The sequence below is a fragment of the Somniosus microcephalus genome, chromosome 7, assembly GCF_052327205.1.
Source record: "Somniosus microcephalus isolate GS21.2 chromosome 7, FLI_Smic_1.0, whole genome shotgun sequence".
In the NCBI taxonomy this organism is placed as follows: domain Eukaryota; kingdom Metazoa; phylum Chordata; class Chondrichthyes; order Squaliformes; family Somniosidae; genus Somniosus; species Somniosus microcephalus.
The window spans coordinates 9,361,769-9,426,025 of record NC_140993.1 but is presented as its reverse complement, the minus strand read 5'-3'; the positions used below and the strand labels follow the sequence as shown (position 1 = coordinate 9,426,025).

The 64,257-nt window shown below is 56.1% G+C and overlaps 1 protein-coding gene across 1 annotated transcript; it reads right to left on the bottom strand.

Moving 5' to 3' along the window:
• Positions 1–22,863: 22,863 nt before the first annotated feature.
• LOC147114499 (anion exchange protein 2-like) lies at positions 22,864–62,802 on the bottom strand. The gene is made up of 14 exons (XM_085993929.1): positions 62,567–62,802; positions 61,796–61,901; positions 53,594–53,644; positions 52,217–52,401; positions 48,299–48,515; positions 47,314–47,520; positions 41,685–41,833; positions 39,640–39,834; positions 37,439–37,672; positions 32,250–32,339; positions 29,792–29,958; positions 27,432–27,685; positions 24,131–24,300; positions 22,864–23,292 (listed from the first exon to the last, which is right to left on the bottom strand). The coding sequence occupies exons 1-14, from the start codon at positions 62,681–62,683 to the stop codon at positions 22,864–22,866; spliced, it is 2,571 nt and encodes an 856-aa protein (XP_085850055.1). The 5' UTR covers positions 62,684–62,802.
• Positions 62,803–64,257: the final 1,455 nt, after the last annotated feature.

The following is a 64,257-nucleotide window of genomic DNA, read 5'->3' as shown; positions in this document are numbered from 1 at the left end:
TAACTCACACCCAGTCCCGTTCACCCATCACCCCCTGTGCTCACTGCCCCGTGTCCTAACTCACACCCAGTCCTGTTCACCCATCACCCCCTGTGCTCACTGCCCCGTGTCCGAACTCACACCCAGTCCCGTTCACCCATCACCCCCTGTGCTCACTGCCCCGTGTCCTAACTCACACCCAGTCCCGTTCACCCATCACCCCGTGCTCACTGCCCTGTGTCCTAACTCACACCCAGTCCCGTTCACCCATCACCCCCTGTGCTCACTGCCCCGTGTCCTAACTCACACCCAGTCCCGTTCACCCATCACCCCATGTGCTCATTGCCCCTTGTCCTAACTCTCACCGAGTCCCGTTCACCCATCTCCCACTGTGCTCACTGCCCCGTGTCCTAACTCGCACCCAGTCCCGTTCACCCATCACCCCCTGTGCTCACTGCCCCGTGTCCTAACTCACACCCAGTCCCGTTCACCCCTCACCCCCCGTGCTCACTGCCCCGTGTCCTAACTCACACCCAGTCTCGTTCACCCATCACCCCTGTGCTCACTGCCCCGTGTCCTAACTCACACCCAGTCCCGTTCACCCATCACCCCCTGTGCTCACTGCCCCGTGTCCTAACTCACACCCAGTCCCGTTCACCCATCACCCCCTGTGCTCACTGCCCCGTGTCCTAACTCACACCCAGTCCCGTTCACCCATCACCCCCTGTGCTCACAGCCCCGTGTCCTAACTCACACCCAGTCCTGTTCACCCATCACCCTCTGTGCTCACTGCCCCGTGTCCTAACTCACACCCAGTCCCGTTCACCCATCACCCCCTGTGCTCACTGCCCCGTGTCCTAACTCACACCCAGTCCCGTTCACCCATCACCCCCTCTGCTCACTGCCCCATGTCCTAACTCACACCCAGTCCCGTTCACCCATCACCCCCTGTGCTCACTGCCCCGTGTCCTAACTCACACCCAGTCCCGTTCACCCATCACCCCGTGCTCACTGCCCTGTGTCCAAACTCACACCCAGTCCCGTTCACCCATCACCCCCTGTGCTCACTGCCCCGTGTCCTAACTCACACCCAGTCCCGTTCACCCATCACCCCGTGCTCACTGCCCCGTGTCCTAACTCCTACCCAGTCCCGTATCTCCCATCACCCCCTGTGCTCACTGCCCCGTGTCCTAACTCGCACCCAGTCCCGTTCACCCATCACCCCCTGTGCTCACTGCCCCGTGTCCTAACTCACACCGAGTCCCGTTCACCCATCACCCACTGTGCTCACTGCCCCGTGTCCTAACTCGCACCCAGTCCCGTTCACCCATCACCCCCTGTGCTCACTGCCGGGTGTCCTAACTCACACCCAGTCCCGTTCACCCCTCACCCCCTGTGCTCACTGCCCCGTGTCCTAACTCACACGCAGTCCCGTTCACCCATCACCCCCTGTGCTCACTGCCCCGTGTCCTAACTCGCACCCAGTCCCGCTCACCCATCACCCCCTGTGCTCACTGTCCCGTGTCCTAACTCACACACAGTCCCGCTCACCCATCACCCCGTGCTCACTGCCCCGTGTCCTAACTCACACCCAGTCCCGTTCACCCCCTGTGCTCACTGCCCCGTGTCCTAACTCACACCCAGTCCCGTTCACCCATCACCCCCTGTGTTCACTGCCCCGTGTCCTAACTCGCACCAAGTCCCGTTCACCCCTCACCCCCGTGCTCACTGCCCCGTGTCCTAACTCACACCCAGTCCCGTTCACCCATCACGCCCTGTGCTCACTGCCCCGTGTCCTAACTCACACCCAGTCCCGTTCACCCATCACCCCCTGTGCTCACTGCCCCGTGTCCTAACTCACACCCAGTCCCGTTCACCCATCACCCCCTGTGCTCACTGCCCCGTGTCCTAACTCGCACCGAGTCCCGTTCACCCATCACCCCCTGTGCTCACTGCCCCGTGTCCTAACTCTCACCCAGTCCCGTTCACCCCTCACCCCCTGTGCTCACTGCCCCGTGTCCTAACTCACACCAAGTCCCGTTCACCCATCACCCCCAGTGCTCACTGCCCCGTGTCCTAACTCACACCCAGTCCCGTTCACCCATCACCCCCTGTGCTCACTGCCCCGTGTCCTAACTCACACCCAGTCCCGTTCACCCATCACCCCCTGTGCTCACTGCCCCGTGTCCTAACTCACACGCAGTCCCGTTCACCCATCACCCCCTGTGCTCACTGCCCCGTGTCCTAACTCACACCCAGCCCTGTTCACCCATCACCCCCTGTGCTCACTGCCCCGTGTCCTAACTCACACCCAGTCCCGTTCACCCATCACCCCCTGTGCTCGCTGCCCCGTGTCCTAACTCACACCCAGTCGCGTTCACCCATCACCCCCTGTGCTCACTGCCCCGTGTCCTAACTCACACCCAGTCCTGTTCACCCATCACCCCCTGTGCTCACTGCCCCGTGACCTAACTCACACCCAGTCCCGTTCACCCATCACCCCTTGTGCTCGCTGCCCCGTGTCCTAACTCACACCCAGTCCCGTTCACCCATCACCCCCTGTGCTCACTGCCCCGTGTCCGAACTCACACCCAGTCCCGTTCACCCATCACCCCCTGTGCTCACTGCCACGTGTCCCAACTCACACCCAGTCCCGTTCACCCATCACCCCGTGCTCACTGCCCCGTGTCCTAACTCGCACCCAGTCCCGTTCACCCATCACCCCCTGTGCTCACTGCCCCGTGTCCTAACTCACACCCAGTCGCGTACACCCATCACCCCCTGTGCTCACTGCCCCGTGTCCTAACTCACTCCCAGTCCCGTTCACCCATCACCCCGTGCTCACTGCCCCGTGTCCTAACTCACACCAAGTCCCGTTCACCCATCACCCCCTGTGCTCACTGCCCCGTGTCCTAACTCACACCCAGTCGCGTACACCCATCACCCCCTGTGCTCACTGCCCCGTGTCCTAACTCACTCCCAGTCCCGTTCACCCATCACCCCTTGTGCTCACTGCCCCGTGTCCTAACTCGCACCCAGTCCCGTTCACCCATCACCCCTGTGCTCACTGCCCCGTGTCCTAACTCGCACCAAGTCCCTTTCACCCCTCACCCCCTGTGCTCACTGCCCCGTGTCCTAACTCACACCCAGTCCCGTTCACCCATCACCCCGTGCTCACTGCCCCGTGTCCTAACTCGCACCGAGTCCCGTTCACCCATCACCCCCTGTGCTCACTGCCCCGTGTCCTAACTCTCACCCAGTCCCGTTCACCCCTCACCCCCTGTGCTCACTGCCCCGTGTCCTAACTCACACCAAGTCCCGTTCACCCATCACCCCCAGTGCTCACTGCCCCGTGTCCTAACTCACACCCAGTCCCGTTCACCCATCACCCCCTGTGCTCACTGCCCCGTGTCCTAACTCACACCCAGTCCCGTTCACCCATCACCCCCTGTGCTCACTGCCCCGTGTCCTAACTCACACGCAGTCCCGTTCACCCATCACCCCCTGTGCTCACTGCCACGTGTCCTAACTCACACCCAGCCCTGTTCACCGATCACCCCCTGTGCTCACTGCCCCGTGTCCTAACTCACACCCAGTCCCGTTCACCCATCACCCCCTGTGCTCGCTGCCCCGTGTCCTAACTCACACCCAGTCGCGTTCACCCATCACCCCCTGTGCTCACTGCCCCGTGTCCTAACTCACACCCAGTCCTGTTCACCCATCACCCCCTGTGCTCACTGCCCCGTGACCTAACTCACACCCAGTCCCGTTCACCCATCACCCCTTGTGCTCACTGCCCCGTGTCCGAACTCACACCCAGTCCCGTTCACCCATCACCCCCTGTGCTCACTGCCACGTGTCCCAACTCACACCCAGTCCCGTTCACCCATCACCCCGTGCTCACTGCCCCGTGTCCTAACTCGCACCCAGTCCCGTTCACCCATCACCCCCTGTGCTCACTGCCCCGTGTCCTAACTCACACCCAGTCGCGTACACCCATCACCCCCTGTGCTCACTGCCCCGTGTCCTAACTCACTCCCAGTCCCGTTCACCCATCACCCCGTGCTCACTGCCCCGTGTCCTAACTCACACCAAGTCCCGTTCACCCATCACCCCCTGTGCTCACTGCCCCGTGTCCTAACTCACACCCAGTCGCGTACACCCATCACCCCCTGTGCTCACTGCCCCGTGTCCTAACTCACTCCCAGTCCCGTTCACCCATCACCCCTTGTGCTCACTGCCCCGTGTCCTAACTCGCACCCAGTCCCGTTCACCCATCACCCCTTTGCTCACTGCCCCGTGTCCTAACTCGCACCAAGTCCCTTTCACCCCTCACCCCCTGTGCTCACTGCCCCGTGTCCTAACTCACACCCAGTCCCGTTCACCCATCACCCCGTGCTCACTGCCCCGTGTCCTAACTCACACCCAGTCTCGTTCACCCATCACGCCCTGTGCTCACTGCCCCGTGTCCTAACTCACACCCAGTCCCGTTCACCCATCACCCCGTGCTCAGTGCCCCGTGTCCTAACTCACACCCAGTTCCGTTCACCCATCGCCCCCTGTGCTCACTGCCCCGTGCCCTAACTCACACCCAGTCCCACTCACCCATCAACCCCCGTGCTCACTGCCCCGTGTCCGAACTCACACCCAGTCTCGTTCACCCATCACCCCTGTGCTCACTGCCCCGTGTCCTAACTCACACCCAGTCCCGTTCTCCAATCACGCCCTGTGCTCACTGCCCCGTGTCCTAACTCACACCCAGTCCCGTTCACCCATCACCCCCTGTGCTCACTGCCCCGTGTCCTAACTCACACCCAGTCCCGTTCACCCCTCACCCCGTGCTCACTGCCCCGTGTCCTAACTCACACCCAGTCCCGTTCACCCATCACCCCCTGTGCTCACTGCCCCGTGTCCTAACTCACACCCAGTCCCGTTCACCCATCACCCCCTGTGCTCACTGCCCCGTGTCCTAACTCACACCCAGTCCCGTTCACCCATCACCCCGTGCTCACTGCCCCGTGTCCTAACTCACACCCAGTCCCGTTCACCCATCACCCCCTGTGCTCACTGCCCCGTGTCCTAACTCACACCCAGTCCCGTTCACCCATCACCCCCCGTGCTCACTGCCCCGTGTCCTAACTCACACCCAGTCTCGTTCACCCATCACCCCTGTGCTCACTGCCCCGTGTCCTAACTCACACCCAGTCCTGTTCACCCATCACCCCCTGTGCTCACTGCCCCGTGTCCGAACTCACACCCAGTCCCGTTCACCCATCACCCCCTGTGCTCACTGCCCCGTGTCCTAACTCACACCCAGTCCCGTTCACCCATCACCCCGTGCTCACTGCCCTGTGTCCTAACTCACACCCAGTCCCGTTCACCCATCACCCCCTGTGCTCACTGCCCCGTGTCCTAACTCACACCCAGTCCCGTTCACCCATCACCCCCTGTGCTCACTGCCCCGTGTCCTAACTCATACCCAGTCCCGTATCTCCCATCACCCCCTGTGCTCACTGCCCCGTGTCCAAACTCGCACCCAGTCCCGTTCACCCATCACCCCCTGTGCTCACTGCCCCGTGTCCTAACTCACACCGAGTCCCGTTCACCCATCACCCACTGTGCTCACTGCCCCGTGTCCTAACTCGCACCCAGTCCCGTTCACCCATCACCCCGTGCTCACTGCCCCGTGTCCTAACTCACACCCAGTCCCGTTCACCCCTCACCCCCTGTGCTCACTGCCCCGTGTCCTAACTCACACCCAGTCCCGTTCACCCATCACCCCCTGTGCTCACTGCCCCGTGTCCTAACTCACACCCAGTCCCGCTCACCCATCACCCCCTGTGCTCACTGTCCCGTGTCCTAACTCACACCCAGTCCCGTTCACCCATCACCCCCTGTGCTCACTGCCCCGTGTCCTAACTCACACCCAGTCCCGTTCACCCATCACCCCCTGTGCTCACTGCCCCGTGTCCTAACTCACACCCAGTCCCGTTCACCCATCACCCCCTGTGCTCACTGCCCCGTGTCCTAACTCGCACCAAGTCCCGTTCACCCATCACCCCCTGTGCTCACTGCCCCGTGTCCTAACTCACACCAAGTCCCGTTCACCCATCACCCCCTGTGCTCACTGCCCCGTGTCCTAACTCACACCCAGTCCCGTTCACCCATCACCCCCTGTGCTCACTGCCCCGTGTCCTAACTCACACCCAGTCCCGTTCACCCATCACCCCCAGTGATCACTGCCCCGTGTCCTAACTCACACCCAGTCCCGTTCACCCCCTGTGCTCACTGCCCCGTGTCCTAACTCACACCCAGTCCCGTTCACCCATCACCCCCTGTGTTCACTGCCCCGTGTCCTAACTCGCACCAAGTCCCGTTCACCCCTCACCCCCTGTGCTCACTGCCCCGTGTCCTAACTCACACCCAGTCCCGTTCACCCATCACCCCCTGTGCTCACTGCCCCGTGTCCTAACTCACACCCAGTCTCGTTCACCCACCACCCCCTGTGCTCACTGCCCCGTGTCCTAACTCACACCCAGTCCCGTTCACCCCTCACCCCCTGTGCTCACTGCCCCGTGTCCTAACTCACACCCAGTCCCGTTCACCCATCACCCCCTGTGCTCACTGCCCCGTGTCCTAACTCACACGCAGTCCCGTTCACCCATCACCCCCTGTGCTCACTGCCCCGTGTCCTAACTCACACCCAGTCCCGTTCACCCATCACCCCCTGTGCTCGCTGCCCCGTGTCCTAACTCACACCCAGTCCCGTTCACCCATCACCCCGTGCTCACTGCCCCGTGTCCTAATTCACACCCAGTCCCGTTCACCCATCACCCCCTGTGCTCACTGCCCCGTGTCCTAACTCACACCCAGTCCCGTTCACCCATCACCCCGTGCTCACTGCCCCGTGTCCTAACTCACACCCAGTCGCGTTCACCCATCACCCCCTGTGCTCACTGCCCCGTGTCCTAACTCACTCCCAGTCCCGTTCACCCATCACCCCTTGTGCTCACTGCCCCGTGTCCTAACTCGCACCCAGTCCCGTTCACCCATCACCCCTGTGCTCACTGCCCCGTGTCCTAACTCGCACCAAGTCCCGTTCACCCCTCACCCCCTGTGCTCACTGCCCCGTGTCCTAACTCACACCCAGTCCCGTTCACCCATCACCCCCTGTGCTCACTGCCCCGTGTCCTAACTCACACCCAGTCTCGTTCACCCATCACCCGCTGTGCTCACTGCCCCATGTCCTAACTCACACCCAGTCCCGTTCACCCATCACCCCCTGTGCTCAGTGCCCCGTGTCCTAACTCACACCCAGTCCCGTTCACCCATCGCCCCCTGTGCTCACTGCCCCGTGTCCTAACTCACACCCAGTCCCACTCACCCATCACCCCCCGTGCTCACTGTCCCGTGTCCGAACTCACACCCAGTCTCGTTCACCCATCACCCCTGTGCTCACTGCCCCGTGTCCTAACTCACACCCAGTCCCGTTCTCCAATCACGCCCTGTGCTCACTGCCCCGTGTCCTAACTCACACCCAGTCCCGTTCACCCATCACCCCCTGTGCTCACTGCCCCGTGTCCTAACTCACACCCAGTCCCGTTCACCCATCACCCCCTGTGCTCACTGCCCCGTGTCCTAACTCACACCCAGTCCCGTTCACCCATCACCCCCTGTGCTCACTGCCCCGTGTCCTAACTCACACCCAGTCCCGTTCACCCATCACCCCCTGTGCTCACTGCCCCGTGTCCTAACTCACACCCAGTCCCGTTCACCCATCACCCCCTGTGCTCACTGCCCCGTGTCCTAACTCACACCCAGTCCCGTTCACCCCTCACCCCCCGTGCTCACTGCCCCGTGTCCTAACTCACACCCAGTCTCGTTCACCCATCACCCCTGTGCTCACTGCCCCGTGTCCTAACTCACACCCAGTCCCGTTCACCCATCACCCCCTGTGCTCACTGCCCCGTGTCCTAACTCACACCCAGTCCCGTTCACCCATCACCCCCTGTGCTCACTGCCCCGTGTCCTAACTCACACCCAGTCCCGTTCACCCATCACCCCCTGTGCTCGCTGCCCCGTGTCCTAACTCACACCCAGTCCCGTTCACCCCTCACCCCGTGCTCACTGCCCCGTGTCCTAACTCACACCCAGTCCCATTCACCCATCACCCTCTGTGCTCACTTGCCCGTGTCCTAACTCACACCCAGTCCCGTTCACCCATCACCCCCTGTGCTCACTGCCCCGTGTCCTAACTCACACCCAGTCCCGTTCACCCATCACCCCCTGTGCTCACTGCCCCGTGTCCTAACTCGCACCCAGTCCCATTCACCCATCACCCTCTGTGCTCGCTGCCCCGTGTCCTAACTCACACCCAGTCTCGTTCACCCATCACCCGTGCTCACTGCCCCGTGTCCTAACTCACACCCAGTCCCGTTCACCCATCACCCCCTGTGCTCACTGCCCCGTGTCCGAACTCACACCCAGTCCCGTTCACCCATCACCCCGTGCTCACTGCCCCGTGTCCTAACTCACACCCAGTCCCGTTCACCCATCACCCCCTGTGCTCACTGCCCCGTGTCCTAACTCACACCAAGTCCCGTTCACCCATCACCCCTGTGCTCGCTGCCCCGTGTCCTAACTCACACCCAGTCCCACTCACCCATCACCCCCTGTGCTCACTGCCCCGTGTCCTAACTCACACCCAGTCCCACTCACCCATCACCCCCTGTGCTCACTGCCCCGTGTCCTAACTCACACCCAGTCCCATTCACCCATCACCCCTGTGCTCACTGCCCCGTGTCCTAACTCACACCCAGTCCCGTCCACCCATCACCCCCTGTGCTCACTGCCCCGTGTCCTAACTCACACCAAGTCTCGTTCACCCATCACCCCTGTGCTCACTGCCCCGTGTCCTAGCTCACACCCAGTCCCGTTCACCCATCACCCCGTGCTCACTGCCCCGTGTCCTAACTCACACCCAGTCCCGTTCACCCATCACCCCTGTGCTCGCTGCCCCGTGTCCTAACTCGCACCAAGTCTTGTTCACCCATCACCCCTGTGCTCACTGCCCCGTGTCCTAACTCACACCCAGTCCCGTTCACCCATCACCCCGTGCTCACTGCCCCGTGTCCTAACTCCTACCCAGTCCCGTATCTCCCATCACCCCCTGTGCTCACTGCCCCGTGTCCTAACTCGCACCCAGTCCCGTTCACCCATCACCCCCTGTGCTCACTGCCCCGTGTCCTAACTCGCACCCAGTCCCGTTCACCCATCACCCCGTGCTCACTGCCCCGTGTCCTAACTCACACCGAGTCCCGTTCACCCATCACCCACTGTGCTCACTGCCCCGTGTCCTAACTCACACCAAGGCCCGTTCACCCATCACCCCCTGTGCTCACTGCCCCGTGTCCTAACTCACACCGAGTCCCGTTCACCCATCACCCACTGTGCTCACTGCCCCGTGTCCTAACTCACACCCAGTCCCGTTCACCCATCACCCCCTGTGCTCACTGCCCCGTGTCCTAACTCGCACCCAGTCCCGTTCACCCATCACCCCCTGTGCTCACTGCCGGGTGTCCTAACTCACACCCAGTCCCGTTCACCCCTCACCCCCTGTGCTCACTGCCCCGTGTCCTAACTCGCACCCAGTCCCGCTCACCCATCACCCCCTGTGCTCACTGTCCCGTGTCCTAACTCACACCCAGTCCCGTTCACCCATCACCCCGTGCTCACTGCCCCGTGTCCTAACTCACACCCAGTCCCGTTCACCCCCTGTGCTCACTGCCCCGTGTCCTAACTCACACCCAGTCCCGTTCACCCATCACCCCCTGTGTTCACTGCCCCGTGTCCTAACTCGCACCAAGTCCCGTTCACCCCTCACCCCCTGTGCTCACTGCCCCGTGTCCTAACTCACACCCAGTCCCGTTCACCCATCACCCCCTGTGCTCACTGCCCCGTGTCCTAACTCAGACCCAGTCCCGTTCACCCATCACCCCCTGTGCTCACTGCCCCGTGTCCTAACTCACACCCAGTCCCGTTCACCCACCCCCTGTGCTCACCGCCCCGTGTCCTAACTCACACCCAGTCCCGTTCACCCACCCCCTGTGCTCACTGCCCCGTGTCCTAACTCACACCCAGTCCCGTTCACCCATCACCCCCTGTGCTCACTGCCCCGTGTCCTAACTCACACCCAGTCCCGTTCACCCATCACGCCCTGTGCTCACTGCCCCGTGTCCTAACTCACACCCAGTCCCGTTCACCCATCACCCCCTGTGCTCACTGCCCCGTGTCCTAACTCACACCCAGTCCCGTTCACCCATCACCCCCTGTGCTCACTGCCCCGTGTCCTAACTCGCACCCAGTCCCGTTCACCCATCACCCCCTGTGCTCACTGCCCCGTGTCCTAACTCTCACCCAGTCCCGTTCACCCCTCACCCCCTGTGCTCACTGCCCCGTGTCCTAACTCACACCCAGTCCCGTTCACCCATCACCCCCTGTGCTCACTGCCCCGTGTCCTAACTCACACGCAGTCCCGTTCACCCATCACCCCCTGTGCTCACTGCCCCGTGTCCTAACTCACACCCAGTCCCGTTCACCCATCACCCCCTGTGCTCACTGCCCCGTGTCCTAACTCACACGCAGTCCCGTTCACCCATCACCCCCTGTGCTCACTGCCCCGTGTCCTAACTCACACCCAGTCTCGTTCACCCATCACCCCTGTGCTCACTGCCCCGTGTCCTAACTCACACCCAGTCCCGTTCACCCATCACCCCCTGTGCTCACTGCCCCGTGTCCTAACTCACACCCAGTCCCGTTCACCCATCACCCCCTGTGCTCGCTGCCCCGTGTCCTAACTCACACCCAGTCCCGTTCACCCCTCACCCCGTGCTCACTGCCCCGTGTCCTAACTCACACCCAGTCCCATTCACCCATCACCCCCTGTGCTCACTTGCCCGTGTCCTAACTCACACCCAGTCCCGTTCACCCATCACCCCCTGTGCTCACTGCCCCGTGTCCTAACTCGCACCCAGTCCCATTCACCCACTGTGCTCGCTGCCCCGTGTCCTAACTCACACCCAGTCCCGTTCACCCATCACCCCTGTGCTCACTGCCCCGTGTCCTAACTCACACCCAGTCCCGTTCACCCATCACCCCCTGTGCTCACTGCCCCGTGTCCTAACTCGCACCCAGTCCCGTTCACCCATCACCCCCTGTGCTCACTGCCCCGTGTCCTAACTCGCACCCAGTCCCGTTCACCCATCACCCCGTGCTCACTGCCCCGTGTCCGAACTCACACCCAGTCCCGTTCACCCATCACCCCCTGTGCTCACTGCCCCGTGTCCTAACTCACACCCAGTCCCGTTTACCCATCACCCCCTGTGCTCACTGCCCCGTGTCCTAACTCACACCCAGTCCCGTTCACCCATCACCCCCTGTGCTCACTGCCCCGTGTCCTAACTCACACCCAGTCCCGTTCACCCATCACCCGCTGTGCTCACTGCCCCGTGTCCTAACTCACACCCAGTCCCGTTCACCCATCACCCCCTGTGCTCACTGCCCCGTGTCCTAACTCACACCCAGTCCCGTTCACCCATCACCCCATGTGCTCATTGCCCCTTGTCCTAACTCTCACCGAGTCCCGTTCACCCATCTCCCACTGTGCTCACTGCCCCGTGTCCTAACTCGCACCCAGTCCCGTTCACCCATCACCCCTTGTGCTCACTGCCCCGTGTCCTAACTCACACCCAGTCCCGTTCACCCATCACCCCCTGTGCTCACTGCCCCGTGTCCTAACTCACACCCAGTCCCGTTCACCCATCACCCCCTGTGCTCACTGCCCCGTGTCCTAACTCACACCCAGTCCTGTTCACCCATCACCCCCTGTGCTCACTGCCCCGTGTCCGAACTCACACCCAGTCCCGTTCACCCATCACCCCCTGTGCTCACTGCCCCGTGTCCTAACTCACACCCAGTCCCGTTCACCCATCACCCCGTGCTCACTGCCCTGTGTCCTAACTCACACCCAGTCCCGTTCACCCATCACCCCCTGTGCTCACTGCCCCGTGTCCTAACTCACACCCAGTCCCGTTCACCCATCACCCCATGTGCTCATTGCCCCTTGTCCTAACTCTCACCGAGTCCCGTTCACCCATCTCCCACTGTGCTCACTGCCCCGTGTCCTAACTCGCACCCAGTCCCGTTCACCCATCACCCCCTGTGCTCACTGCCCCGTGTCCTAACTCACACCCAGTCCCGTTCACCCCTCACCCCCCGTGCTCACTGCCCCGTGTCCTAACTCACACCCAGTCTCGTTCACCCATCACCCCTGTGCTCACTGCCCCGTGTCCTAACTCACACCCAGTCCCGTTCACCCATCACCCCCTGTGCTCACTGCCCCGTGTCCTAACTCACACCCAGTCCCGTTCACCCATCACCCCCTGTGCTCACTGCCCCGTGTCCTAACTCACACCCAGTCCCGTTCACCCATCACCCCCTGTGCTCACAGCCCCGTGTCCTAACTCACACCCAGTCCTGTTCACCCATCACCCTCTGTGCTCACTGCCCCGTGTCCTAACTCACACCCAGTCCCGTTCACCCATCACCCCCTGTGCTCACTGCCCCGTGTCCTAACTCACACCCAGTCCCGTTCACCCATCACCCCCTCTGCTCACTGCCCCATGTCCTAACTCACACCCAGTCCCGTTCACCCATCACCCCCTGTGCTCACTGCCCCGTGTCCTAACTCACACCCAGTCCCGTTCACCCATCACCCCGTGCTCACTGCCCTGTGTCCAAACTCACACCCAGTCCCGTTCACCCATCACCCCCTGTGCTCACTGCCCCGTGTCCTAACTCACACCCAGTCCCGTTCACCCATCACCCCGTGCTCACTGCCCCGTGTCCTAACTCCTACCCAGTCCCGTATCTCCCATCACCCCCTGTGCTCACTGCCCCGTGTCCTAACTCGCACCCAGTCCCGTTCACCCATCACCCCCTGTGCTCACTGCCCCGTGTCCTAACTCACACCGAGTCCCGTTCACCCATCACCCACTGTGCTCACTGCCCCGTGTCCTAACTCGCACCCAGTCCCGTTCACCCATCACCCCCTGTGCTCACTGCCGGGTGTCCTAACTCACACCCAGTCCCGTTCACCCCTCACCCCCTGTGCTCACTGCCCCGTGTCCTAACTCACACGCAGTCCCGTTCACCCATCACCCCCTGTGCTCACTGCCCCGTGTCCTAACTCGCACCCAGTCCCGCTCACCCATCACCCCCTGTGCTCACTGTCCCGTGTCCTAACTCACACACAGTCCCGCTCACCCATCACCCCGTGCTCACTGCCCCGTGTCCTAACTCACACCCAGTCCCGTTCACCCCCTGTGCTCACTGCCCCGTGTCCTAACTCACACCCAGTCCCGTTCACCCATCACCCCCTGTGTTCACTGCCCCGTGTCCTAACTCGCACCAAGTCCCGTTCACCCCTCACCCCCGTGCTCACTGCCCCGTGTCCTAACTCACACCCAGTCCCGTTCACCCATCACGCCCTGTGCTCACTGCCCCGTGTCCTAACTCACACCCAGTCCCGTTCACCCATCACCCCCTGTGCTCACTGCCCCGTGTCCTAACTCACACCCAGTCCCGTTCACCCATCACCCCCTGTGCTCACTGCCCCGTGTCCTAACTCGCACCGAGTCCCGTTCACCCATCACCCCCTGTGCTCACTGCCCCGTGTCCTAACTCTCACCCAGTCCCGTTCACCCCTCACCCCCTGTGCTCACTGCCCCGTGTCCTAACTCACACCAAGTCCCGTTCACCCATCACCCCCAGTGCTCACTGCCCCGTGTCCTAACTCACACCCAGTCCCGTTCACCCATCACCCCCTGTGCTCACTGCCCCGTGTCCTAACTCACACCCAGTCCCGTTCACCCATCACCCCCTGTGCTCACTGCCCCGTGTCCTAACTCACACGCAGTCCCGTTCACCCATCACCCCCTGTGCTCACTGCCCCGTGTCCTAACTCACACCCAGCCCTGTTCACCCATCACCCCCTGTGCTCACTGCCCCGTGTCCTAACTCACACCCAGTCCCGTTCACCCATCACCCCCTGTGCTCGCTGCCCCGTGTCCTAACTCACACCCAGTCGCGTTCACCCATCACCCCCTGTGCTCACTGCCCCGTGTCCTAACTCACACCCAGTCCTGTTCACCCATCACCCCCTGTGCTCACTGCCCCGTGACCTAACTCACACCCAGTCCCGTTCACCCATCACCCCTTGTGCTCGCTGCCCCGTGTCCTAACTCACACCCAGTCCCGTTCACCCATCACCCCCTGTGCTCACTGCCCCGTGTCCGAACTCACACCCAGTCCCGTTCACCCATCACCCCCTGTGCTCACTGCCACGTGTCCCAACTCACACCCAGTCCCGTTCACCCATCACCCCGTGCTCACTGCCCCGTGTCCTAACTCGCACCCAGTCCCGTTCACCCATCACCCCCTGTGCTCACTGCCCCGTGTCCTAACTCACACCCAGTCGCGTACACCCATCACCCCCTGTGCTCACTGCCCCGTGTCCTAACTCACTCCCAGTCCCGTTCACCCATCACCCCGTGCTCACTGCCCCGTGTCCTAACTCACACCAAGTCCCGTTCACCCATCACCCCCTGTGCTCACTGCCCCGTGTCCTAACTCACACCCAGTCGCGTACACCCATCACCCCCTGTGCTCACTGCCCCGTGTCCTAACTCACTCCCAGTCCCGTTCACCCATCACCCCTTGTGCTCACTGCCCCGTGTCCTAACTCGCACCCAGTCCCGTTCACCCATCACCCCTGTGCTCACTGCCCCGTGTCCTAACTCGCACCAAGTCCCTTTCACCCCTCACCCCCTGTGCTCACTGCCCCGTGTCCTAACTCACACCCAGTCCCGTTCACCCATCACCCCGTGCTCACTGCCCCGTGTCCTAACTCGCACCGAGTCCCGTTCACCCATCACCCCCTGTGCTCACTGCCCCGTGTCCTAACTCTCACCCAGTCCCGTTCACCCCTCACCCCCTGTGCTCACTGCCCCGTGTCCTAACTCACACCAAGTCCCGTTCACCCATCACCCCCAGTGCTCACTGCCCCGTGTCCTAACTCACACCCAGTCCCGTTCACCCATCACCCCCTGTGCTCACTGCCCCGTGTCCTAACTCACACCCAGTCCCGTTCACCCATCACCCCCTGTGCTCACTGCCCCGTGTCCTAACTCACACGCAGTCCCGTTCACCCATCACCCCCTGTGCTCACTGCCACGTGTCCTAACTCACACCCAGCCCTGTTCACCGATCACCCCCTGTGCTCACTGCCCCGTGTCCTAACTCACACCCAGTCCCGTTCACCCATCACCCCCTGTGCTCGCTGCCCCGTGTCCTAACTCACACCCAGTCGCGTTCACCCATCACCCCCTGTGCTCACTGCCCCGTGTCCTAACTCACACCCAGTCCTGTTCACCCATCACCCCCTGTGCTCACTGCCCCGTGACCTAACTCACACCCAGTCCCGTTCACCCATCACCCCTTGTGCTCACTGCCCCGTGTCCGAACTCACACCCAGTCCCGTTCACCCATCACCCCCTGTGCTCACTGCCACGTGTCCCAACTCACACCCAGTCCCGTTCACCCATCACCCCGTGCTCACTGCCCCGTGTCCTAACTCGCACCCAGTCCCGTTCACCCATCACCCCCTGTGCTCACTGCCCCGTGTCCTAACTCACACCCAGTCGCGTACACCCATCACCCCCTGTGCTCACTGCCCCGTGTCCTAACTCACTCCCAGTCCCGTTCACCCATCACCCCGTGCTCACTGCCCCGTGTCCTAACTCACACCAAGTCCCGTTCACCCATCACCCCCTGTGCTCACTGCCCCGTGTCCTAACTCACACCCAGTCGCGTACACCCATCACCCCCTGTGCTCACTGCCCCGTGTCCTAACTCACTCCCAGTCCCGTTCACCCATCACCCCTTGTGCTCACTGCCCCGTGTCCTAACTCGCACCCAGTCCCGTTCACCCATCACCCCTTTGCTCACTGCCCCGTGTCCTAACTCGCACCAAGTCCCTTTCACCCCTCACCCCCTGTGCTCACTGCCCCGTGTCCTAACTCACACCCAGTCCCGTTCACCCATCACCCCGTGCTCACTGCCCCGTGTCCTAACTCACACCCAGTCTCGTTCACCCATCACGCCCTGTGCTCACTGCCCCGTGTCCTAACTCACACCCAGTCCCGTTCACCCATCACCCCGTGCTCAGTGCCCCGTGTCCTAACTCACACCCAGTTCCGTTCACCCATCGCCCCCTGTGCTCACTGCCCCGTGCCCTAACTCACACCCAGTCCCACTCACCCATCAACCCCCGTGCTCACTGCCCCGTGTCCGAACTCACACCCAGTCTCGTTCACCCATCACCCCTGTGCTCACTGCCCCGTGTCCTAACTCACACCCAGTCCCGTTCTCCAATCACGCCCTGTGCTCACTGCCCCGTGTCCTAACTCACACCCAGTCCCGTTCACCCATCACCCCCTGTGCTCACTGCCCCGTGTCCTAACTCACACCCAGTCCCGTTCACCCCTCACCCCGTGCTCACTGCCCCGTGTCCTAACTCACACCCAGTCCCGTTCACCCATCACCCCCTGTGCTCACTGCCCCGTGTCCTAACTCACACCCAGTCCCGTTCACCCATCACCCCCTGTGCTCACTGCCCCGTGTCCTAACTCACACCCAGTCCCGTTCACCCATCACCCCGTGCTCACTGCCCCGTGTCCTAACTCACACCCAGTCCCGTTCACCCATCACCCCCTGTGCTCACTGCCCCGTGTCCTAACTCACACCCAGTCCCGTTCACCCATCACCCCCCGTGCTCACTGCCCCGTGTCCTAACTCACACCCAGTCTCGTTCACCCATCACCCCTGTGCTCACTGCCCCGTGTCCTAACTCACACCCAGTCCTGTTCACCCATCACCCCCTGTGCTCACTGCCCCGTGTCCGAACTCACACCCAGTCCCGTTCACCCATCACCCCCTGTGCTCACTGCCCCGTGTCCTAACTCACACCCAGTCCCGTTCACCCATCACCCCGTGCTCACTGCCCTGTGTCCTAACTCACACCCAGTCCCGTTCACCCATCACCCCCTGTGCTCACTGCCCCGTGTCCTAACTCACACCCAGTCCCGTTCACCCATCACCCCCTGTGCTCACTGCCCCGTGTCCTAACTCATACCCAGTCCCGTATCTCCCATCACCCCCTGTGCTCACTGCCCCGTGTCCAAACTCGCACCCAGTCCCGTTCACCCATCACCCCCTGTGCTCACTGCCCCGTGTCCTAACTCACACCGAGTCCCGTTCACCCATCACCCACTGTGCTCACTGCCCCGTGTCCTAACTCGCACCCAGTCCCGTTCACCCATCACCCCGTGCTCACTGCCCCGTGTCCTAACTCACACCCAGTCCCGTTCACCCCTCACCCCCTGTGCTCACTGCCCCGTGTCCTAACTCACACCCAGTCCCGTTCACCCATCACCCCCTGTGCTCACTGCCCCGTGTCCTAACTCACACCCAGTCCCGCTCACCCATCACCCCCTGTGCTCACTGTCCCGTGTCCTAACTCACACCCAGTCCCGTTCACCCATCACCCCCTGTGCTCACTGCCCCGTGTCCTAACTCACACCCAGTCCCGTTCACCCATCACCCCCTGTGCTCACTGCCCCGTGTCCTAACTCACACCCAGTCCCGTTCACCCATCACCCCCTGTGCTCACTGCCCCGTGTCCTAACTCGCACCAAGTCCCGTTCACCCATCACCCCCTGTGCTCACTGCCCCGTGTCCTAACTCACACCAAGTCCCGTTCACCCATCACCCCCTGTGCTCACTGCCCCGTGTCCTAACTCACACCCAGTCCCGTTCACCCATCACCCCCTGTGCTCACTGCCCCGTGTCCTAACTCACACCCAGTCCCGTTCACCCATCACCCCCAGTGATCACTGCCCCGTGTCCTAACTCACACCCAGTCCCGTTCACCCCCTGTGCTCACTGCCCCGTGTCCTAACTCACACCCAGTCCCGTTCACCCATCACCCCCTGTGTTCACTGCCCCGTGTCCTAACTCGCACCAAGTCCCGTTCACCCCTCACCCCCTGTGCTCACTGCCCCGTGTCCTAACTCACACCCAGTCCCGTTCACCCATCACCCCCTGTGCTCACTGCCCCGTGTCCTAACTCACACCCAGTCTCGTTCACCCACCACCCCCTGTGCTCACTGCCCCGTGTCCTAACTCACACCCAGTCCCGTTCACCCCTCACCCCCTGTGCTCACTGCCCCGTGTCCTAACTCACACCCAGTCCCGTTCACCCATCACCCCCTGTGCTCACTGCCCCGTGTCCTAACTCACACGCAGTCCCGTTCACCCATCACCCCCTGTGCTCACTGCCCCGTGTCCTAACTCACACCCAGTCCCGTTCACCCATCACCCCCTGTGCTCGCTGCCCCGTGTCCTAACTCACACCCAGTCCCGTTCACCCATCACCCCGTGCTCACTGCCCCGTGTCCTAATTCACACCCAGTCCCGTTCACCCATCACCCCCTGTGCTCACTGCCCCGTGTCCTAACTCACACCCAGTCCCGTTCACCCATCACCCCGTGCTCACTGCCCCGTGTCCTAACTCACACCCAGTCGCGTTCACCCATCACCCCCTGTGCTCACTGCCCCGTGTCCTAACTCACTCCCAGTCCCGTTCACCCATCACCCCTTGTGCTCACTGCCCCGTGTCCTAACTCGCACCCAGTCCCGTTCACCCATCACCCCTGTGCTCACTGCCCCGTGTCCTAACTCGCACCAAGTCCCGTTCACCCCTCACCCCCTGTGCTCACTGCCCCGTGTCCTAACTCACACCCAGTCCCGTTCACCCATCACCCCCTGTGCTCACTGCCCCGTGTCCTAACTCACACCCAGTCTCGTTCACCCATCACCCGCTGTGCTCACTGCCCCATGTCCTAACTCACACCCAGTCCCGTTCACCCATCACCCCCTGTGCTCAGTGCCCCGTGTCCTAACTCACACCCAGTCCCGTTCACCCATCGCCCCCTGTGCTCACTGCCCCGTGTCCTAACTCACACCCAGTCCCACTCACCCATCACCCCCCGTGCTCACTGTCCCGTGTCCGAACTCACACCCAGTCTCGTTCACCCATCACCCCTGTGCTCACTGCCCCGTGTCCTAACTCACACCCAGTCCCGTTCTCCAATCACGCCCTGTGCTCACTGCCCCGTGTCCTAACTCACACCCAGTCCCGTTCACCCATCACCCCCTGTGCTCACTGCCCCGTGTCCTAACTCACACCCAGTCCCGTTCACCCATCACCCCCTGTGCTCACTGCCCCGTGTCCTAACTCACACCCAGTCCCGTTCACCCATCACCCCCTGTGCTCACTGCCCCGTGTCCTAACTCACACCCAGTCCCGTTCACCCATCACCCCCTGTGCTCACTGCCCCGTGTCCTAACTCACACCCAGTCCCGTTCACCCATCACCCCCTGTGCTCACTGCCCCGTGTCCTAACTCACACCCAGTCCCGTTCACCCCTCACCCCCCGTGCTCACTGCCCCGTGTCCTAACTCACACCCAGTCTCGTTCACCCATCACCCCTGTGCTCACTGCCCCGTGTCCTAACTCACACCCAGTCCCGTTCACCCATCACCCCCTGTGCTCACTGCCCCGTGTCCTAACTCACACCCAGTCCCGTTCACCCATCACCCCCTGTGCTCACTGCCCCGTGTCCTAACTCACACCCAGTCCCGTTCACCCATCACCCCCTGTGCTCGCTGCCCCGTGTCCTAACTCACACCCAGTCCCGTTCACCCCTCACCCCGTGCTCACTGCCCCGTGTCCTAACTCACACCCAGTCCCATTCACCCATCACCCTCTGTGCTCACTTGCCCGTGTCCTAACTCACACCCAGTCCCGTTCACCCATCACCCCCTGTGCTCACTGCCCCGTGTCCTAACTCACACCCAGTCCCGTTCACCCATCACCCCCTGTGCTCACTGCCCCGTGTCCTAACTCGCACCCAGTCCCATTCACCCATCACCCTCTGTGCTCGCTGCCCCGTGTCCTAACTCACACCCAGTCTCGTTCACCCATCACCCGTGCTCACTGCCCCGTGTCCTAACTCACACCCAGTCCCGTTCACCCATCACCCCCTGTGCTCACTGCCCCGTGTCCGAACTCACACCCAGTCCCGTTCACCCATCACCCCGTGCTCACTGCCCCGTGTCCTAACTCACACCCAGTCCCGTTCACCCATCACCCCCTGTGCTCACTGCCCCGTGTCCTAACTCACACCAAGTCCCGTTCACCCATCACCCCTGTGCTCGCTGCCCCGTGTCCTAACTCACACCCAGTCCCACTCACCCATCACCCCCTGTGCTCACTGCCCCGTGTCCTAACTCACACCCAGTCCCACTCACCCATCACCCCCTGTGCTCACTGCCCCGTGTCCTAACTCACACCCAGTCCCATTCACCCATCACCCCTGTGCTCACTGCCCCGTGTCCTAACTCACACCCAGTCCCGTCCACCCATCACCCCCTGTGCTCACTGCCCCGTGTCCTAACTCACACCAAGTCTCGTTCACCCATCACCCCTGTGCTCACTGCCCCGTGTCCTAGCTCACACCCAGTCCCGTTCACCCATCACCCCGTGCTCACTGCCCCGTGTCCTAACTCACACCCAGTCCCGTTCACCCATCACCCCTGTGCTCGCTGCCCCGTGTCCTAACTCGCACCAAGTCTTGTTCACCCATCACCCCTGTGCTCACTGCCCCGTGTCCTAACTCACACCCAGTCCCGTTCACCCATCACCCCCTGTGCTCACTGCCCCGTGTCCTAACTCACACCCAGTCCCGTTCACCCATCACCCCCTGTGCTTACTGCCCCGTGTCCTAACTCACACCCAGTCCCGTTCACCCATCACCCCCTGTGCTCACTGCCCCATGTCCTAACTCGCACCCAGTCCCATTCACCCATCACCCTCTGTGCTCGCTGCCCCGTGTCCTAACTCACACCCAGTCTCGTTCACCCATCACCCCTGTGCTCACTGCCCCGTGTCCTAACTCACACCCAGTCCCGTTCACCCATCACCACCTGTGCTCACTGCCCCGTGTCCTAACTCACACCCAGTCCCGTTCACCCATCACCCCCTGTGCTCACTGCCCCGTGTCCTAACTCACACCCAGTCCCGTTCACCCATCACCCCGTGCTCACTGCCCCGTGTACTAACTCACACCAAGTCTCGTTCACCCATCACCCCTGTGCTCACTGCCCCGTGTCCTAACTCACACCCACTCCCGTTCACCCATCACCCCCTGTGCTCACTGCCCCGTGTCCTAACTCACACCCAGTCCCGTTCACCCATCACCCCGTGCTCACTGCCCCGTGTCCTAACTCACACCCAGTCCCACTCACCCATCACCCCCTGTGCTCACTGCCCCGTGTCCTATCTCACACCGAGTCTCGTTCACCCATCACCCCTGTGCTCACTGCCCCGTGTCCTAGCTCACACCCAGTGCCGTTCACCCATCACCCCCTGTGCTCGCTGCCCCGTGTCCTAACTCACACCCAGTCCCGTTCACCCATCACCCCCTGTGCTCACTGCCCCGTGTCCTAACTCACACCAAGTCCCGTTCACCCATCACCCCTGTGCTCGCTGCCCCGTGTCCTAACTCGCACCCAGTCCCGTTCACCCATCACCCCCTGTGCTCACTGCCCCGTGTCCTAACTCACACCCAGTCCCGTTCACCCATCACCCCTGTGCTCACTGCCCCGTGTCCTAACTCACACCGAGTCCCGTTCACCCATCACCCCTGTGCTCACTGCCCCGTGTCCTAACTCACACCGAGTCCCACTCACCCATCACCCCTGTGCTCACTGCCCCGTGTCCTAACTCACACCGAGTCCCACTCACCCATCACCCCCTGTGCTCACTGCCCCGTGTCCTAACTCACACCCAGTCCCGTTCACCCATCACCCCCTGTGCTCACTGTCCCGTGTCCTAACTCACACCCAGTCCCGTTCACCCATCACCCCCTGTGCTCACTGCCCCATGTCCTAACTCACACCGAGTCCCGTTCACCCATCACCCCCTGTGCTCACTGCCCCGTGTCCTAACTCACACCTGGTCCCATTCACCCATCACCCCCTGTGCTCACTGCCCCGTGTCCTAACTCACACCGAGTCCCGTTCACCCATCACCCCCTGGGCTCACTGCCCCGTGTCCTAACTCACACCCAGTCCCACTCACGCATCACCCCCTGTGCTCACTGCCCCGTGTCCTAACTCGCACCGAGTCCCGTTCACCCATCACCCCCTGTGCTCACTGCCCCGTGTCCTAACTCACACGCAGTCCCGTTCACCCATCACCCCCTGTGCTCACTGCCCCGTGTCCTAACTCACACCCAGTCCCGTTCACCCATCACCCCCTGTGCTCACTGCCCCGTGTCCTAACTCACACCCAGTCCCACTCACCCATCACCCCCTGTGCTCACTGCCCCGTGTCCTAACTCACACCCAGTCCCACTCACCCATCACCCCCTGTGCTCACTGACCTACACTGGCTTCCAGTTGAGCAGCACCTTGATTTTAAAATTCTCATCTTGGTTTTCAAATCCCTCCATGGCCTCGCGCTCCCTATCCCTGTAACCTTCTCCAGTCCTACAACCCTATGCGATCTCTACATTCCTCCAAATGTGGCCTCTTGCGCATCCCTGATTTTAATTGCTCCACCATTGATGGCCGCGCCTTCAGCTGTCAAGGCCCGAAACTCTGAAATTCCCTCCCTAAACCTCTCCACTTCTCTCTCCTCCTTTAAGATGGTCCTACCTCTTTGACCTGTCCTAATGTCTCCTTATGTGGCTCGGTGTCAAATTTTGTTTGATAATCGCTCCTGTGAAGCGCCTTGGGACATTTTACTACGTTAAAGGCGCTATATAAATACAAGTTGTTGCCATTATGAAAGTTACTCAACACTGGCCATTTGGCGCATGGAGCAGGGTGACCTGGATACACTAAGTGAAGGATTCCTCGAGTGCCAAAGCCCAATCTCTCCCGAAGAACACTTACACATTTCATCTCTCGATCCGTGAAAATTCTGGTGAGCGCGAAAACCTTCAAAGGCACAGTCAAGATGAGCACGAAGGGGAAAGCGAGAGAGGCAGCAGAGGACATGACAGCCCAGAGTACCCCCAGACAGAGGAGCTGCATAATGGTGAACAAGTGCATCCGAAGGGTCTTCACCTGAAAACGGGACAACACCGTTACACACCCACCGGGCCAAATGCACACACCCGCCCTCGCCTCACCCATCCGCCCCCCGCATTGCGCATGCCCTGCCTGCCCCCGCCTCGCGCACGCCCTGCCTGTCCCGCCTCGCCCCCCGTCCCCCGCACGCCCTGCTTGCCCCCGCCTCACCCACGCCCACCTGCCTCGCCCATCCGCCCCCCGCACGCCCTGCCTGCCCCCACCTCACCCACCTGCCTCGCCCATCCGCCCCCCACCTCGCGCACGCCCTGCCTGCCCCCACCTCACCCACGCCCACCCGCCTCGCCCATCCGCCCCCCGCCTCGCGCACGCCCTGCCTGCCCCCACCTCACCCACGCCCACCCGCCTCGCCCATCCGCCCCCCGCCTCGCGCACAGCCCTGCCTGCCCCCACCTCACCCACGCCCCCCCGCCTCGCCCATCCGCCCCCCCGCCTCGCGCATGCCCCACCTGCCCCCGCCTCGCGCATGCCCACTTGCCCCCGCCCCCACGCCTCGCGCACGCCCTACCTGTCCCGCCTCGCCCATCCGCCCCCCGCACGCCCTGCCTGCCTCGCGCATGCCCACTTGCCCCCCGCCCCCACCCATCCGGATCGCCCCCCAGCCTCGTGCATGCCCTGCCTGCCCCTGCTTCACCCACGCCCACCCGCCCCCCGCCTCACCCATCCGCCCCCCTGCATCGCGCACGCCCAGCCGCATGCCCCGCCCGCGCCTCGCGTACGCCCACCCTTATGCCTCGCCTGCCCCCGCGCACACCCGCCTGCCCATCCCCCGCCCCGCGCCCGCCGCCTCGTACACAAGGTGGGTTTGACACACCTTCTGGACGTACACATGATCTGGATGGTGCTTTGAAGGCATCAGGAGCAGCTGCATGCGTTCGTACAGCTCGATGCCGTTCAGCGAAGTGACACCCATGTAGAGGAAGATCCCAAACAGCACAGCCAGTGGGATCTTTCGTAGGAGGTCGCCAATTACAATGGACAGGCCTAGAAAACAGAAGGCCCATATTGTTTACAACAAAAGGAGGTGGGAATAACGAAAGGGGAGGGAAGAAAGAAGGAAAGAAAGAAACTAATGAAAGAAATAAATTAGAAAAAGAGAAGGAAAGAATACATAGTTCTTTCAAAGGTGGTGGAAGCAGATTCAATAGTAACTTTCAAAAGAAAATTGGATAAACACTTGAAGGGGAAACATTTGCAGGGCTACGGGGAAAAAGCAGGGAGTGGGATTAATTGGAGAGCTCAAAGAGCCGGCACAGGCACGATGGGACGTATGGCCCTCCTGTGTGCTAAAAGTTTCTATGATCTAATACGGCTCAGACATTGAGAGCGAGTGGCGATGGTGAGGGTGAGGGAGAGCGAGTGGCGATGGTGAGTGAGAGGCGATGGTGAGGGTGAGGGAGAGCGAGTGGCAATGGGGAGGGTGAGGGAGGGAGAGCGAGTGGCGATGGGGAGGGAGGGAGAGTGGCGATGGGGAGGGAGGGAGAGTGGCGATGGGGAGGGTGCGAGCGGGGAGAGCGAGTGGCGATGGTGAGGGAGGGAGAGCGAGTGGCGATGGGGAGGGAGGGAGAGTGGCGATGGGGAGGGTGCGAGCGGGGAGAGCGAGTGACGATGGGGAGGGTGCGGGCGGGGAGAGCGAGTGGCGATGGGGAGGGTGTGGGCGGGGAGCGCGAGTGGCGATGGGAAGGGTGTGGGCGGGGAGCGCGAGTGGCGATGGGAAGGGTGTGGGCGGGGAGAGCGAGTGGCGATGGGAAGGGTGCGGGCGGGGAGCGCGAGGGGGAGGGTGCGGGCGGGGAGCGCGAGTGGCGATGGGGAGGGTGTGGGCGGGGAGTGTGAGTGGCGATGGGAAGGGTGTGGGCGGGGAGTGCGAGTGGCGATGGGAAGGGTGTGGGCGGGGAGAGCGAGTGGCGATGGGAAGGGTGCGGGCGGGGAGCGCGAGGGGGAGGGTGCGGGCGGGGGCGCGAGTGGCGATGGGGAGGGTGCGGGCGGGGAGTGCGAGTGGCGATGGGAAGGGTGCGGGCGGGGAGAGCGAGTGGCGATGGGAAGGGTGCGGGCGGGGAGAGCGAGTGGCGATGAGGAGGGTGTGGGCGGGGAGCGCGAGTGGCGATGGGAAGGGTGTGGGCGGGGAGAGCGAGGGGGAGGGTGCGGGCGGGGAGCGCGAGTGGCAATGGGAAGGGTGCGGGCGGGGAGCGTGAGTGGCGATGGGGAGGGTGCGGGCGGGGAGAGCGAGTGGCGATGGGAAGGGTGTGGGCGGGGAGCGCGAGTGGCGATGAGGAGGGTGCGGGCGGGGAGAGCGAATGGCGATGAGGAGGGTGCGGGCGGGAAGCACGAGTGGCGATGGGGAGGGTGCGGGCGGGGAGAGCGAGTGGCAATCGGGAGGGTGCGGGCGGGGAGAGCGAGTGGCGATGGGGAGGGTGCGGGCGGGGAGCGCGAGTGGCGATGGGGAGGGTGCGGGCGGGGAGAGCGAGTGGCGATGGGGAGGGTGCGGGCGGGGAGAGCGAGTGGCGATGGGGAGGGTGCGGGCGGGGAGAGCGAGTGGCGATGGGGAGGGTGCGGGCGGGGAGCGCGAGTGGCGATGGGGAGGGTGCGGGCGGGGAGAGCGAGTGGCCATGGGGAGGGTGAGGGCGGGGAGCGCGAGTGGCGATGGGGAGGGTGCGGGCGGGGAGAGCGAGTGGCGATGGGGAGGGTGCGGGCGGGGAGCGCGAGTGGCGATGGGGAGGGTGCGGGCGGGGAGAGCGAGTGGCGATGGGGAGGGTGAGGGCGGGGAGCGCGAGTGGCGATGGGGAGGGTGCGGGCGGGGAGAGCGAGTGGCGATGGGGAGGGTGCGGGCGGGGAGAGCGAGTGGCGATGGGGAGGGTGCGGGCGGGGAGAGCGAGTGGCGATGGGGAGGGTGCGGGCGGGGAGAGCGAGTGGCGATGGGGAGGGTGCGGGCGGGGAGCGCGAGTGGCGATGGGGAGGGTGCGGGCGGGGAGCGCGAGTGGCGATGGGGAGGGTGCGGGCGGGGAGAGCGAGTGGCGATGGGGAGGGTGCGGGCGGGGAGAGCGAGTGGCGATGGGGAGGGTGCGGGCGGGGAGAGCGAGTGGCGATGGGGAGGGTGCGGGCGGGGAGAGCGAGTGGCGATGGGGAGGGTGCGGGCGGGGAGCGCGAGTGGCGATGGGGAGGGTGCGGGCGGGGAGCGCGAGTGGCGATGGGGAGGGTGCGGGCGGGGAGCGCGAGTGGCGATGGGGAGGGTGCGGGCGGGGAGCGCGAGTGGCGATGGGGAGGGTGCGGGCGGGGAGAGCGAGTGGCGATGGGGAGGGTGCGGGCGGGGAGAGCGAGTGGCGATGGGGAGGGTGCGGGCGGGGAGAGCGAGTGGCGATGGGGAGGGTGCGGGCGGGGAGAGCGAGTGGCGATGGGGAGGGTGCGGGCGGGGAGAGCGAGTGGCGATGGGGAGGGTGCGGGCGGGGAGAGCGAGTGGCGATGGGGAGGGTGCGGGCGGGGAGAGCGAGTGGCGATGGGGAGGGTGCGGGCGGGGAGAGCGAGTGGCGATGGGGAGGGTGCGGGCGGGGAGAGCGAGTGGCGATGGGGAGGGTGCGGGCGGGGAGCGCGAGTGGCGATGGGGAGGGTGCGGGCGGGGAGCGCGAGTGACGATGGGGAGGGTGCGGGCGGGGAGAGCGAGTGGCGATGGGGAGGGTGCAGGCGGGGAGAGCGAGTGGCGATGGGGAGGGTGCGGGCGGGGAGCGCGAGTGGCGATGGGGAGGGTGCGGGCGGGGAGAGCGAGTGGCGATGGGGAGGGTGCGGGCGGGGAGAGCGAGTGGCGATGGGGAGGGTGCGGGCGGGGGAGCGCGAGTGGCGATGGGGAGGGTGCGGGCGGGGAGCGCGAGTGGCGATGGGGAGGGTGCGGGCGGGGAGAGCGAGTGGCGATGGGGAGGGTGCGGGCGGGGAGGGCGAGTGGCGATGGGGAGGGTGCGGGCGGGGAGAGCGAGTGGCGATGGGGAGGGTGCGGGCGGGGAGAGGGAGTGGCGATGGGGAGGGTGCGGGCGGGGAGCGCGAGTGGCGATGGGGAGGGTGCGGGCGGGGAGCGCGAGTGGCGATGGGGAGGGTGCGGGCGGGGAGCGCGAGTGGCGATGTTCACTTACCCACCAGGACTCCTACCACCAGCCCGGTTACCCGCTGCTCCTTGACTTCCTGGATCTTGGGCTTGTCACCGGGAGCCACGGACTTGCTCATGACAGTCAGTGCGTTTGCGTGGGTGACGCTTCTGACAGTGGCACCAGCGAGCCAGGGCAAGCCGAACACGCCTGCCACGCCCCCCGACGCCACGATGATCAGTAGGTCCAAGTGGAATCCGGAGCCTTTGGTCAACATCCTCTCCTTCTTACTGATTATCAATCTGCAGGGATTGGGGGGGATTGAGTTAGGTCACCGTCAAACTACCTGGAGCAGCTGAGAGCATCGCACCAGCCGGTCACATAATAGTGCAGCACAGACCCCCCCCAGTCACTATATCACAGCACAGACGCCCCCCAGTCACTATATCACAGCACAGACCGCCCCAGTCACTATCGCAACACAGACGACCCCCCCAGTCACTGTATCACAGACCCTCCCAGTCACTGTATCACAGACCCCCCCAGTCACTGTATCACAGACCCCCCCAGTCACTGTATCACAGCACAGACCCCCCAAGTCACTGTATCACAGACCCTCCCAGTCACTGTATCACAGACCCCCCCAGTCACTGTATCACAGACCCCCCCAGTCACTGTATCACAGCACAGACCCCCCAGTCACTGTATCACAGACCCCCCCCAGTCACTGTATCACAGACCTCCCCAGTCACTGTATCACAGACCCCCCAAGTCACTGTATCACAGCACAGACCCCCCAAGTCACTGTATCACAGACCCCCCCAGTCACTGTATCACAGACCCCCCCAGTCACTGTATCACAGACCCCCCCCCAGTCACTGTATCACAGACCCCCCCAGTCACTGTATCACAGCACAGACCCCCAAGTCACTGTATCAGACCCCCCCAGTCACTGTATCACAGACCCCCCCAGTCACTGTATCACAGACCCCCCCCAGTCACTGTATCACAGACCCCCCAGTCACTGTATCACAGACCCCCCAGTCACTGTATCACAGCACAGACCCCCCCAGTCACTGTATCACAGACCCCCCCAGTCACTGTATCACAGACCCCCCCAGTCACTGTATCACAGCACAGACCCCCAAGTCACTGTATCACAGCACAGACCCCCAAGTCACTGTATCACAGACCCCCCAGTCACTGTATCACAGACCCTCCCAGTCACTGTATCACAGGCCCCCCCAGTCACTGTATCACAGACCCCCCAGTCACTGTATCACAGACCCCCCAGTCACTGTATCACAGACCCTCCCAGTCACTGTATCACAGACCCCCCCAGTCACTGTATCACAGACCCTCCCAGTCACTGTATCACAGACCCTCCCAGTCACTGTATCACAGACCCTCCCAGTCACTGTATCACAGACCCCCCCAGTCACTGTATCACAGACCCCCCCAGTCACTGTATCACAGACCCCCCCAGTCACTGTATCACAGACCCCCCCAGTCACTGTATCACAGACCCTCCCAGTCACTGTATCACAGACCCTCCCAGTCACTGTATCACAGACCCCCCCAGTCACTGTATCACAGACCCTCCCAGTCACTGTATCACAGACCCTCCCAGTCACTGTATCACAGACCCTCCCAGTCACTGTATCACAGACCCTCCCAGTCACTGTATCACAGACCCCCCCAGTCACTGTATCACAGACCCCCCCAGTCACTGTATCACAGACCCCCCCAGTCACTGTATCACAGGCCCCCCCCAGTCACTGTATCACAGACCCCCCCAGTCACTGTATCACAGCACAGAACCCCCAAGTCACCGTATCACAGACCCCCCAGTCACTATATCACAGCACAGACCCCCCCCCCAGTCACTGTATCACAGCACAGACCCCACCACCCCCACCCCGAGTCACTATATCACATCAGAAACCACTAACACGTGTACAGTTGCTAATTTACTGACACGATGATCTTTCCGCCATGACCTGAGCAGGAGACACTTGGAGCCAGGCCGTTCGCAACCCGCCTACCCAGCTTTATTCAGTTTAAATGTGCAGTGCAGTCCAAGGGCCGGAAATGATCCCTTGGTTTGTCCCCACTTGCCTCGGCTCTCCCGAAGCCCAGTGTGAACTCATAGGATCGTCTGTTAAAGTGGTCTTACAGAACGGGGGCTCAGAACAACAATGTGGGAGAGCAGCACAGAGAGCGAGTCTGCCCTTGCTCTGTCGCAACCGATATAGAGAGGAACAGAGCCCGACGTCTCTGCTCTTCTCTCAATCCTCTGTAAGGGGGCAGTGTGGAATCAGCTTGGGGCAGTCCCTATCCATTGGGCTGAAGATCAGACTGTAAACCCATCGTAACTCAGCTCAAAATGGTCATCACAAAGGACTCACGTGGTGATCATGGTCTCCATGAAGATGAGGATGAAGACCAGGATAGCGGGAATCACACAGGCGAACATCATCCAAATGGGGAAATCCCCATTCTTCCCCAGAGGATTAATGATCCAACCTCGCTTCTCCGGGGAGGTGACAGACAGACCCGTCGGAACGGACAGTTTCTGAAAGAAAGACACAGGCAGTTGTGAGGGACTCCTATCATATCAACACATAACTCAATACTCAGGAGTGATGGGCAGCTAACAGTCATCTCTCTGGGCACTGCAGGTCACTGTCCCATCAAACACTCCCAGGGCAGGTACAGCATGGGTTAGATACAGAGTAAAGCTCCCTCTACACTGTCCCATCAAACACTCCCAGGGCAGGTACAGCATGGGTTAGATACAGAGTAAAGCTCCCTCTACACTGTCCCATCAAACACTCCCAGGGCAGGTACAGCATGGGTTAGATACAGAGTAAAGCTCCCTCTACACTGTCCCCATCAAACACTCCCAGGGTAGGTACAGCACGGGTTAGATACAGAGTAAAGCTCCCTCTACACTGTCCCATCAAACACTCCCAGGGCAGGTACAGCACGGGTTAGATACAGAGTAAAGCTCCCTCTACACTGTCCCATCAAACACTCCCAGGGCAGGTACAGCACGGGTTAGATACAGAGTAAAGCTCCCTCTACACTGCCCCATCAAACATTCCCAGGGCAGGTACAGCACGGGTTAGAGACAGAGTAAAGCTCCCTCTACACTGTCCCATCAAACACTCCCGGGGCAGGTACAGCACAGGTTAGATACAGAGTAAAGCTCCCTCTACACTGTCCCATCAAACACTCCCAGGGCAGGTACAGCACGGGTTAGAGACAGAGTAAAGCTCCCTCTACACTGTCCCATCAAACACTCCCAGGGCAGGTACAGCACGGGTTAGATGCAGAGTAAAGCTCCCTCTACACTGTCCCATCAAACACTCCCAGGGCAGGTACAGCACGGGTTAGATACAGAGTAAAGCTCCCTCTACACTGTCCAATCAAACACTCCCAGGGCAGGTACAGCATGGGTTAGATACAGAGTAAAGCTCCTTCTACACTGTCCCATCAAACACTCCCAGGGCAGGTACAGCGCGGGTTAGATACAGAGTAAAGCTCCCTCTACACTGTCCCATCAAACACTCCCAGGGCAGGTACAGCATGGGTTAGATACAGAGTAAAGCACCCTCTACACTGTCCCATCAAACACTCCCAGGGCAGGTACAGCATGGGTTAGATAGAGTAAAGCTCATTCTACACTGTCCCATCAAACACTCCCAGGGCAGGTACAGCATGGGTTAGATACAGAGTAAAGCTCCCTCTACACTGTCCCATCAAACACTCCCAGGGCAGGTACAGCACGGGTTAGATACAGAGTAAAACTCCCTCTACACTGTCCCTTCAAACAGAGAAGGGAGCTGGTGTTCAGGTGCTGGATTCCCGAGAGCAGAATTTGTGGCCCACAGGTTGGGCATTATACTCGACCTTACCCCAATCGCATCCTCAGAGGTGGTCCCTCCATTGCCCCAGTGGGACATTTCCCCTCACCAACCATCCTGTGGCCTCTCTGAGTGAGGGTGCCAGTTTCGTGCTGGATTAAGAGCAACAGCTGGGAACCTGGTTGACTAGCTATTGTGAAGTCCAATCTCTGAGAGAGTCAATGTGTTGTTGAAAGGAAAAATGACAGCAGGGTGTCCGAGGAAGAAAAGCCCCATCGAGCTGTGTAAAATATTAAACAGGAGCAGTCTCAGGACTCCAAGTCATCCAGAAACACAGCTACCAGCGTAATATAGACCAACATCTGGAGTTGGCGTCAATCTGGCACCAGTTCTGACAGACACTGAGCACTTCCAATGGTTTATTGGGTAAAGGGTCACCTTATGTACTGAGCCGGACTGCGGCTAAAGAGAGACAATTCTGAGTTCCCACTGCGATAAGAAACTCTCTGCCAACAGGATCGGGTGCTTCCTATTGGAGGGGCCAGTGGCAGTGGTGGGTGGGTCAGGGTGTGGACATTAGACGAGGACAGGGTGGGCTCAGTTGTCACAACCCATTCCTTGTCGAACAGTCCACCAACACTAACTGTTGTCTCACGGTTGATGAATACCTGAAAGGGTGGTGGTGGTGGAAGCAGATTCAACAATAACCTTCGAAAGAGAACTGGATAAATACTTGAAAGGGAAAAAATTGCAGGGCTGTGGGGGAAAGTGCAGGGAGGGAGTGGGACTAATTGGAGAGCTCTTTCAAAGAGCCGGCACAGGCACGATGGGCTGAACAGCCTCCTTCTGTGCTGTAAGGTTCTATGAATGGCCACCTGAGTATGAGACGAGGTCCCAGAGAGCATCTGGTGCTGCCGAGGGAGGATGGGGGGGGAGCGGGGGGATAATTGGGGAAAAATGAAGACTGTAAAGGGGGCCTGCAGAGTTAGCCTCTCACCTGGGTGAACGTCTCCTGGATGGAATAGTCAACTAGAACCATGATGAGGATAGCTATCGGAACACCAAAATCTCCGATCACTCGGCGAATCTGCAACACAGACAAAGTGCTGTTAACCTTTTGAAAATACTTCTAAATGTTAGATAAAAGTTATTCTTTTGTTACAGCCTGCTTCACGCTCTACAGCGCCCACACACTCTGCGACCAGCTCTGTGACTAAGAGCAAAGAGCTGGTCCTTCATCAATTTCCTTAGCCTGGTGCATCGAACCTGTTAGCTTATTGGGAGCTATATCATTCTCACTTCTTGTCAGTTTTGCACTGCATATCCTCTGGGGTTCAGTGTCATTGGTCACTCCTGTAAGCGATCCTGTGTCCTATACAATCTGGAATGCACCTCAGTTGGTGGCATGCTTACCTCTGAGTCGGAAAGTCATGGGTTCAAGTTCCACTCCAGAGACTTGAGCACAGATTCCAGGCTCACAGTCCAGTGCAGTACTGAGGGAGTGCTACACCGTCGGCGGTGCATTCTTTCAGATTAGATGTTAAACCGAGGTCCCGCCTGCCCTCTCAGGTGGATGTAAAAGATCCCGTGGCTCTTTTTGAAGAGGAGCAAGGGAGTTCTCCCAGTGTCCTGGCTAATATTTGGCCGGAAACAGATTATCTGGTCATTTATCTCATTACTGTTTGTACGAACTTGCTGTGCACAAATTGGCTGCCATGATTCCTACATTACAACAGTGGCTACTCTTCAAAAGTAGTTTACTGAATGTGAAGCACATTGGGTCATATTTGGGTTGTGAAAGGCGCATTACAAATGCAATTTCTTTCACTCGGATTGTAACAGAGAATCAATACTCTGTACACCAACACAGCACATGTCTCCCTTTACAACAGCGCCCCATTGAGTTGGGGAGTACAGCCTCAAACCAACAGTTGGTTTATTTGATGTAAAGTAGGTACAAGAACAGTATAGAGCTTTCACAGTGAGGGCACTCAGTTGCCTATACTTCTCGCTATTGGAAAAAATAACAATGCCGCCATACAATCTTGCGAGGCAAATCCACTTTCTAGCTAAATTATTCCAAAGCTAGCTCTACACTTCCAGTTTCTGTTGGTGGATTCAGTGTGCTGTGTGTAGAAACATAGAAGATAGGAGCAGGAGTAGGCCATTAGGCCCCGCGAGCCTGCTCCACCATTTTATGAGATCATGGCTGATCATCCAAATTCAGTACCCGGTCCCTGCCTTCTCCCCATATCCCTTCATCCCTTCAGCCTTAAGAAATATATCCAACTCCTTCTTGAATATATTTAATGAATTGGACTCAACTGCCTTCTGTGGTAGGTTCACCACTCTCTGGGTAAAGAAATTCCTCCTCATCTCTGTCCTAAATTGGGGTTCTGGACTCCCCCGCCATCGGGAACATCCGTCCTGCATCTAGTCTGTCTAGTCCTGATAGAATTTTATAAGTTTCAATGAGATCCCCTCTCATTCTTCTAAACTCCAGCGAATATAAGCCCAATCGACCCAATCTCTCCTCATACGTCATTCTTGCCATCCCAGGTATCAGTCTGGTGAATCTTCGCTGCACTCCCTCCATGGCAAGAACATCCTTCCTCAGATAAGGTGACCAAAACTGTGCACTCAAGGTGTGGTCTTGCTAAGGCCCTTTACAACTGCAGCAAGACATCCTTGCTCCTGTACTTGAATCCTCTCGCTATGAAGGCCAACATACCATTTGCCTTCTTAACCGCCTGCTGCACCTGCATGCTTGCCTTCAGCGACTGGTGCACAAGGACACCCAGGTCTCGTTGCACTTCCCCTTCTCCCAATCTATGGCCGTTCAGATAATAATCTGCCTTCCTGTTTTTGCCACCAAAGTGGATAACCTCGCATTTATCCACATTATACTGCATCTGTCATGTATCTGCCCAATCACCCAACCTGTCCAAATCATACTGGAGTTTCTCTGCATCCTCCTCACAGCACACACGCCCACCCAGCTTTGTCTCGTCTGCAAACTTGGGGATATTACATCTAGTTCCCTTGTCTAGATCATTAATATATATTGTGAATAACTGGGGTCCTAGCACCGATCCCTGCGGTACCCCACTAGACACTGCCTGCCACTCGGAAAAAGACCCGTTTATTCCAACTCTTTGCTTCCTGTCTGCCAATCAGTTCTCTATCCAAGTCAGTACCTTGCCCCCAATCCCATGTGCTTTAACTTTACAAGCTAATCTCTTATGCGGGACCTTATCGAAAGCCTTCTGAAAGTCCAAATACACCACATCCACTGGTTCTCCCTTATCTATTTTACCAGTTACATCCTCAAAAAATTCCAGTAGATTAGTCAAGCATGATTTACCTTTTGTAAATCCATGTTGACTTTGTCCGATCCTGTCACTGTTTTCCAAGTGCTCTGCTATTACATCTTTTATAATGGACTCTAGCATTTTCCCCACTACCGATGTCAGGCTTTTTTCTTAATTCCCTGTTTTCTCTCTACCACCTTTTTTAAATAGTGGGATTACATTAGCTACCCTCCAATCCATGGGAACTGTTCCAGAGTCTATAGAATTTTGGAAGATGACCAGATAAAATGCATCTACTATTTCTAGGGCCACTTCCTTAAGTACCCTGGGATGTAGATTATCAGGCCCAGGGGATTTATCGGCCTTCAATCCCATCAATTTCCCTAACACCATTTCCCTACAAATACTGATTTCACTCAGTTCCTCCCTCTCATTAGACCCTGTGTTCCCCAAAATCTCTGGGAGGTTATTTGTGTCCTCCTTTGTGAAGACAGAACCAAAGTATGTATTTAATTGGTTTGCCATTTCTTTGTTCATTATAAATTTCCCTGATTCTGACTGCAAGGGACCTACGCTTGACTTCACCAATCTTTTTCTGTTCACATATCTATAGAAGCTTTTACAGTCAGTTTTTATGTTCCCAGCAAGCTTACTCTCAGACTGTATTTCCCCCCTCTTAATTAATCCCTTTGTCCTCCTTTGCTGAATCCTAAACTGCTCCCAATCCTCAGGTTTGCTGCTTTTTCTGGTCTATTTATATGTCCTCTCCTTGGATCTTATGCTATCCCTAATTTCCCTTGTTAGCCACGGTTGAGTCACCTGTTTTGTTTTATTTTTATGACAAACAGGGATGAACAAATTCTGTAGTTCATCCATGCGAAATGTAAATGTTTGCCATTGCCTATCCACCGTCAACCCTTTAAGTAACATTCCCCAATCCATCCTAGCCAACTCACGCCTCATACCATCGTAGTTTCCTTTATTTAAATTCAGGACCTGAGTCTCTGAGTCAAATACTTCACTCTCCATCTTAATGAAGAATTCTATCATATTATGATCGCTCCGCCCCAAGGGGCCTCGCACAACAAGATTACTAATGAATCCTTTCTCATTACCTAATACCCGGTCTAAGATGGCCTGATCTCTAGTTGGTTCCTCGACATATTGGTCCAGGAAACCATCCCGTATATACTCCAGGAATTCCTCCTCCACAGTATTGTTACTAATTTGGTTAGCCCAATCTATATGTAGATTAAAGTCACCCATGATAACTGCTGTGCCCTTATTGCACGCGTCTCTAATTTCCCGTTTAATGCCATCCCCCACCTCAGCATTACTGTTTGGGGGTCTGTATACAACTCCCACTAACGTTTTCTGCCCCTTGGTATTTCTCAGCTCTACCCATACAGATTCCACATCATCAGAGCTAACATCCTTCCTTACTATTGTGTTAATCTCCTCTTTAACCAGCAATGCTACCCCACCTCCTTTTCCTTTTTGCCTGTCTTTCCTGAATATTGAATACCCCTGGATGTTGAGTTCCCAGCCCTGGTCACCCTGGAGCCAGGTTTCTGTAATCCCAATCATATCATATCCGTTTACATCTATTTGCGCAGCTAATTCATCCACCTTATTACGAATGCTCCTCGCATTAAGACACAAAGCCTTCAGGCTTGTTTTTTTTAACACTCTTAGACCTTTGTGTGTTGTGTGTGTGTGTGTTGTGTGTGGGGAGACAGAGGGAGAGAGAGAGAGAGAGAGAGGAAGGAGAGGTGAAGAGATTAAGATTTAAACCTGAGATTAGGGAGGGTGAGGGGGTTGTGGGAGGGAGAGAGAGAGAAAGAAATAGAGAAGTTGAGAGAGAGGGAGGAGCGGTGGAAAGAGAGAGACTGATTGTTATATGAGATTAGGGATGGGGTGGGGGGGGGCGGAGAGAGAAAGATTGATTGATTGATTGATATTTCTCCAACAAGAGAGTCTAACCACCGCCCCTTGACATTCAATGGCATTACCATTGTCGAATCCCCCACCATCAACATCCTGGGGGTCACCACTGACCAGAAACTTAACTGGACCAGCCACATAAATACTGTGGCAACAAGAGCAGGTCAGAGGCTGGGTATTCTGCGGTGAGTGTCTCACCTCCTGACTCCCCAAAGCCTTTCCATCATCTACAAGGCACAAGTCAGGAGTGTGATGGAATACTCTCCACTTGCCTGGATGAGTGCAGCTCCAACAACACTCAAGAAGCTCGACACCATCCAGGACAAAGCAGCCTGCTTGATTGGCACCCCATCCACCACCTTAAACATTCACTCCCTCCACCACCGGCGCACTGTGGCTGCAGTGTGTACCATCTACAAGATGCACTGCAGCAACTCGCCAAGGCTTCTTCGGCAGCACCTCCCAAACCTGTGACCACTACCACCTAGAAGGACAAGGGCTGTTGAGGCGAGAGGTGGTCAATTGGAAATGACTAAACTGAAATTGATAGATTTTACAAAAGCAAAATACTGCGGATGCTGGAAATCTGTAATAAAAACAGAAAATGCTGGGAAGACTCAGCAGGTCAGGCAGCATCTGTGGAGAGAGAAACAGAGTTAACGTTTCAGGTTGATGACCCTTCGTCAGAACTGGGGATTTTGATAGATTTTAGTTTGGAAAGGGTATTAAGGGTTACGGAACAAAGGTGGGTAGATGGAGATAAGATACAGATCAGCCATGATCGAAATGAATGGCAGAACAGGCTCGAGGGGCTGAATGGCCTCCTCCTGTTCCTAACATGGAAAAGACACAAAAGCCATCAGCTTAAAGGAAAACAAAGAAACACAATAGAGTGAAGAATTTCTCTCAGGCCCTCACCAGCGACACTTACTCTCCCGGGGAAGAAACGGCTGTTTTTAAACTTTCGCAAGAAGAAGGCGATGAAGAAGGTGCCAGCCATCAGGACCAGGGACAGCAGCGCCGTGTTGGGCTCCCCCTTCGGTCCCACGCTCTTATCGCTCGTCTGTCCGGCAGTACTGTTGGTTGTGTTTTGGAAGGCGATGAATGGGACGGTCACATTCTCTGTAACGTTGGCACAGCCACGGAGAGGATGGTCCCTGAAAATCTGTTAAAAAACAAGCAAGGGTCTCTCAGATCGAACGTCACAACTCACCTCACACGAACTCCCCCTCACTTCCCAAAAACCCAACCCTGCCTAACCTCTGAACACCTTACTCTGGGGATCGGGCGGGGGTATGCGTGCGTTACTCCAGGGTTACTTGTGTGTGTGTGTGGGGGGGGCGGGACATGATCCAGAGTCTGGAGGACAGTGTGTGATCCAGGGGGATATGTTACTCCAACGCACAATTGTAGAGTACATTATTACTCAATGTCTGGGTAGAGGGGATTGTTACTCAGGGCCTTGGTGGAATGCATTTTATTCCCAGGTGTTGAGACTACAGAACCCAGGGTAGGGGTTTGTTACTCCAGGAGTCGGTGTGTTCGGGGTTTGTTACTCCAGGAGTCGGTGTGTTCAGGGTCTGTTACTCCAGGAGTGGGTGTGTTCGGGGTTTGTTACTCCAGGAGTCGGTGTGTTCGGGGTTTGTTACTCCAGGAGTCGGTGTGTTCGGGGTTTATTACTCCAGGAGTCGGTGTGTTCGGGGTTTGTTACTCCAGGAGTCGGTGTGTTCGGGGTTTGTTACTCCAGGAGTCAGTGTGTTCGGGGTTTGATACTCCAGGAGTCGGTGTGTTCGGGGTTCGTTACTCCAGGAGTCGGTGTGTTCGGGGTTTGTTACTCCAGGAGTCGGTGTGTTCGGGGTTCGTTACTCCAGGAGTCGGTGTGTTCGGGGTTTGTTACTCCAGGAGTCGGTGTGTTCAGGGTCTGTTACTCCAGGAGTTGGTGTGTTCGGGGTTTGTTACTCCAGGAGTCGGTGTGTTCGGGGTTTGTTGCTCCAGGAGTCGGTGTGTTCGGGGTTTGTTACTCCAGGAGTCGGTGTGTTCGGGGTTTATTACTCCAGGAGTCGGTGTGTTCGGGGTTTGTTACTCCAGGAGTCGGTGTGTTCGGGGTTCGTTACTCCAGGAGTCGGTGTGTTCGGGGTTTGTTACTCCAGGAGTCGGTGTGTTCAGGGTCTGTTACTCCAGGAGTTGGTGTGTTCGGGGTTTGTTACTCCAGGAGTCGGTGTGTTCGGGGTTTGTTGCTCCAGGAGTCGGTGTGTTCGGGGTTTGTTACTCCAGGAGTCGGTGTGTTCGGGGTTTATTACTCCAGGAGTCGGTGTGTTCGGGGTTGGTTACTCCAGGAGTCGGTGTGTTCGGGGTTTGTTACTCCAGGAGTTGGTGTGTTCGGGGTTTGTTACTCCAGGAGTCAGTGTGTTCGGGGTTTGTTACTCCAGGAGTCGGTGTGTTCGGGGTTCGTTACTCCAGGAGTCGGTGTGTTCGGGGTTCGTTACTCCAGGAGTCGGTGTGTTCGGGGTTCGTTACTCCAGGAGTCGGTGTGTTCGGGGTTTGTTACTCCAGGAGTCGGTGTGTTCGGGGTTTGTTACTCCAGGAGTCGGTGTGTTCGGGGTTTGTTACTCCAGGAGTTCGTACATTCCAAGGTTTGTTACTCCAGGAGTCGGTGTGTTTGGGGTTTGTTACTCCAGGAGTCGGTGTGTTCGGGGTTTGTTACTCCAGGAGTCGGTGTGTTTGGGGTTTCTTACTCCAGGAGTCGGTGTGTTCGGGGTTTGTTACTCCAGGAGTTCGTACATTCCAAGGTTTGTTACTCCAGGAGTCGGTGTGTTACTCCAGGAGTCGGTGTGTTCGGGGTTTGTTACTCCAGGAGTCGGTGTGTTCGGGGTTTGTTACTCCAGGAGTCGGTGTGTTCGGGGTTTGTTACTCCAGGAGTCGGTGTGTTCGGGGTTTGTTACTCCAGGAGTCGGTGTGTTTGGGGTTTGTTACTCCAGGAGTCGGTGTGGAGGAGGAAGGGATACTACGCCAATGTTTGGAGGTGGGTCAGGAGGTTATTACTCCAGGTCACGGGTGTGCGGGGAAAGGATTATTACTGCAAGTTTTAGGGGAGAGGGATTATTACTCCAGGGCCCGGTCGATGTGTCTTACCGCTGCAAGCTTTACGAACGTCTCATAAATAAATATCAGCGAGATGAGTATAGCAAAGATTTCCTGGGTGAATCTGGAAATGAATCGCACCAAGAACGAGCCTTCGAACGCCACGGTCACCACCACAATGAGAATGAGCCAGAAGCCAATCCATACCCGGCCAGTCAGGTAGTCCATGTTGTTAGAGTCACAAAACTGGATGGAGCAAAGGGGATTGATTAATGGAATGAAGGAATAGGGCATAGAAGGAGAGAAATAGTTGAGAAACACTGCATGATGCCTGATTAGGTTTCACTCAAGACTGCGGAGCTCACACTGTCTCTCTCTGGTTTGCTTACACGCTCCTCTCATCTCTGAGTCAGGAGGTCATGGGATTGAGCCCCACTCCAGAGATTTGAGCATGCAATCCAGGCTGACACTCCCAGTGCAGTACTGAGGGAGCGCTGCACTGTCGGAGGGGCAGTACTGGGGGAGTGCTGCACTGTCGGAGGGGCAGTACTGAGGGAGCGCTGTACTGTTGGAGGGGCAGTACTGAGGGTGCGCCGCACTGTCGGAGGGGCAGTACTGAGGGAGCGCTGTACTGTTGGAGGGGCAGTACTGAGGGTGCGCCGCACTGTCGGAGGGGCAGTACTGAGGGAGTGCTGCACTGTCGGAGGGGCAGTACTGGGGGAGTGCTGCACTGTCGGAGGGGCAGTACTGAGGGAGCGCTGTACTGTTGGAGGGGCAGTACTGAGGGTGCGCCGCACTGTCGGAGGGGCAGTACTGAGGGAGTGCTGCACTGTCGGAGGGGCAGTACTGAGGGAGCGCTGTACTGTCTGAGGGGCAGTACTGAGGGAGTGCTGCACTGTCGGAGGGGCAGTACTGAGGGAGCGCCGCACTGTCGGGGGGGGCAGTACTGAGGGAGCGCTGCACTGTCGGAGGGGCAGTACTGAGGGAGCTCCGCACTGTCGGAGGGGCAGTACTGAGGGAGCTCCGCACTGTCGGAGGGGCAGTACTGAGGGAGCGCTGCACTGACGGAGGGGCAGTACTGAGGGAGCTCCGCATTGTCGGAGGGCCAGTGCTGGGGGAGCGCTGTACTGTCGGAGGGGCAGTACTGAGGGAGTGCCGCACTGTTGGAGGGGCAGTACTGAGGGAGTGTTGCACTGTCGGAGGGCCAGTACTGGGGGAGCGCTGCACTGTCGGTGGGGCAGTACTGAGGGAGTGCCGCACTGTCGGAGGGGCAGTACTGAGGGAGCGCTGCACTGTCGGAGGGCCAGTACTGGGGGAGCGCTGCACTGTCGGAGGGGGTGCACTGAGGGAGCGCCGCACTGTCGGAGGGGGTGCACTGAGGGAGTGCTGCACTGTCGGAGGGCCAGTACTGAGGGAGCGCCGCACTGTCGTAGGATCAGTACTGAGGGATCGTTGCACTGTCGGAGGGGCAGTACTGAGGGATCGTTGCACTGTTGGAGGGGCAGTACTGAGGGAGCGCTGCACTGTCGGAGGGGCAGTGCTGAGGGAGTGCTGCACTGTCGGAGGGGCAGTACTGAGGGGGCGCTGCACTGTCGGAGGGCCAGTACTGAAGGAGCGCCGCACTGTCGTAGGGTCAGTACTGAGGGATCGTTGCACTGTCGGAGGGGCAGTACTGAGGGATTGTTGCACTGTCGGAGGGGCAGTATTGAGGGAGCGCTGCACTGTCGGAGGGGCAGTGCTGAGGGAATGCTGCACTATCGGAGGGGCAGTGCTGAGGGAATGCTGCACTGTCGGAGGGGCAGTACTGAGGGAGCGCTGCATTGTCAGAGGGGCAGTACTGAGGGAGCGTTGCACTGTCGGTGGTGCAGTCTTTCGGATATGAGGTTAAATTAAGGGATGTAAAAGACCAAATGACATTAGTTGAAGAATGGCACCTCCGACAATGCTGCACTCCCTGTAATGTTGGCCTAGATTATTAGGTCAGGTCTTACCACTGAGTCAAACTGACAAGATTTGAGAGAGATCAACAGGATGGAAAGATCTGGTTTCAGCGCAACACATCTGCCCAAGTAGATCTGAGCCTGAGTCACACTCACCTTAAAGAAAGCTTCTTCGAAGACAAGCAATGGACCAGAAAATCCGACGATCAGCAATGGTTGAGCCCCCAAGAAACCAAAGATAAGCATTTGTATGGCTGTTGAAATGATGAGCTCGGAAACACCGATCAAACCCATGGTCTTCTCCCCTGAAGCACAACGATAAGATATTATTGACTGGAAAACCAATAAGCACCCACCCTGGGGTAAATATTACACAGCAAACCCATAATCATCTACCTTTGGATGACTATTACACAGCAAGCCCCCTGCTACACATCATAAAAACATAAGAACGTAAGAATTAGGAGCAGGAGAAGGCCATACAGCCCCTCGAGCCTGCACCGTCATTCAATAAGATCATGGCTGATCGACCTCAACTCCACTTTCCCGCCCGATCCCTTGATTCCCCTAGAGTCCAAAAATCTATCGATCTCAGCCTTGAATACAGTCAATGATTCAGCATCCACATTGGGGCAGAGAATTCCAAAGATTCACAACCCTCGTAGTGAAGAAATTCCTCCTCATCTCAGTCTTAAATGGCCGACCCCTTATCCTAAGACTGTGACCCCTGGTTCTAGACTCTCCAGCCAGGGGAAACAACCTCTCAGCATCTACCCTGTCAATGCCCCTCAGAATCTTGTGTTTCAATGAGATCACCTCTCATTCTTCTAAACTCCAGAGAGTATCGGCCCATTCTACACAATCTCTCATCATAGGACAACCCTCTCATCCCAGGGATCAATCTAGTGACCACCAGGGCCATTTTGAGAAGTCCAAGCAGAGGGTGAGCTGCCCTCCATCAATGGCATTGCTGCGGTCACGACGGGCCCACGCTGCTACCCGGCCCCAGCTCTCTCACCCAGGTGGCCCCACTTCATATGTGAGCCCAGGCAGCGTGTGTTGGCAGGCTGTTCAACAATGGAACCATCACAGCCGAGCCTCGTCCTGTACTCATCCAATTGCTTCAGGGACACAAGGGAGCAGCGCACAATGAGCAGAGTGAATCGGAACTCTCCTGAGCTTTTGTTGCATTCTCTAACGACAATGTAAGATTGCTGTTCACCACCCGCGCAACCCTCTCTCCACAAAACAGTAAACTGGAAGCTAGCCTATTGGCACCAACTTATTCTTTATTATTTGTTCTTGGGACTCAGGCGTCACTGGCAAGGCAATGTGTACTGCCCATCCCTCATTGCTCAGAGGCCACTGATAGTCAACCATACAGTATGGGGCTGGAGTCAGGAGAGTTCTCCCTGGTGTCCTGGGGCTAACATTCATCCCTCAACCAACATCACTAAAAACAAATTATTTGGTCATTATCACATTGCTGTTTGTGGGAGCTTGCTGTGCAATTGGCTGCCGCGTTTCCGACATTACAACAGTGGCTACACTTCAAAAGTACTTCATTGACTGTCAAATGCTTTGAGATGTCCTGAGGACATAAGAAATAGGAGCAGGAGTCGGCCATGCGGCCCCTCCAGCCTGCTCTGTCATTCAATAAGATCATGGCTGATTATCGACCTCAATTCTACTTTCCCGCACTATCCCCATATCCCTCGATACCCCTAGAGTCCAAAAATCTATCTAACTCAGCACTGAATATACTCAACGACTCATCATCCACAGCCCTCTAGGGCAGAGAATTCCAAAGATTCACAACCCTCTGAGTGAAGAAATTCCTCCTCTTCTCGGTCTTAATTGGCCGACCCCTTATCCCAAGACTGTGACCCCTGGTTCTAGACTCTCGCCCGGGGGAAACAACCTCTCAGCATCTACCCTGTCAAACCCCTTCAGAAACTTGTATGTTTCAATGAGATCACCTCTCATTCTTCTAAACGCCAGAGAGTATCGGCCCATTCTACACAATCTCTCCTCATAGGACAGCCCTCTCACCCCAGGAATCAATCTCGTGAACCTTCGTTACACCGCCTCCAAGGCAAGTATATCCTTCCTTAGATAAGGAGACCAAAACTGTGCCCAGTACTCCAGGTGTGGTCTCACCAAGGCCCTGTACAATTGGAGCAAGACTTCCTTACTCTTATACTCCAACCCCCTTGCAATAAAGGTTGTAGAAACATAGAAGATAGGAGCAGGAGTAGGCCATTCGGCCCTTCGAGCCTGCTCCGCCATTCAATGAGATCATGGCTGATCATCCAAATTCAGTACCCTGTCCCTGCCTTCTCCCCATATCCCTTGATCCCTTTAGCCTTAAGAAATATATCCAACTCTTTTTTGAATATATTTAATGAACTGGCCTCCACCGCCCTCTGTGGCAGAGAATTCCACAGGTTCACCACTCTCTGGGTGAGGAAATTCCTCCTCATTTCAGTCCTAAATGGCTTACCCCTTATCCTTAGACTATGACCCCTGGTTCTGGACTCCCCGGCCATCAGAAACATCCTTCTTGCATCTAGTCTGTCCAGGCCTGACAGAATTTTATAGGTTTCGATGAGATCCCCTCTCAATCTTCTAAACTCCAGTGCGTATAAGCCCAATCGACACAATCTCTCCTCATACGTCATTCCTGCCATCCCAGGTATCAGCCTGGTGAATCTTCGCTGCACTCCCTCCATGGCAAGAACATCCTTCCTCAGATAAGGCGAACAAAACCGCACACAATACTCAAGGTGCGGTCTCACCAAGGCCCTGTACAATTGCAGCAAGACATCCTTGTTCCTGTACTCGAACCCTCTTGCTACGAAGGCCAACATACCATTTGCGTTCTTAACCGCCTGCTGCACCTGCATGCTTACCTTCAGCGACTGGTGCACAAGAGCACCCAGGTCTCTTTCCACTTCCCCTTCTCCCAAACTATTGCCATTCAAATAATAATCTGCCTTCCTGTTTTTGCCACCAAAGTGGATAACCTCACATTTATCCACATTATAGTGCATTTGCCATGTTTCTGCCCAATCACCCAACCTGTCCAAATCGTACTGGAGTTTCACGACATCCTCCTCACAGCATACCCTCCCACCCAGCTTTGTGTCGTCTGCAAATCTGGAGATATTACATCCAATTCCCTCGTCCAGATCATTAATATATATTGTGAACAGCTGGGGTCCTAGGACCGATCCTTGCGGTGCCCCACTAGTCACTGCCTGCCACTCGGAAAACGACCCGTTTATTCCAACTCTTTGCTTTCTGTCCGCCAACTAGTTCTCTATCCAAGTCAATACCTTGCCCCCAATCCCATGTGCCTTAATTTTGCACGCTAATCGCTTGTGCGGGACCTTATCGAAAGCCTTCTGAAAGTCCAAATACACCACATCCACTGGTTCTCCCTTATCTATTTTACCAGTTACATCCTCAAAAAATTCCAGTAGATTAGTCAAGCACGATTTACCTTTTGTAAATCCATGTTGACTTTGTCCGATCCTGTCACTGCTTTCCAAGTGCTCTGCTATTACATCTTTTATAACGGACTCTAGCATTTTCCCCACTACCGATGTCAGGCTTACCGGTCTATAATTCCCCGCTTTTTCTCTACCACCTTTTTTAAATAGTGGGGTAACATTAGCTACCCTCCAATCCATGGGTACTGTTCCAGAGTCTATCGAGTTCTGGGAGATGACCAGCAATGCATCTACTATTTCTAGGGCCACTTCCTTAAGTACCCTAGGATGTAGATTATCAGGCCCAGGGGATTTATCGGCCTTCAGTCCCATCAATTTTCTTAACACCATTTCCCTACAAATACTGATTTCTTTCAGTTCCAACCTTTCATCAGACCCTATGTTCCCCGGCATCTCTGGGAGGTTATTTGTGTCCTCCTTTGTGAAGACAGAACCAAAATATGTATTTAGTTGGTCTGCCATTTCTTTGCTCCCCATTATAAATTCCCCTGATTCTGACTGCAAGGGACCTACGCTTGACTTCACCAATCTTTTTCTGTTCACATATCTATAAAAGCTTTTACAGTCAGTTTTTATGTTCCCTGAAAGCTTACTCTCATATTCTATTTTCCCCTTCTTAATTAATCCCTTTGTCCTCCTTTGTTGAATCCTAAACTGCTCCCAATCCTCAGGATTATTGCTTTTTCTGGCCAATTTATATGTCCTCTCCTTGGATCTTATGCTATCCCTAATTTCCCTTGTTAGCCACGGTTGAGTCACCATTTTTGTTTTATTTTTATGCCAAACTGGGATGAACAAATTCTGTAGCTCATCCATTCGGTCTTTGAATGTTTGCCATTGCCTATCCACCGTCAACCCTTTGAGTGACATTCCCCAATCAATCCTACCCAACTCGCGCCTCAGACCATCGTAGTTTCCTTTATTTAAATTTAGGACCCTAGTCTCTGAGTCAACTACTTCATTCTCCATCTTAATGAAGAATTCGATCATATTTTGATCGCTCCGACCCAAGGGGCCTCGTACAACAAGATTGCTAATTAATCCTTTCTCGTTACATAATACCCAGTCTAAGATGGCCTGATCTCTGGTTGGTTCCTCGACATATTGGTCCAGGAAACCATCCCGTAAACACTCCAGGAATTCCTCCTCCACAGTATTGTTACTAATTTGGTTAGCCCAATCTATATTTAGATTAAAGTCACCCATAATGACTGATGTGCCCTTATTGCACGCTTCTTTAATTTCCCTTTTAATGCTAACCCCAACCTCCGCCTTACTGTTTGGAGGTCTGTATACCACTCCCACTAACGTTTTCTGCCCCTTAGTATTTCTCAATTCTACCCATACAGATTCCACATCATCAGAGCTAATATCCTTCCTTACAATTGTGTTAATCCCTTCTTTAACCAGTAATGCTACCCCACCTCCCTTTCCTTTTTGCCTATCTTTCCTGAATATCGAATACCCCTGGATGTTGAGTTCCCAGCCTTGGCCATCCTTGAGCCACGTTTCCGTAATCCCAACCAAATCATATTCGTTTACTTCTATTTGCGCAGCCAATTCATCCACCTTATTATGAATGCTCCTCGCATTAAGACACAAAGCCTTCAGGCTTGTTTTTTTAACGCTCTTAGACCTATTAGAATTATTATTTACTGTGGCCACGTTTGATTAAACTGTTGATTTCTCTGACTGCCACTTTTGTTTTTCTCCGTCCTATCTTTTGCTTTTATCCTTGTTTCCCTTTGCTCTGTCTCCCTGCTCAGGTTCCCAACCCCCTGCCATTTTAGTTTAAACCCTCCCCCAGAGCACTAGCAAACACTCCCCCTAGGACATCGGTTCCAGCCCTGCCCAGGTGCAAACCGTCTGGTTTGAACTGGTCCCACCTCCCCCAGAACCGGTTCCAATGTCCCAGGAACTTGAATCCCTCCCCGTTGCACCATTCCTCTAGCCACGTATTCATCTGAAATATCCTTCTATTTCTACTCTGACTAGCACGTGGCACTGGTAGCAATCCTGAGATTACTACCTTTGAGGTCCTATTCTTTAATTTACCTCCTAACTCCCTATATTCCGCTTTTAGGACCTCATCCCGCTTTTTACCTATATCGTTGGTGCCTATATGTACCACGACAACTGGCTGTTCACCCTCCCCTTCCAAGATGTTCTGCAGCCGCTCTGAGAAAGGCACGATAGAAATGAAACTTCTGCTTTCTTCCAATGCCTCCAATCTGTTGCAGCTACAGGTGACCAGTGAGGAGGTCTCTTACCGAGTAACCCCCCAAACGTGATGGCTGGGGAGAGAGCAGCAAAGTAAATGAAGATGATGCCAGCCATACACTGTGCGTTCAGGCCATCCTTAAAGTCACTCAGGTACTTTGGGTACCTCCGGCGTGCGTCCCGGATCACCCCACCGAAAGGCTTCCCCGTCCGTCTCAGTGGGTCGTCCTCGGCCAGCTTCTTTGGCTTCAGGAGAGCTGCGAGGAACGAGAGGCAAAGTCACGAAAGTCGGAGTTTGGAAAATTCAATTCAAAGCAGAACACGATGGCAGTTCCCCATTCAAACCTCCTCACCCTCTCGCCACCTCCGCCCGCCTCTCGCTGGGGTATGGTTCGACAGCCCAGCCTCGGGTACCTTGCTCAATTGGCCGCTCCAGGAGCGAGCCAAGACAGCGAGCGGAGGCAGGCTATTCCTCCATGGAAGGCATCACAGGACCCCGTCCTCCCCCAATATCTACACAGGCACTCTCCAGGAGCATTCAGTGCAAGCTCACAGATGGCAAGGGCCTTGTTTACAAGTGAACGGACATTCTGGAGGGAGATGCGGCGAGGGGCGGTGATAGCCGATCCGTCGGCAGGGTCCATGGGGTCAGAGGTGGGATGGGTGAATAGGACGCAGTGGGCGAAGTGGTCCGGAAGGTCGGCGAGAGAAGAGGGCGGGCAGTTGGGGTTCCTGCTCGTAAGGAGTCAGCGACTGGTTCTTTGGAGAATGCCGAGAGAGGCACAGAGGGAAGCTGTGGGCTTATCCAAGAGGGAGTCAAGTCTGGGATGGCGGCAGGAGAGTCGGAAGGTGGTGGAGTAGTGAAGGGTCAGTGTAGGGAGACCCCAGTGAAGTACTTACAGGACCAGGATCCCACAGGAGTCAGTGTCTCAATCACTAGCAGGGGGAAAGTTGATGAGAAAATCGAATGATACGGACCCCCCGGCAGTTTCACTCAGTGGTCTAGCTGATGGATTTCATCAGTCGCTTGCCTACCTCTCTCCTCCTGACTCTTGATCTCCTTGGCCAGCACCTTGTCCTCTTTTGCCTGCCTCTTCCTCAGCATCTTGCGCTGGAACTGAGCGACGGATAGCAGCAGCTCCTCCCCAGGGACGTCGGAGGGAGGGATCACTATACTGCTGTCTAGGAACTCGTTGATTGCACCCAGCAAATCGTTCCGATCATCGGCCTGGTAAGCAGCTCGGTGGAAATTCTGTCAGACAAGAGCAGAGTGAGGCTCGCAGAAACAAATAGCGATTAAGAACATTAGAACATAAGAATTAGGAGCAGGAGTCGGCCATACGGCCCCTCAATCCTGCTCCGCCATTCAATAAGGTCATGGCTGAACATCAACCTCAACTCCACTTTCCCGGCCAATCCCCATATCCCTTGATTCCCCTAGAGTCCAAAAATCTATCGATCTCAGCCTTGAATATACTCAAAGACTCAGCATTCACAGCCCTCTGGGGTCGAGAATTCCAAAGGTTCACAACCCTCTGAGTGAAGAAATTCCTCATCTTAGTCTTAAATGGCCGACCCCTTATCCTGAGACTATGACCCCTAGTTCTAGACACTCCAACCAGGGGAAACAACCTCTCAGCATCTACCCTGTCAACCCCTTCAGAATCTTATATGTTTCAATGAGATCACCTCTCTTCTAAACTCCAGAGAGTATCGGCCCAAGCTACTCAATCTCTCCTCATAGGACAGCCCTCTCATCCCAGGACTCAATCTAGTGAACCTTCGTTGCACCGCCTCCAAGGCTTGTATGTCCTTTCTCAGATAAGGAACCAAAACTGTGCCCAGTACTCCAGGTGTGGTCTCACCAAAGCCCTGTACAATTGGAGCAGGACTTCCTTACTCTTGTACTTCAACCCCCTGCAATAAAGGCTAACATATCATTTGCCTTCCTAATTGCTTGCTGTACCTGTATGCTAACTCTCTGTGTCTCCTGTACAAGGACACCCAAATCTCCCTGAACACCAACACTTAATAGTTTCTCACCATTTAAAAAATATTCTATTCTTCCTACCATCTGCCACCTTATTGCCCACTCACTGAACCTGTCTACATTCCTTTGCAGGCTCTTTGTGTCCTCCTCACAGCTTACTTTCCCACCTAGCTTTGTATCATCAGCAAACTTGGATACACTCGGTCCCTTCATCTAGGTCATTGATATAGATTGTGAATAGCTGAGGCCCCAGCACTGATCCTTGCGGCACCCCACTAGTTACAGCCTGCCAACCGGACAATGGCCCGTTTATCTCTACTCTCTGTTTTCTGTCCATTAACCAATCCTCCAACCATGCTACTATATTACCCCCAACCCCATGAGCCCTTATCATGCGTAACAACCTTTTATGGCCCCTTATCGAATGCCTTTTGGAAATCTAAATATACTACATCCACTGGTTCCCCTTTATCTACCCTGCTAGTTAAATCCTCAAAAAACCCTCATAAATTTGTTAAACACGATTTCCCTTTCATAAAAAAACCATGTTGACTCTGCCTAATCATGTTATGATTTTCTAAGTGCCTTGTTATCACTTTCTTAATATTGTATTCCAGCATTTTCCCGACAACTGATGTCAGGCTAACTGGCCTGTAGTTCCCTGTTTTTTCTCTCCCTCCTTTCTTGAATAGCGGGGTTACATTTGCTACCTTCCAATCCACTGGGAGTGTTCTAGAATCTAGGGAATTTTGAAGATCACAACCAATGCACCCACTATCTCTGCCTGCACCTCTTTTAGAACCCTAGGATGTAGGCTGTCAGGTCCAGGAGATTTGTCAGCTTTTAGTCCCATTAGTTTCTCTAGTGCTTTTTCTCTACTTATATTAATTACTGATATTGGGGAGAGAGGGGGAGGGGGAGTGAGTGAGAGAGAGGGGGGGAGAGAGGGGGTAGAGAGAGGGGGAGGGAGAGAGAGAAGGGGAGAGTGAGGGAGAGAGAGACGAGGGAGAGAGAGGCGAGGGAGAGAGAGGGGGAGAGAGAGGGAGAGAGAGGGAGAGAGAGGGAGAGGGGGGACAGAGAGAGACAGAGAGAGAGAGAGCGAGGGACAGAGAGAGAGAGAGAGGGAGGGCGACCGAGAGAGAGACCGAGAGAGAGAGAGAGGGAGACCGAGAGAGAGAGAGGGGGAGACCGAGAGAGAGAGAGGGAGATCGAGAGAGAGGGGAACAGAGAAGAAGGGGAGTGAGCGAGAGGGGGAAGTGAGCGAGAGAGGGACAGAGAAAGAGGGGGACAGAGAAAGAGGGGGACAGAGAAAGAGGGGGACAGAGAGAGTGAGAGAGAGGGAGAGTGAGAGAAAGAGAGAGTGAGAAGACGACAGGTATAAAGCCAGGTAGGGTCTAAGACACTGCCCTGAGGAATTCCTGCAGCGATGTCCTGGGACTGAGATGATTGGCGTCCAACAACCACAACCATCTTCCTTTTTCCTAGGTATGACTCCAGCCAGTGAAGCGTTTCCCCCCCCCTCCGATTCCCATTGACTTCAATTTTACCAGGGCTCCCAGATGCCACACTTGGTCAAATGCTGACTTGATGTTGAGGGCAGTCACTCTCACCTCAGCTCTGGAATTCAGCTCCTTTGTCCATGTTTGGACCAAGACTGTAATGAGGTCATGAGCCGAGTGGTCTTGGCGGAACCCAAACTGAGCATCAGTGAGCAGGTTATTGGTGAGTAAGTGCCGCTTGATAACACTGTCGACAACACCTTCTCAAGTGCAATTAGGGACGGGCAATGAATGCTGGCCTTGCCAGAGACGCCCACATCCCAGGAATGAATAAAAAAGTCAACCGTACAGTGGAACTGGAGTCACATGTAGGTCCAGACTGGGTATGGGCGGCAGGTTCCCTTCCCTCAAGGACATTAGTGACACAGTTGGGTTTTTACAACAAACCGGCTACTTTCATGGCCATTTTTTCAGGAATTGAATTGAATTTCACAGCTTGTCCTGGTGGAATTTGAACTCGCAACCCCTGGGTTGTTAGTCCAGGACCAGAATCCGGTGCCTAGGTCGATGCCAGGTGCTCTGTCCAGTTTTATTCTTATTATTGTTTTTCATAGCGGTTTGTTACAACTGAGTGGCTTGCTAGGCCATTTCAGAGGGCAGTTAAGAGTCAACCTATGGGTCTGGAGTCACATATAGGCCAGACCGGGTTAGGATGGCAGATTTCCTTCCCGAAAGGACATTAGTAGCCATTAGACTCCTAACGCCCTCTAGACAACTAGAGATGGGTAATAAATGCGAGCTTACCAGTGTCACCACAATGTTCTTCGACACAGAGTGATCAATGTGTGGCATAAACTCATCGAATTTACAGCATAGAAACAGGCCATTTAGCCTGACTGGTCCGTGCCGGTGTTTATGCTCCACACGAGCCTCCTCTCACCCCTCTTCATCTCACCCTATCAGCATATCCTTTCCATTCCTTTCTCCCTCATGTGTTCATCTAGCTTCCCCTTAAAAGCATCCACACTATTCAACTCAACCACTCCCTGTGGTAGCGAGTTCCATTCTCACCACTGTCTGGGGGACGAAGTTTCTCCTGAATTCCCTATTGAATTTATTAGTGGCTGTCTTATATTGATGGCCCCTAGTTCTGGTCTCCCCCACAAGTGGAAACATCTTCTCTACGTCTACCCTTTCGAACCCCTTCATAATTTTAAAGACCTCTATTACATCACCCCTCAGCCTTCTCTTTTCTAGAGAAAAGAGCCCCAGCCTGTTTAATTTTTCCTCTCAGTTCTGGTAACATCCATGTAAATCTGATTTGCACCTTCTCTAGTACCTCTATGTCCCAGGAACCATTTAAGCAACAGTTGGATGCAGCAATGGGGGGACTTCTGCATCTTTCTGGATTGATGAATTAAGACGGGGTGAACGGCCTTTCCCATGACTGTTTCAAACCCTCACCTTGTCCGACATCAGGGTGGAGATGGAACGCCCAATTTCATGGTAGTCCATGTTGCTCGTGCTCGGCCCCAGCAGGATGAAGAGGAACCGGACCGGGACAGGAACCTCCAGCACCGACTCCAGCTCCACCGCCGTCTGCAGGCGTACATAGGCCATGGTCGGATGGTCCAGGAACTCGACGCACCCTGAAGGGAAACAAAACGAGACAATCTCACCGTCACAATGAGCCTCACGGTTAAGGAAAGCAACACGTGCAAGAGCAACACGTTAGATACAGAGTAAAGCTCCCTCTACATTGTCCCATCAAACACTCCCAGGGCAGGTGCAGCACGGGTTAGGTACAGAGTAAAGCTCCCTCTACACTGTCCCATCAAACACTCCCAGAGCAGGTACAGCACGGGTTAGATACAGAGTAAAGCTCCCTCTACACTGTCCCATCAAACACTCCCAGGGCAGGTACAGCACGGGTTAGATACAGAGTAAAGCTCCCTCTACACTGTCCCATCAAACACTCCCAGTGCAGGCACAGCACGGGTTAGATACAGAGTAAAGCTCCCTCTACACTGTCCCATCAAACACTCCCAGTGCAGGCACAGCACGGGTTAGATACAGAGTAAAGCTCCCTCTACACTGTCCCATCAAACACTCCCAGGGCAGGTACAGCATGGGTTAGATACAGAGTAAAGCTCCCTCTACACTGTCCTATCAAACACTCCCAGGGCAGGTATAGCACGGGTTAGATACAGAGTAAAGCTCCCTCTACACTGTCTCATCAAACACTCCCAGGGCAGGTACAGCACGGGTTAGATACAGAGTAAAGCTCCCTCTACACTGTTCCATCAAACACTCCCAGGGCAGGTACAGCACGGGTTAGATACAGAGTAAAGCTCCCGCTACACTGTCCCATCAAACACTCCCAGGGCAGGTACAGCACGGGTTAGATACAGAATAAAGCTCCCTCTACACTGTCCCATCAAACACTCCCAGGGCAGGTACAGCACGGGTTAGATACAGAGTAAAGCTCCCTCTACACTGTCCCATCAAACACTCCCAGGGCAGGTACAGCACGGGTTAGATACAGAGTACAGCTCCCTCTACACTGTCCCATCAAACACTCCCAGGGCAGGTACAGCATGGGTTAGAGACAGAGTAAAGCTCCCTCTACACTGTCCCATCAAACACTCCCAGGGCAGGTACAGCATGGGTTAGAGACAGAGTAAAGCTCCCTCTACACTGTCCCATCAAACATTCCCAGGGCAGGTACAGCACGGGGTTAGATACAGAGTAAATCTCCCTCTACACTGTCCCATCAAACATTCCCAGGGCAGGTACAGCATGGGTTAGATACAGAGTAAAGGAGATAGTTCAGGTACAAACCAAGCATATTCTCATTAGGAGGAAAGGTGGGGCATCCAAAGCTAGCGCTCCCTGGATGACAAAGGAAATAGAGGTTAAAATAAAACAGAAAGAGGAAGTTTATGACGAATGTCAGGCAATACGGTAGAAAACCAGGCAGAATACAGAGTGTAGGGGGGAAACTGAAAAAGAATACAAGAAGGGCAAAGAGAGAGTATGAGAACAGATTAGCTGGTAACATAAAAGGGAACCCAAAAATCTTTGATAAACATATAAAAAGTGGAAGGATAGTTAATGGAATGGTGGAGCTGATTAGGGACAGAAATGGAAATCTTATGGAGGCAGAGGGCATGACTGAGGTACTGAATGAGTATTTTGCATCTGTCTTCATAAATGAAGAGGATTAAGTTAATGCTGCAGTAGAGGAGTGGGAGTAGAGATATTGGATAGGATAAAAATAGATAGAAAGGAGGTGCTAAATAGTTTGGCAACACTCAAAGTTAACAAGTCACCCAGTCTGATGGGATACATTGCTGGGGGAAGCTAGGGTGGAGAAAGCAGATGCTCTGACCACAATCTTTCAATCCTCCTTGGATATGGGAGCGGTGCCAGAGGACTGGAGCATTAAACACAAAATCATAGGAAATAGGAGCAGGAGTCGGCCATTCGGCCCCTCGAGCCTGCTCCGCCATTCAATAAGATCATGGCTGATCTTCAACCTCAACTCCACTTTCCTGCACTATCCCCATATCCCTTGATTCCTCTAGCGTCCGAAAATCTATCTCAGCCTTGAATACACTCAACGATTCAGTATCCACAGCCTTTTGTGGTGGAGAATTCCAAAACCCTCTGAGCGAAGAAATTCCTCCTCATCTCAGTTTTAAATGGCCGACCCCTTATCCTGAGACTATGCCCCCTAGTTCTAGACTCTCCAGCCAGGGGGAAACAATCGATCAGCATCTACCCTGTCAATCCCCCTCAGAATCTTACATGTTTCAATGAGATCACCTCTCATTCGTCTGAACTCCAGAGAGTATCGGCCCATTCTACACAATCTCTCATCATAGGACAGCCCTCTCATCCCAGGAATCAATCTAGTGAACCTTCGTTGCACCGCCTCCAAGGCAAGTATATCCTTCCTTAGATAAGGAGACCAAAACTGTGCACAGTACTCCAGGTGTGGTCTCACCAAGGCCCTGTACAATTGGAGCAAGACTTCCTTACTCTTATACTCCAACCCCCTTGCAATAAAGGCCAACATGACAGGGCAGGTACAGCACGGGTTAGATACAGAGTAAAGCTCCCTCTACACTGTCCCATCAAACACTCCCAGGGCAGGTACAGTACGGGTTAGATACAGAGTAAAGCTCCCTCTACACTGTCCCATCAAACACTCCCAGGACAGGTACAGCACGGGTTAGATAGAGAGTAAAGCTCCCTCTACACTGTCCCATCAAACACTCCCAGGGCAGGTACAGCACGGGTTAGATACAGAGTAAAGCTCCCTCTACACTGTCCCATCAAACACTCCCAGGGCAGGTACAGCATGGGTTAGATACAGAGTAAAGCTCCCTCTACACTGTCCCATCAAACACTCCCAGGGCAGGTACAGTACGGGTTAGATACAGAGTAAAGCTCCCTCTACACTGTCCCATCAAACACTCCCAGGACAGGTACAGCACGGGTTAGATAGAGAGTAAAGCTCCCTCTACACTGTCCCATCAAACACTCCCAGGGCAGGTACAGCACGGGTTAGATACAGAGTAAAGCTCCCTCTACACTGTCCCATCAAACACTCCCAGGACAGGTACAGCACGGGTTAGATACAGAGTAAAGCTCCCTCTACACTGTCCCATCAAACACTCCCAGGGCAGGTACAGCACGGGTTAGATACAGAGTAAAGCTCCCTCTACATTGTCCCATCAAACACTCCCAGAGCAGGTACAGCATGGGTTAGATACAGAGTAAAGCTCCCTCTACACTTTCCCATCAAACACTCCCAGGACAGGTACAGCACGGGTTAGATAGAGAGTAAAGCTCCCTCTACACTGTCCCATCAAGCACTCCCAGAGCAGGTACAGCACGGGTTAGATACAGAGTAAAGCTCCCTCTACACTGTCCCATCAAACACTCCCAGGGCAGGTACAGTACGGGTTAGATACAGAGTAAAGCTCCCTCTACACTGTCCCATCAAACACTCCCAGGACAGGTACAGCACGGGTTAGATAGAGAGTAAAGCTCCCTCTACACTGTCCCATCAAACACTCCCAGGGCAGATACAGCACGGGTTAGATACAGAGTAAAGCTCCCTCTACACTGTCCCATCAAACACTCCCAGGGCAGGTACAGCACAGGTTAGATACAGAGTAAATCTCCCTCTACACTGTCCCATCAAACACTCCCAGGGCAGGTACAGCACAGGTTAGATACAGAGTAAAGCTCCCTCTACACTGTCCCATCAAACACTCCCAGGGCAGGTACAGTACGGGTTAGATACAGAGTAAAGCTCCCTCTACACTGTCCCATCAAACACTCCCAGGGCAGGTACAGCGCGGGTTAGATACAGAGTAAAGCTCCCTGTACACTGTCCCATCAAACACTCCCAGGGCAGGTACAGCACGGGTTAGATACAGAGTAAAGCTCCCTCTACATTGTCCCATCAAACACTCCCAGGGCAGGTACAGCACGGGTTAGATACAGAGTAAAGCTCCCTCTACACTGTCCCATCAAACACTCGGGTAGGTTAAAGGATGTGAACGCTTTTATATAAATGCGTCCGGTCCATTTCGGGCTGTGCTTTAACCCAGTGCATTTTGCGGATATTGCCAGATCTGGAGCTTTGAAAGCCTTTCCTGAGAGGAGATGCAGATGGCATGTGCTGATGGCCAGGGTTGTGGTCGGTGGCGGGTCCGAGTGGCTTCAGACCAAGGGGTAAAACAAGGGACGATTATTAGACCGGAGAGGCAGCGGACCTGCGAGGGATCACCAGAGGCGGCGGAGCTACTTAAACAGCAGCCCGAGGCAGCGAGGCCCAGAGCCCCGAGACCGGAGAGGCAGCGGACCTGCGAGGGATCACCAGAGGCGGCGGAGCTACTTAAACAGCGGCCCGAGGCAGCGAGGCCCAGAGCCCCGAGACCGGAGAGGCAGCGGACCTGCGAGGGAGCACCAGAGGCGGCGGAGCTACTTAAACAGCAGCCCGAGGCAGCGAGGCCCAGAGCCCCAAGACCGGAGAGGCAGCGGACCTGCGAGGGAGCACCAGAGGTGGCAGAGCTACTTAAACAGCAGCCCGAGGCAGCGAGGCCCAGAGCCCCGAGACCGGAGAGGCAGCGGACCTGCGAGGGATCACCAGAAGCGGCGGAGCTACTTAAACAGCGGCCCGAGGCAGCGAGGCCCAGAGCCCCGAGAGCGGAGAGGCAGCGGACCTGCGAGGGAGCACCAGAGGCGGCGGAGCTACTTAAACAGCAGCCCGAAGCAGTGAGGCCCAGAGCCCCGAGACCGGAGAGGCAGCGGACCTGCGAGGGAGCACCAGAGGCGGCGGAGCTACTTAAACAGCAGCCCGAGGCAGCGAGGCCCAGAGCCCCGAGACCGGAGAGGCAGCAGACCTGCGAGGGAGCACCAGAGGCCCGACCAATCCAGGTTCCGGAAGAGAGGTAAAAAGTAATCCAAGTGTGACGTCAGCAGGAAGCAGGTAAGTGATTGGTTGGTGAGTATTTCTCTCTTTTTTAAACTTTAACTCTGTTTTATAGTTTCTAAGGTCTCTCTGGTGTAGCGGGGACTGTTGGTAAACTATTTAACTGTAGTGTAATTCGTGGGATTGATTGATTTAATTTCAACTCAATTAATTAAAGGGTAAGTCATGGCAGGACAGCCCGGCCCCGTGATCTGCTCCTCCTGCGAGATGTGGGAACTCAGGGACACTTCCTGTGTCCCTGACAACTACATGTGCAGGAAGTGCACCCAGCTGCAGCTACTGACAGACCGCATTGCGGCACTGGAGCTGCGATTGGATGCATACTGGAGCGCTCACGATGCTCGGGACATCGTGAATAGCACGTTTACGGAGTTGGACACACCACAGGTAGAAGTTGGACAGGAAGAAAGGGAACGGGTGACCAACAGGCAGAGTACTAGGCGCAGGCAGGTAGTGCAGGGGTCCCCTGTGGCCATCCCCCTCTCCAACAGATATACCACTTTGAGTACTGTTGGGGGGGATGGCTTATCAGAGGAAGGCAGCAGCAGCCAACTTCCTGGCACCAGGGGTGGCTCTGCTGCACAGAATGGGAGGAAAAAGAGTGGTAGAGCTATAGTAATAGGGGATTCAATTTTAAGGGGAATAGATAGGCGTTTCTGCGGCTGCAAACGAGACTCCAGGATGGTGTGTTGCCTCCCTGGTGCAAGGGTCAAGGATGTCTCCGAGCGGCTGCAGAACATCTTGGAAGGGGAGGGTGAACAGCCAGTTGTCGTGGTGCATATAGGTACCAACGATATAGGTAAAAAATGGGATGAGGTCCTAAAAGCGGAATATAGGGAGTTAGGAGGTAAATTAAAAAACAGGACCTCAAAGGTAGTAATCTCAGGATTGCTACCAGTGCCACGTGCTAGTCAGAGTAGAAATAGAAGGATACTTCAGATGAATACGTGGCGAGAGGAATGGTGCCAGGGGGAGGGATTCAAGTTCCTGGGACATTGGAACCGGTTCTGGGGGAGGTGGGACCGGTTCAAACCGGACGGTCTGCACCTGGGCAGGGCTGGAACCAATGTCCTAGGGGGAGTGTTTGCTAGTGCTGTGGGGGAGAGTTTAAATTAAAATGGAAGGGGGTTGGGAACCTGAGCAGGGAGACAGAGCAAAGGGAAACAAGGATAAAAGCAAAAGATAGGACGGAGAAAAACAAAAGTGGCAGTCAGAGAAATCAACGGTTTAAATCAAACGTGGCCACAGTAAATAATAATTCGAATAGGTCTAAGAGCGTTAAAAAAACAAACCTGAAGGCTTTGTGTCTTAATGCGAGGAGCATTTGTAATAAGGTGGACGAATTGGCGGCGCAAATAGAGGTAAACGAATATGATTTGGTTGGGATTACGGAAACGTGGCTCAAGGACGGCCAAGACTGGGAACTCAACATCCAGGGGTATCGATATTCAGGAAAGATAGGCAAAAAGGAAAGGGAGGAGGGGTAGCATTACTGGTTAAAGAAGGGATTAACACAATTGTAATGAAGGATATTAGCTCTGATGAGGTGGAATCTGTATGGGTAGAATTGAGAAATACTAAGGGGAAAAAAACATTAGTGGGAGTGGTATATAGACCTCCAAACAGTAAGGCGGAGGTTGGGGATGGCATTAAAAGGGAAATTAAAGAAGCGTGCAATAAGGGCACAGCAGTCATCATGGGTGACTTTAATCTACATATAGATTGGGCCAACCAAATTAGTAACAATACTGTGGAGGAGGAATTCCTGGAGTGTTTACGGGATGGTTTCCTGGACCAATATGTCGAGGAACCAACCAGAGATCAGGCCATCTTAGACTGGGTATTATGTAACGAGAAAGGATTAATTAGCAATCTTGTTGTACGAGGCCCCTTGGGTTGGAGCGATCATAATATGATCGAATTCTTCATAAAGATGGAGAATGAAGTAGTTGACTCAGAAACTAGGGTCCTCAATTTAAATAAAGGAAACTACGATGGTCTGAGGAGCAAGTTGGGTAGGATTGATTGGGGAATGGCGCTCAAAGGGTTGACGGTGGATAGGCAATGGCAAACATTCAAAGACCGAATGGATGAACTACAGAAGTTGTTCATCCCAGTTTGGCATAAAAATAAAACAAAAAAGGTGACTCAACCGTGGCTAACAAGGGAAATTAGGGATAGCATAAGATCCAAGGAGAGGACATACAAATTGGCCAGAAAAAGCAATAATCCTGAGGATTGGGAGCAGTTTAGGATTCAACAAAGGAGGACAAAGGGATTAATTAAGAAAGGGAAAATAGAATATGAGAGTAAGCTTGCAGGGAACATAAAAACTGACTGTAAAAGCTTTTATAGATATGTAAAGAGAAAAGGATTGGTGAAGTCATGCGTAGGTCCCTTGCAGTCAGAATCGGGGGAATTTATAATGGGGAGCAAAGAAATGGCAGATCAACTAAATACATATTTTGGTTCTGTCTTCACAAAGGAGGACACAAATAACCTCCCAGAAATACCGCGGAACATAGGGTCTGATGAAAGGGTGGAACTGAAAGAAATCAGTATTTGTAGGGAAATGGTGTTAGGAAAATTGATGGGACTGAAGGCCGATAAATCCCCAGGGCCTGATAATCTACATCCCAGGGTACTTAAGGAAGTGGCCCTAGAAATAGTAGATGCATTGCTGGTCATCTTCCAGAACTCGATAGACTCTGGAACAGTACCCATGGATTGGAGGGTAGCTAATGTTACCCCACTATTCAAAAAAGGTGGCAGAGAAAAAGCGGGGAATTATAGACCGGTAAGCCTGACATCGGTAGTGGGGAAAATGCTAGAGTCCATTATAAAAGATGTAATAGCAGAGCACTTGGAAAGCAGTGACAGGATCGGACAAAGTCAACATGGATTTACAAAAGGTAAATCATGCTTGACTAATCTACTGGAATTTTTTGAGGATGTAACTGGTAAAATAGATAAGGGAGAACCAGTGGATGTGGTGTATTTGGACTTTCAGAAGGCTTTCGATAAGGTCCCGCATAAGAGATTAGCGTGCAAAATTAAGGCACATGGGATTGGGGGCAAGGTTTTGACTTGGATAGAGAACTGGTTGGCGGACAGAAAGCAAAGAGTTGGAATAAATGGGTCGTTTTCCGAGTGGCAGGCAGTGACTAGTGGGGTACCGCGAGGATCGGTCCTAGGACCCCAGCTATTCACAATATATATTAATGATCTGGACGAGGGAATTGGATGTAATATCTCCAAATTTGCAGACGACACAAAGCTGGGTGGGAGGGTATGCTGTGAGGAGGATGTTGTGAAACTCCAGTACGATTTGGACAGGTTAGGTGATTGGGCAGAAACATGGCAAATGCACTATAATGTGGATAAATGTGAGGTTATCCACTTTGGTGGCAAAAACAGGAAGGCAGATTATTATTTGAACGGCAATAGATTGGGAGAAGGGGAAGTGCAAAGAGACCTGGGTGTTCTTGTGCACCAGTCGCTAAAGGTAAGCATGCAGGTGCAGCAGGCGGTTAAGAAGGCAAATGGTATGTTGGCCTTCGTAGCAAGAGGGTTCGAATACAAGAACAAGGATGTCTTGCTGCAGTTGTACAGGGCCTTGGTGAGACCGCACCTTGAGTATTGTGTGCAATTTTGGTCACCTTACCTGAGGAAGGACGTTCTTGCCATGGAGGGAGTGCAGCGAAGATTCACCAGGCTGATACCTGGGATGGCAGGAATGACGTACGAGGAGAGATTGTGTCAATTGGGCTTATACTCACTGGAGTTTAGAAGATTGAGAGGGGGTCTCATCGAAACCTATAAAATTCTGTCAGGTCTGGACAGACTAGATGCAGAAAGGATGTTTCTGATGGCCGGGGAGTCCAGAACCAGGGGTCATAGTCTAAGGATAAGGGGTAAGCCATTTACATAGAAACATAGAAGATAGGAGCAGAAGTAGGCCATTCGGCCCTTCGAGCCTGCTCCGCCATTCAACGAGATCATGGCTGATCATCCAAACCCTAGCACCCGGTCCCTACACCGACAGCCATCCCACCCAAGTCCTATCCCCGTAACCCCACGTATTTAATCCCCCCCTAACACTAAGGGCCAATTTTTGTCATGGCCAATCAACCTAACCCGCACATCTTTGGACTGCGGGAGGAAACCGGAGCACCCGGAGAAAACCCACTGAAATGAAGAGGAATTTCTTCACCCAGAGAGTGGTGAACCTGTGGAATTCTCTGCCACAGAGGGCGGTGGAGGCCAGTTCATTAAATATATTCAAGAGTTGGATATATTTCTTGAGGCTAAAGGGATCAAGGGATATGGGGAGAAGGCAGGGACAGGGTACTGAATTTGGATGATCAGCCATGATCTCATTGAATGGCGGAGCAGGCTCGAAGGGCCGAATGGCCTACTCCTGCTCCTATCTTCTATGTTTCTATGTAAAAACCAGAACTCAGCAGTTCAGTCAGTGCCTGAACAAGGGAGACAGTCAAAAATGGAAATGGGAAAGTACGTGTGTTTCTTACCTACTAGTACGACTGTGGCCTCTGCGTTGCAGGGGATTTTCTCCAGAAGTTTGAGCTCATGCTTGGATCTCGATCTCGTCATCTCTGCGGACAGTGGACATTCTTTCTGTAAGAGGTGGAGAACCTGGTTACAGGCAGAATCTGACAAGTTATCAAGAGAGAGAGAGAGGTGGACGAATAGAGAGAGAGAGAGAGAGTGAGCAACAGGGACAGGGAGAGAGAGCAACAGAGACAAAGAGAGAGAGAGCGAGAGACAGAGCGAGAGACAAAGAGAGCGAGAGACAGAGAGCGCGAGAGACAGAGAGAGACCGAGACAGAAAGAGGGAGACCGGGGAGCGCGGGGGACCGGGGAGCGCGGGGGACAGGGAGCGCGGGGGACAGGGAGCGCGGGAGACAGGGAGCGCGGGAGACCGGGAGCGCTGGAGACCGGGAGCGCGGGAGACCGGGAGCGCGGGAGACAGAGTGACTGAGTGAGGGGGTAAGAGGTAGAGGGAGAGACTAGTTACAGTCAGGGATCGAAAAGTTATCAGGGGATAGAGAGAGCAAACATTTTCTGTACATCCAAGGACCTGTTACACTCCAGGAGTGGACAGGATTAACATGATCTTACAGCAACCTCCAAATAGTTGCAGTCAGCACAGACCACGAATTGAAGCTGTGCTCAGTGCTATACCAGCTGGTATCTGTGGGCCATATCAGAGCTGCTCCAAGTCTCTATGGTCTCAGTAATCACAAGTTTAAACCCGTGAACCACCTGTAACCCTGACTGACCTCAACACTGTCCACCATCACTTTGGTCTCGGTTTCGGGATTCTCCCCCATCAGTGGCTGGGTGACCGAGGGTTCGGAGGTCGGAGCGATGTGGTTCTGGCTGTGATGGTGGGGCATGAGCGAGCCCAGACTCGCCGTCGAGAGGTTGCGTGAAAACGAGAAGTCCTTGTCTTTGTTAGGGTGGCTTTAAAATCAAGAAAGAGGAGAGTTTGGCTTTTCATCCCCTCTCACCCTCGCCTCCCCTCTCACCCCCGCCTCCCCTCTCACCCCCGCCTCCCCTCTCACCCCCGCCTCCCCTCTCACCCCCGCCTCCCCTCTCACCCCCGCCTCCCCTCTCACCCTCGCCTCCCCTCTCACCCCCGCCTCCCCTCTCACCCTCGCCTCCCCTCTCACCCCCGCCTCCCCTCTCACCCCCGCCTCCCCTCTCACCCCCGCCTCCCCTCTCACCCCCGCCTCCCCTCTCACCCCCGCCTCCCCTCTCACCCCCGCTTCCCCTCTCACCCCCGCCTCCCCTCTCACCCTCGCCTCCCCTCTCACCCCCGCCTCCCCTCTCACCCCCGCCTCCCCTCTCACCCCCGCCTCCCCTCTCACCCCCGCTTCCCCTCTCACCCCCGCCTCCCCTCTCACCCCCGCCTCCCCTCTCAACCCCGCCTCCCCTCTCACCCGCGCCTCCCCTCTCACCCCCGCCTCCCCTCTCACCCCCGCCTCCCCTCTCACCCCCGCCTCCCCTCTCACCCTCGCCTCCCCTCTCACCCCCGCCTCCCCTCTCACCCCCGCCTCCCCTCTCACCCCCGCCTCCCCTCTCACCCCGCCTCCCCTCTCACCCCGCCTCCCCTCTCACCCCCGCCTCCCCTCTCACCCTCGCCTCCCCTCTCACCCCCGCCGCCCCTCTCACCCTCGCCTCCCCTCTCACCCCCGCCTCCCCTCTCACCCCCGCCTCCCCTCTCACCCCCGCCTCCCCTCTCACCCCCGCTTCCCTCTCACCCCCGCCTCCCCTCTCACCCCCGCCTCCCCTCTCAACCCCGCCTCCCCTCTCACCCGCGCCTCCCCTCTCACCCCCGCCTCCCCTCTCACCCCCGCCTCCCCTCTCACCCCCGCCTCCCCTCTCACCCTCGCCTCCCCTCTCACCCCCGCCTCCCCTCTCACCCCCGCCTCCCCTCTCACCCCCGCCTCCCCTCTCACCCCGCCTCCCCTCTCACCCCCGCCTCCCCTCTCACCCTCGCCTCCCCTCTCACCCCCGCCTCCCCTCTCACCCTCGCCTCCCCTCTCACCCCCGCCGCCCCTCTCACCCTCGCCTCCCCTCTCACCCCCGCCTCCCCTCTCACCCCCGCCTCCCTCTCACCCCTGCCTCCCCTCTCACCCCCGCCTCCCCTCTCACCCCTGCCTCCCCACCCTGCTGCCCTTTCTCGGAGGACAGTCTACTCTCTATCACCTGGTCAAGAGCAGAACTCCACAGCTTGCGGGTTCCTCTGTCATCGATTCATTGCACATGTGCAGCATTGACACACTGTCGCAGTTGGATGGGTATCCCAACTCTCCGCTCAACAACATCATACATTTATATAGCACCTGCAACATACTGAAACATCCCAAGGTGCTTCACAGGAGCGATTTTCAGACAAAAATTGACACCAAGCCACATGAGGAGATATTAAGGCCAGGTGACCAAAAGCTTGGTCAAAGAGGCAGGT

Coding starts and splice junctions, on each gene's coding strand:
- LOC147114499 (XM_085993929.1), bottom strand. CDS start 62,683: ATGCCCCACCATCACAGCCAGAACCACATCGCTCCGACCTCCGAACCC. Junction 37,673..39,639: donor CGTTCGTAAAGCTTGCAGCG/GTAAGACACATC, acceptor GTTTTTTAACAG/ATTTTCAGGGACCATCCTCT. Junction 24,301..27,431: donor GGTGGTAGGAGTCCTGGTGG/GTAAGTGAACAT, acceptor TCTGTTTTCTAG/GCCTGTCCATTGTAATTGGC.